Genomic DNA, 71,799 nt, shown 5'->3' with positions numbered 1-71,799 from the left:
TGATAATCTGATGTCCCATTCTCCTGAAGGCAGCACAGAGCTGCACCACCAGAAACCGACAAACACTGAAGAGAAGAAGAGCTATGATTAATGTAGTTACAGTTCTATCCATGTTTTAATGTTGCAGAGCTCAGTCGTTTTGCAAATAGATCAAAGTTTAAACTGGCATTGTTTTACATCTTTTATCTGGTCATTTTGTGGAATATTTAACAACTAGAATATGGCAAAGAATACGAATATTTTTTCCACTCTGGCTGCTGTTAGGCCTACCAACTTTAAGTTGAATGTCAAGTCATTGCATTTTTCTTAGACACCTGTGAAAAATAATTTCTATTCACATGGCTTTTTTATTCTCTGGTAAATTATTTTTGATGGTAAATACAGAACCAAGCATAAAAATCAAAACGTCTACAGTAGTGATAGTAATATTAATAATAAAATAATAAGTGCAAAGCAGCCCACAAATTCTTTGGTGGGGGGCGGTGAGGGACCCGGATAAAGGCTAAGGGGGCGCTGGGCCAAAAAAGGTTGAGAAACACTGGTCTAAAGTGAACCTTTGGATAAGGTGAGCTCAGTCTTCACTTCTCCGTATCGTCTTTCTCCCATTCAGTTTGATTTCTCTGGTAGAATTTGTCACAGTGCCAATCAGCGAACAGAAGAAGTTGTGAACAGTGATGTTGATTTTCTTTACTGTTTCAAAATTAAAGTCTGCCTATATTTTGGCAGTAGTAGTGTTAGAAGTGAAGAAAACAGCTGCCTTATTCAGCATGGCACTTCCTTCTTCGCAGTGCAGGATGGTTGTTTACAGCACAGACAATTTCCTGTAGGCTTCACAGTGTTGAACTGCTGCTTTACATAGTGACTGGGAGTCCAGGAAGCAATCGTTTCTCAATAACCGAGAGTCCAGACAATCTGGACAAAGCAGAGCGTAGAACTAGGGGCTGGTTTTCATCAGATTAGGGTGGGCTGTTCCAGACTTTTAAATTCGGGAAAAGAAGGACGTTTGTTAGGTGCATTTACAGGAGTCTTTGAAGTTGGACAGCTTTTGCACTTCTGTGACGTAACCAGCCTTAGAAGGATCCAGCCCTTACATGTTGACACACCCAAAGAATAACAGTTTCTCAATAAGCATTCCATCCTATTACAGTCTGTTTCCTCCTGACAAAGTACATGCCGTCCAGAGCTTCTCTTATTACTTTAGATGCTGATGCTGAGCTTGCTTCGCAACTCAACTGAACGAATCCACCACAAGCCAACAGCCACATTATAAACTATCCTCAACAGTGAACTTAAAGCAGACCTCGAAGGCTTAGTGAGCAGAGTAGATCGTCTGATTGTTACACCAACAGAAAGAATCATGTCAGCTTGTGAGTACTTGATGCACATCTCAGTTTTTTCCACATAGTCTGCTGATTGTTGAACATGAAAGTTAATTTCTCTCATTAGCATTTTTGCTAAACTTTGGTACTCAGAAGCAGATTTGGACTGTCGGAGCGATACGAGGATAGATCTGCTTAAACTTCATCACAGAAATTCAACTGACAATATATCTGAAAGAAGTGAACGCAAGATTTGAATACGACCAAACTAGTTAAATATAGCCAAACCAAAATAGCTGCCGCACTCGACAGACTTCATTAAACTGCACGTACAAAGACGCATTTTAACAGCAAGCCAACAAATTCACAAGAACTTTTCAGAAGTACGTTGTTAAAACCACAAACTTGAATGTAATGTTAAGGGATTTTATGTGACCAATAAAAAAATAGTGCTAGAAAATTCCCTCTCAATTACTTATGGTAATATAACAGCAGTGTTCCTGGCAACGTTACAAGACAGTAATATCATGATCGAAAATCACTCATTGATCTATTAGATGATGACCATCTTGACAAATATTCCTAAATAAATCCTGACTGTATTAAACAGCTAAAAAAGGCTTTAACGTCTTTAGTGAAACTGATATATTCTTCCTGTGGTTGCAATAAGTGAATTAAATGGGTTTCAAAATAGGAAAAGAATTCATAATGTTGTGGCTTAATTTAACTCAACTTCAAAGTGCTAACTGGGTGTTTCCAGGTCATCCTCCCAACATCCCTAGTTCAGTAATAACACGAAACCAAAAGTGTCCAACATCAGCACTGACTACAAGTGAAACTTTCTACTCTGTGTTCACATTTTAAATACGTAGACATGAGCAATTTCACCATTCTGTGTTCTCAAAGAGGGAAATAAAACCTTCCGGTAAGCAGGCTGTTGTCTGAAACAAAATGAGACCTCCTTCATGTTTCACAAGGGGATAAATTAACAATAAAAGCCTCTCAGTGACACATTATGAGCGAGAGTGAAACTGAGTGAAAGAGGTTCAATAATGGTCTTAGATTGCTGATACATCAGCAGCTCGTGTACTTTTTCATTTAGCAGAGTAGGGAGCGAGCACGGCTGTGGTTTAACCAGTAATTACGGGCTCACAGAGGTTAATGCTGCCGTTAGAGATGTTCTGGGGACAAGTTTCAAACTGACTACGATGAAAGATACACTTTAATACATTGAAAGAATCAACATATCTATCTAGCTGATAGATTCTAGAGAGCACTGTTAAAATAAGCGCTCTGTAAACGGTTCTGTATTTGGGTCAGCGAAATAAATGCGAAACAGTCACATATCTAAATTTTGCTGATTTTAGTTAATGTGCAATCCAAGATGGGTTTTTGGGTTTAATTCATCGTGTTCACTGGTTGGTACACTTTGCTATTCTAATTTGTCTGTTTCCACTGTAAAAGTGGCCCATAAAGCTGACCAGTACTGCATCATTTCTCCTTCAGCTGTAGGTCCATAAAACCATAGCGTTAGTGTGGAGGCGTCACGCAACACAGAACATTGATTGGGGGGAAAGAAAAATGTCACTGGTTGGATAAGCAGAACATACTAGCTTGTTGTTGCACAAGTATGACGTGGGGCATCATTATGTGTTGAGTTCCCACCGCCTGCCCATGAGAGCCCACCTATTGGTGCAAACGCTCTACTGAATGTACCGGACCACAAAGTAGCAGACCACACCTCACCGACCCGTACTGCCCAATTTATTGGTTTTTACTTATTGCACAGAATTTTAAATTCAAAACCCGAAACACATGGCAAAATAAAAGTGATGTTTGAAGTCAGCAACTTCAAACAAAAAGGAACTTCCATGCATATGTATGCATGAAAGTTTACCCTTTACTGTTCTTAATCTTAAGAACAGAACCTAAGTACCTAAGTAAGATCACCTTTGTCTTATATCACCTTGATTGTTGAAATCCTTTGAAATAAATGCTAACGCTGAACATATACTGTGCACAATCCAGTATGTGTGAATAAAGGCATCTTTAGTCACACATGTTGGACTGGGATAGCACTGTTCAAGTCCAAATCACACAAGTTAGAGACAAAAAATTCACAGGAACAAGACAGGATGTGGGAAAATTAAAAATCACTCACTTTTTATAAATGGGGGAAATGATTCACACCAGGAAACACTCAAGTCTTCATCACTGAGTGGCCTTCAGTCCATATTGATACAGGACTCGGTTCACTGTGGATAGTGGGATTCTCACACTGTCATGCATTTTCCAGCAACACGGGATCATCTCTGAGACACAAACCTTGTCTCCTTCCTGAACTGTTTGGACATTCAGCCAAGGAAAAAATATATTATTTGTGTTTTTTTACAGTGTATGTGACTCTCATTCTCATATAAGTGTGTCTTTTTTGACCAATCATGAAAATAAGACCTGAGTCAGGCTAACATTAGCCTCAAACTGGTTTTATCATCTTCTGCGTAAATGTGTAAAGAGGCAGCTGATGCCAACAGTTCAGTTTTCTTTTGATTTGTTGTGAAAAACCAAAAAACAAAACAAAAAAAAAAACAAAACAAACAAAAAAAAACTTTGAATCTAGTTTATTCTTGGGAAAGAAAAGTGAATTAGCTGTTGGTGGAAATGAGAGCCGTCATCGTCTAAGGGCGAGCAAACACTCAGCTAGATAATAAAAGCCAGTTTATTAGGAAATGGCTTCTGTATGCTTCAATGGCACCTGACCTGCCTGTGTGGTTGCCATGGAAGCACGACATAAAAGACAGAGCTTCTTCCTTTTTGAGTGGACTGAGTCAGAAAAAGACATGCAGATCAAGGTCAAGTCAGACAGCCGGTCGTTCAGCGAGATCAGGGGACAGAGTTGAGAAGTTTTCATCTGCTTTTCACTGATCAACTCTGGCTGCATGCTGCCTTGTCTCTTACTGTCTCCTCCCACATGGCGCCTTCCCAGGTCACTGCCATCCCTGTCACTCTTCAATAAGAAAGTGATTCCAAATCTAATAAACATCTCACTTCCAAGTTTCATTAATATTACACTGGAAAGAAAAAAAATATTCACCTTCAACCAAAACTCTTGCTATTCATGATCAATTAAACTTTTGTATTTTAATGTGTTATATGTTGCCAGTTCCATTCATATTTGTCTTGATTTGCAGATCCTGCGTGACTCCTCTGCATTTTTTGGAAGCTAGCCGGAGCTAGTGGATATTGTTCACAATTGATTTGATTGGCAGCAGACTGCATCCCTGGATTGGTTTGTGGATTTACATCACAAGATGAGCGAAGACGGGACCTGTGGAAGAGCGCGTGAGGAGCCAACCGGGCGGCGCAACCTACGACGAACAAATACGCAGAGAGACTTCAGAGAAACTGACCGCTTAAGGGTACACGCGCAACATGACATCATCGGAGTATCAACCACAGCTCCTGTGCATTTACGGTCCGCCCATGTTCACACCCACATAACAGTGAGGAACAAACTGCCAGTGGAGACACACCCAACTTGGCTAGAACTTAACGAACTTAACCAGACTTTCACTAGTTGGAGTGAGATTTGACAATGGAGAAAGGGATTAAAACTCTCAGTGGATGGTTTCTGAAAGACAAATGGCCGTATTGCTTTCTATTGAGGGATATCAGACAAAAGGGACTTTTTATGCCATACTTTTCAGATTTTTTCCCAGAATTAAAAAAAACAAAAAAACAAAACAACAACAAAAAAAATAAAATAATAATTTGTTGCAACATTTGAAATAAAAACTTTAGATGAGCCCTTTTAGAACTGAAAGGAACTAGAATCCCTTTAAAATCAGAGCTGCTTCCTACTGTAACATCCACGGATGCAGATAAACTTGATAACCTCCCATGAGTCTAATTTCTTCTTCATCGTCTATTTTATTTTATTTTACTTGTAAAGCCTGACTGAGGTGCTAGGAGAGAAATCTGCACACACAGCATCTTTGAGACAGTTTTCATGATGATTCCTCAGTTGAGCAGCAGAGAAAAGTCTTCATGTACTTCTTTCGTTTATCATTGCTTTCTGACTCATAAATTTAAAATGAGCTTAATTAAGGCCACTCCACAGCAGGGGAACACTCCTTGACATGGTGTTAATTGAAATAAGCATCCTCCCTCTGTCATGGTCTGCCCAGTTCCGTCAGCGATCATCTGAGGCCACGGCTCAAAGTACGCATGAAGCTTCTGTTTAACATCCTCACACACCTCCAGCTCACAATTACATCATCCACAGCACCACAGATAAGACTAGGCATACACACACACACACATACATCTTTATAGGTGCAATGAAGGGGTAGAAGACCAGCCATGTGTGATGATTAGCTCTTAAAACGTACACAGTTAGTACCTTACACTGCCCAAATGAGTCAGAACGAACACTTAGTGTTACTTTTTTGCACGTCGTTCCCATCTAGTGGTGGTAAAACACATAGCAGGTGGGGGAGAAACAAGAAGAAACACACACAGCGGGGTATATTTATCCCCCCGGGTGCCGAAAACGTAAACCCTAATAGTAGCACACTCACTTCTGAAAGCTGTGTGTTTGATTTCCCCAGGCTAGGGCCACTCACAAGCACGAACACACAAACACACAGCTATTATGTAACCGAGAGCCAAGCGCTGCCATGGAAACGATGCAAGGAGCATAGTGGAGAGGAATTACAGACTAGACAGAGAGGGAAGCATGCAAGGAGAGACAAATATAAAGCTTTTAGTGTGAAGTCAAAGGAATCACTTGAAAGATTTCAGCTGCTGGTCTTAATAATTTGCATGAACGTGATTATGACTCCATCTTTATAACTGGAAATATAAACACATCTGATAAGTAAGTAACCTACAGAGAACAACAGTTCAGCTCTAAACACCCACAAGTTGTGTTATGTTTTCTCCCTAAGTGTCATACTTTTATCTACATATTTTATAATGTTAAAGGATTTAGGCCCAGTAAAATTGTTCATTTATTTGAATATTTTATTTGCTTCGAATGAACAAATTAAAAAATAATAAAATCAATCCAAGGAATGCACAATATGTTGTGATTAGCATCGGCGTACGTTAGAATATTTTCAACATATCGGTATCATTGAGTAAAACTGGGCCAATATTAACAGCCAGCGTTTATTTCCATAACATTGCTGTGTGCATGTGCTTGAGACGGAAGGGGAGGAGTTGGCCTTGTGGTGTTTGCTTTAGCGTATAACAGTGAGTGTCATGCAGTGCAGGACGGTGTGGTGTTTAACTGAAGCAGAGAAGAAATGTCAACATGTCAAAAATGTTTTCATGGCTTCAAAAGGTATAGAAATGTGTGAATACCAGTTTTCACCCTAATACAAATATCAAGTATTTGAAAAACATTTTCATATCACATCACTGCATCCCTAAAATAAATTCAGTGCATCGAATAGGAAATATTTTCAATAATGGATCAAACATCTAGATAAGAAATATGGAGAATTGTAATGATTTTATGTGGTTTTTATTGTCTGGGAACAGTCTATTAATATTTCATCAGCAGCCATCAGAGGAGCCGCTGACATCTCACTGACGCAGTGAAGCAACAAGCTCCTTTTACATGGGTGCAGCTATGTATGTGTGTATGTATGTGTGTGTGTGTGTGTGTGTGTGTGTGTGTGTGTATGTGTGTGTGTGTGTGTGTGTGTGTGTGTGTGTGTGCGTGCGTGCGTGCGTGCGTGCGTGTGTGTGTGTGTGTGTGCGCGCGTTTGCGTGCGTGCGTGTGTGCGTACGTACGTACATGTATGCATGTATGCATACAAATTTTAGTCAGTGATTTCACAGAAGAGTTATGGATTCAACACTTTTGAATGACAAACTCAACTTTTGATGAAGTGTGATGCTGAGAGCCAGGGAGGCCAGTGCTTGTAAACAGGTGAGTTGCTGCTGTATGCAAACCAATAAGATGCAAAAAAAAAAAGCATTTCCGCTGCAATTTTGCAAAATACACCAATTTCAATATGGCTGCAAAACCACCTAATCCAAGTGCAAAAACATTTGATTTTATTGAAACATGAAATGTTTCATTAAGCAATCCATTTTTATCTATTCATTCCAATTTGTACAATTTTATGGTCAATAGAAACAGCTAAATATCTTTGTTTTTGGTCTCATCAGGAAGAATATTGTGATTGGCTATAACAATCAATATATTTGGATAAAAAGGAAGAAGTTTGCAAGACATAGGATGCCATCCCAAAACAGGAAGTGGGTCTAATTTAAAGTCAGAGAATGTGAAACAATTTTTTTTTTTTCCTTTTCACACAATTTACGTAACCTTCTAGTTTCAATTGTATTTGCTTAAGGACTAAAAGTCCAACTAGAATGGGCAGCAGAGGCCCCATCTGTAGGCGATAACATTTTACTTTTCAATGACGGAGAGCCCAGCAAAAAAAGCTGGCCTTGCTTCTAAAAGCAGTTTCTATTGTTCTGTATCTTGGAAAGGGCAGAGCTCCTTTCAGGGAAACTCGTCTCTTGCTGTTACATCAGGGAGAGGCACAGGAAAAGAGCTATAAATGGCAAGTATCCCAGGTCAGTTTCTCAGCTCAATCTAGGACAGTCAGCATGACGTAAAAAACCCTTAAGGAAGACGGGAGTTGTTGCACCGCTCATCAACGTACACAAGAGGAAGTGGTTGACAGAAGATGAAGAAGTTGTACGTATCCTTTTGTGTATTTCTGGGTCTAAGAAACACATGGCCCACATCAAGAGATTTTCTGAGAAAGCAATCGTTCTGTGTGTTGTTGTTGTGAAAACGCAGCAACCAAAGACAACGCTTTGGCACGATACAGCCCCGGAGCAAACTACGGTGCCACGATAGACACACCATGAACTATGATGGATTCTATTGAGATTGTGTGTGATAGACCTACACATAGTGGTCTATTTGAAGGTATTCAACTTTAATCCTGTACAAACACCTGAGTCAAATATTCAGGTCGTTGACAGAAGTCTGGAGAGCCTGTCTCCATACTTAGGAAGTAATTCAGCCATTTGATTTATCATCTTAAAGTTGCAGAACAATGGCCGTTGACAACTGGATTGAATAGCCTTGTAGCAGAGCATAACAATTCAGTCTGACATTGGGCTATATGTGCATTTAGTTTTTAATTAATAAAAAGAAACATGCATACTTTTTCTTCCATTTCGTATTTGAACAAGAGGTAGTTCAAATGTTGACTACCTCCTGTCCATATTTGGGAAATGAAGCCATTTCCCAAATATGGTCTGTTACATAAAATTCCAATAAAAAAGACATTTGTGTTTGTAATTCAATTCAATAAAAAAAAAAAATATTTATCCCTAAAGGAAATTAAACATTGTTGTAACTCAAGAGTATTCAAAGAGTCGCTGTGGATAGTCATGCTGGGGACAGGAAGCATCTCTGCTAATTAGAAGAAGCCTCTGACTGAAAACCATTGCTGAGTGACAGTCTCATGAATGTCATGACATGATAACAGTTTGATTTACAGGCAACATTCCATAGCAACATGTCCTGGATGACACAACCAGTTTCTGGCAAGTATTGGTAATCTTCTCTTTAAATCATAACTGTCCCAAAGCAAGAACAAAAATACAAAATGCAAAAATGTTCAACTGGTATTAATACCTTTTGAACCCAATACACACAGAGATACAGTTGGTCCATTACATTTAGTAGCAGTTGGGAGAAAAACTAAAGATTTCCCTTTAAAAACGATAGAGGACATCACTGAAATGACCAGCAGACTCAGCTCTATCACTGACACTGACAAATAGTTCAGTAATTGTTTTTTTAGCCTTTATCCATCCTTTCCTTCCCAGTCTGTTTCCATTCACGCCCAGAGACTCCATTTCTGACAACACAGAGCCTGAAAACCAAGAATTAGGGTAGGAGGAGGTGAGAGGTGTCAGGTTGCCAACAGATGTCAGTGCTCTGCTGCTGTTTGTGGTGATCTGTGGTTTCAAGAAAGAGCTAAAAGCTGGCCATCTGCTTGGAGAGCATCACTTGTTTGTTCCAGAAAAGGTCAGTGTTGGTTCTGGATGGACGGAATTGACCATTTTGAACACCACACACAGATTGATGCACCGTAGGATACATGATGCGTTTTAGGGGCTTTGTCCTGTTCTCATCAAAGCCACTATAGAATGAGTAGCATAGCTGCATTGGTTCTTGTGACTCCCTCATGCCTTTGGCCTACTTAACAACGTTGTAGTAGACTCCAGCTAACTGATAGCTCCTAACCTATTGAGCAGTTTAGTGTCCAGGTGGAACCAAAACTATCTGCAAAAAAGGGAAGTAAATATTAATAAAAGCAGTGCAGATATCTGTAACAAGAATGGGTGGATCAACATCCAAAGTACGGTGTCAAACAGGATAAGACCAAATTATCTCACATCCATATCTAAAGAAATGGCTCAAGGTACTGAGGTAACTTGGGATCAACTTGGCGCAGCCCACTGTCTTGGCTTTCTTTAAAACGTGAATCACCCAAACCCTGACTTGAGGTGCAAGAGGGGCTTATTTTAAACTTGCCATGGAGGTCCCACGCAGTGCAACACAGAGGCACACAAGGACACATCGCCACAATCACACAGAATTTAAAGAGGATTAACAGAATTAACAGAAGATGTATGTTTTTTTCTACTGAGTTCTTTGAGAAATTCAAACCAAATGGACTGGTTCACTTTGACCGAACCGAGACCAAGGTTTTACAGGGGAACCAGAGTTCGCCTCTTTGATCCTCATCAAAGTTCGATTATGCATTCACATTTCCCCAGAACAAACTGAACGTTCTGGGCACAGGTGACACTAAATTTCTTAACATGAACACAAAAATAACCAAATATAAGACCACAGAACCCTAAGTCCTAAACTGTACCAAACTCAATCCCAGTCCTACATACAGTGACAGCTGTTAGCCAGAGAACCGTTATGTTAACAGTCTTCCTCATGACTGTTATGGCCATAGCAGAAAATTTTAGTTTTAAAAACTTTATTTTTTACAACTGTAGCATTTGACAACAATGCCTAATCAATTTGTTGCTTTGTGTTCCTCTTCAGTAAATACATGTGAATATGGGTTAGTTTGATTGGTGAAACATTCACCCTGCTCTGGGTTATATTTCCGATTTGTCTATGACCTATTCTTGTTAAGTTGCTGAGAAATAGACTGAACTTCTTTTTTTTGCATGAATGTATAGTAGTTTGTCAGTCAACAGGACATAAAAATATATGTCATATAATATATTATTTGATTTATAATAATCAAATAAGATGATTATACACCCCTACTAGATGCCACACTGGCCTCATGTTAGAGTCGAGTTAATTGGTTTTTAATAACTGTAAGCCATAATGATCAAATGGAAATGAAACAAATCCTTGAAATAGATCACTCTCATTTTCAGGAGATTGTTCCTCCAACATTACTCTCAGATACTACAGATTATTAGACAGCCCACTGAACCTTCGACAAAATGCCTCAAGAGACCGTCCTCCTCAAGCCACTAGCCTTCCTCAATTGAGGCTAAAGTTCACCCAGGAAATATTTGAGGAGTGGAGCTGTTATGAAATTGGAAGTCTCCTCCAGCCAGAGAGGGCGGTCAGCCAAAAAATAGATAGTCCGTGTTAGAAGAGGCTAAGCTGGACAAACAAACGCCTGTGTGTGTCACTACTGCTACACACAGTGGTGGGTAAACATGTTTCATAATCAAAACGTGCTGTCGTTCAACTTGCACCGTCATTTTTACTGCTTTGTTCACGACAGGTCCAGCAGCTGCAGAAGGTCAACGACCTCAGTAACCAAGAAAGCGGTCCGCTCATTAGTTCCTTTGGTTCATTTCTTTCTTCTCCTCGCCTTATATCCGTCTCCCTTGCTCTGCAGCAGTGTAATGTCAGCCCTGCGCTGCCTCCTGCGTCACTTCCCCTCCCAGTCGCCTGTCATGTAAACACAAACACGCCCCTGCACACAGGCGGCTCTGACATATGAGCTCAAAGGCACATGTACAAAAACACTCAGTCACATGGCTGCTGCTAATTATGACCACACAAACCCAGCGGAAATTCTACTTTCACAGCTGGCTCTTTGAGCTCCAATAGCACACACAAAAATGAAGTGGGAACCATTCGTTTTAATTATTCAGAGAAAAAAACAGCCTCATTCTCTCATGAGTTTTTAATAACGTTGTTTTATAAAGAACTGGAGAGGGAGCGTTTTTGACGAGAGCAAGACAGCGCTGTAAGAACACTACTGTGCTGTATTTTTGCCTTTTCATCATGTTTTCTATCATCAAACTGATTTTAGTATCAAAGAGAACCTGAAAACATAAAAAAATGCAGCCTTCAAATGTTGATTTAATAAAGGTGTAACATGGCGGGGAATCGAAAATAAACAAGACAAAACGACGGCCATGGTGCAACAGAAAGTCTGGTGGAGGCTTTCTGGCAGCAGCAGAGATGTTTTCGTATTGTTTTGTTTTTTGTATTACCACAAACTATTATCACTGGTTCTACCCAGTCGGCCATGTTTGTTTGCTCTGAACTCTAGTTTGGTTTTGAGAGGTTTTGTGAGATTTCCCATCTGACATCTGAATGTTGGTGAGTGAAATTAGATTGTGTGTAGGTAGTGTGTTCCTCCTGCCATCCACACATTCTGTGACAAAACCTCTTACCTAAGAATATTGTATCGCAGTGTGGGGTCTCTGGTTTTGAAAATTGGTCAACAATTTTGAAATCATGCTGTGTGAACCAGGCATTAAACCAGGATTTTCTGGTAGAGAGCAGAAAGCATGGCTCCATCACTATTCAAACAGGAAAGCAGTCCCAGATCACACTGCCAAAACCATGATCTACTTTAGATGTGATGTTCTTCTTTTGAAATGCAATGTTAGCTTTATGTCTGTTGGAATAGGACACACACCCTCCAAAACATTGTATAGAACAGAACAATTTTATCAGAGCCTGAGAGACCATAAAGAATCTTTATGATCAGGCCATCTCGATTCAAGATGTTTACTTTTGCTATTCTGAGATGGTCTATTGTAGATGAGTCATTGAGTAACTCTGATTGGTTGTCCACTCCTGGGTCTGTTCTATACTGTCCCATAATTTCTCCTTTTGTATAATAACTCTTATGGTGGTTTAGGATTAGCTTTATTGCCTTTTCCAGACTGTTCAATGCCAGTTACCTTGCTGAACTTCCTGAGGCTGGACCGTGATGTGCTGGTTTTTGAGATCTTTCAGCCTACTTCATGCGATCAGAGAATTTCTGTTTGTTCTAGATTCTAGCAGTCTGGTAGTAGTCAAACCTGGGTTTGACAAGTTTAACTGAACTCAGATGTAACAAAATATGTTTATTTTGTCACATAATATGTTTAGAAAAGCCCTGCAGTTATTCATAATTAACTAAATCCCGTGGGATTGGACATTACATTTTAAAGGTTGGGTTGACTTCGGAAACTTAAGTTGTTATTTTGACAAGATCTGTCTTTCATTAAAATGTGTTGAACTGAAACATTTAAAGGAGAAAAAAACACTAAACTGGAGAAAAAAGTTTCTAAAAAAAAACAAATTAGTGAAAATGGAGAATGAATCACATTCTTTAGACATTTCCTGAGGGGATTCCCAGGGGTCAGTATTGGGTCCCAATATGTTTATTCTTTATATTAATGATATTTTCAAAATAAAAAGTGATTTGTTTTTGCATATGACACACAAATAGTTTGATTTGTGGAGATGATTACACAAGAAACATAAATCAGTGACATGGTTTAATAAAAAAAAGTTAATTTACTGTCAGCACAGTTAACAGAATTAAATGTAAAATATAATTGTTTTTTTTTCAAATCCCAAGAAAAAAATCAAAAACAATTATAGCAAAATCTAGACTTATTTCATGTGACTGAGGTCAAACTGTTGTGTTCACAGCCAAACAGACTTTAAAAACAAACTGGAAGAAGAGTTAAAAGGAAATAAAGAATCTAAAAAAAAATCTAAGACAGAAATGGCAACAATTTATCCAGAAGTTAATGTAAACAAACCTATATTATTATAATTATTCTTTAAAAAACAAAGAAAATGTCGCATCCAAAACTCAGAATAACCAGAAAAACTCAAATTAAGTCTAATTTATGTTCAGGAGTCCAAATAAATGTTTTTTTCTTCTGTCTATTCAACAGCAGAGCAGCGGAATTTAAAGATGCAATTCTTTGGCCAAACCGAAGACCAAGAAAAGAGTTTGCGAAAATATGTTTTTTGGGTATGAAAATCATATCAGTTTGGAAACAACATATATACAGGAATATTTTAATTACAGATAAGGTAAAGTAAGTACATATCAATCAATATTGATTCCAAATACTTTTCTTTCTTTCTTACTGCAGCCTATCTGGGATAATGTATATATGTTTGGCATATAAAGCAGAACTTGTGGAAAATACAGAAAAGAGCTGCAAGAATAATCAACAATGTTGGAATATATGAACAAGTCATTTAAAAAGTCAAAAGTTTGTTGATCTGGTCAAAAACAATATGGCAAAAATAATGTTTAAAGTACAACAATCTTTTGCCTGTCAGTGTAAACATTGTTTTCAGACAAAGATGGAAGCTTTAATCTCAGAAGAAAAATATGAAGAAAAATTTAAGATCAACATGAGAACAACTATGAAAGCACTTACTGTATCTGGAATGAAAAAGTTCAGGAACCCATTATATAATTTTCCTCACTCTCATATTTTCCAATCATGACTTAAATAACTACAACAAAGTAAAGCCCCATTTGACATTCAACAGAGCAGAGGAGATAACAAAACCTCATATGTCCATCTACATTCAAACATAAAAGCTCTATTTGCTAAGACAATAGGGAAGCAAACACTGAAGCAGCGCGCTGCACAGTCTGTGACGCAGATTGGAAAGTCTGTGATCAGTTAGCACAAGCAAGTAGCCACAAAAACACACACAGATAAACAGGAACACAAGTCAAACAGGCAGAGGCTCGTTGCTTCTAGACTCCGCTGAAACACTCCAGCCATTCCAAACATGTCAGTAATCTGAATTCTGGGCAGATTGCTGGCTTTCTGCATGTTTAATATTCCCAAACAATGCTGCTGAGAGAGGAAGTGAAAGCCTCTAGAGGTGTGAAAGTTTGCTTCACAAGCATGATGGATTTCCCTCCCTAATAAGATCTAACATAGCAGGATTAACTGGTCAATGGTTGTTACTGAATGATTATTGTTAACGTTATAAGGGCTGGAGGGGCGCCGGCGCTCGTGTTCTGCCTCACTCAGGCTTGTCAGGACACAGCTGTGGATTTGTTTACGAGGGGAACGACATTCAAATGATGAAAAACATAAACCAGTGTGCAGGGGCAGAGGTGATGCAAACCACAGAGCTTCTGCTGCAGAACGAGCAGCCAGAGCACGAAACACTGGAGAATCAGATGGCTGAACGTCGTCACTGTGTTAATGTAATGCATTCTGAGAAAATATGCTGTCAGAGCTTCGCGATGCCCTGATGGTGCAGAGTTATGTAATATCTGCCCTGGATGAAAAAGCTAATAGCACACAATTTCACAGTTGTGAGTGTGTTTAGGTGAAAGTATTTAGTTTGATTGTGTACGTTGCACAACCGTCTTGTGGCTCTCAAGCTGTAGATTTTAAGGAGCACTTCCCTAGCAGTCATGGATGGCGCTGTTTGTTTTTGTTGCCACCTTCAATATTTCCAAACAGCCAAGTGAATCTCATGTCAGAGTGACAGGACAAAATAAAAACAGCAGGCTTCTTTCAGCCAGCTGACTGCAGTGCGCAGCAGGAGTTTTGGGAGGAAAACTCTATTCATCTGAGCAGAAACAGAAACCGCTTTTGGTTTTGTTTCCAACTTCAACAGATGCTTTGTCAGTGTTAACGCCATCACTGCTTTGGTTGGTCATGACGAAGAAAGAGCTGAGTCAACGTACAAAATGTAAATATGAAAAGTCACAGCAGCCTGGCTCCAGCTAACCAGTTCAGGTTAATAAACCCAGGTCATTAGGAATGAGCTTTATCTGCTGAAGAAAGATGCTGCCCTTTAAGAAGCGTTTGAAAAAAAAGGTGCAAACATTGACACGCAGCACAAAGTAGTTAATTTGAACTTTTATTTGTTTATGTTTAATTAATCTATTTATTTAAGTCCTAGCTGGTAATTTTACATCTTTTAACTGTCTGAGCCTAATATGTTCTGAAGACAAATTTTATTTTGTTACGCATTTAATTTATTGTTTCTGTTGTTTTGTTCATTTATTTCGAATATTCAAAATGTCTTCCAGTTACAGAGTTAAATGTTCCTTGGAAATTAAAGTTTATCGATCTGTGAGAGGATGCATCTGAATTATTATGGCTTTAGCAATGCATTAGTTAAAAATGGTCACAAACGACTACATTTATTGCATTTATTGCAACATTTTTCGGGGACAATTTTACGTCCAGAAACATGATCCTATCACTAAGCTATCGTCGGAAAAGTTAAAAGAAATAATTGCTTGAATATATTACATTGCATAATGAATCATCTAGCGTTTTTTTATTATCATTTAATACAGGGAAAATTCAATTCCTCTGGTTGTGTTGCATTTAAACCATTTCAGCTTTGAGCGGCTGTCCCTTTAAAAGTGTTTCCGACGGCCCTGGTTGACAACTAAAAAGATGACACATGTAATCCCTGTATCCGCCTCAGCCATTCATTCTAAGTGGAGACAGCGGCGTGTTGTTAGTTTTCGGGAGCTGACGCTGGTAGCGAGTCGCAGGATGTTTCCAGTCCAGCCACAAGCGTCGCCTCGGAGCTCTTCAGTGAAACGCTCCCCCTCCCGCTTCCCCCCTCCCCAGTTGTTTACTCCAAGTTCAATTTCTATCTGCGCAACAGCACCTGGAATGCGGACACTGGCGACCACAGCGACAACACACACTCATGTGGTCAGTGTGTAGCACTATAAAAGCTCTTGTCCCGCAGGATGACTGCGCATTTCCCTGAAAACTGTAAGAGAGAGAGAGAGAGAGAGAGAGAGAGAGAGAGAGAGAGAGAGAGAGAGAGAGCGCAAGCCGACAGATGTAGGCTGTCCCTACAGCAGTGTAGCGGCGCGCAGACGCACCTGCGGCAGCGCAGCAATGACAAATAACTTCACTCACGTTGAAGGCTGCTCCTCCTTTCCGGGCCCGCTCTCTGTTTTTTACTGGGTGCGAAGGTGCAGTCCCATCCCATGTCCGCCCGCGGTCCGGCCCGGTTCGGTTAGGTTCGGCCACGCTCGCTCCTCCCGTTCGCACTGACAGCAGAATGACTGCGTACATTTCCGCCCCGTTCTCCATCAGCTGAGAACTTAGTGCGCTCTCCGGCGCAGCGCTCCTGCCTTTTCATTATATCATGTCCATGTGACACACCAAGGTCTCACTCAGCTGAAACTTAAAGGGACCTCTCCTGTGATGGCGCACCGCGCGCGCTCGTGGCGGGCGGTGCGCGTCCCGGACGGCCCGAGATGCTGCGGGCACCGGCAGGAGTGAAGCAGCAGTTTGATGCTGCTGATCAATAAGGAAGTTAGCTGTCAGAGGACAGAGACTGGATGGGAAGTCTGCCGAACTGACGGTGCTCTGCAGACTTCGCCCTTGTATGGAGGACGAAAACAGACATCATTAAAAATAAAAGCAGAAATGTATATTTTATTGTTCGTTGGTGCAGCTCCCCATAAACAATGCAAATCATATTAACGTTTTCTGACAAAAAAAAATAAATGAATGGGACAAATAATGTTGGTGGGATAATAACTAGATGAATCATCTGTATGAGTCCCATAAACAGGGAGGTCAAGAACAGCCTCACCCCCATTATTTAACGATAATAACTTTAGCTGATTTCAAAATCAATGGGGAATAATCACATTATTCACACATTTGGCCTACAGAATGAAGAGCAAAATAATATCTGGTTTCAAATTAAATTTAATGACATCAGACGTTTACAGAGCTTTATTAGGACACTCAAAAATTGATCTGGATTCTGCTGCTGACAATAACTGTGTGATGAAAATGTCACACAGGCTCCTGAATCCAAGTTATATAACCTTATTAAGTTAGCTTTCTGATTTCAAAGTGAGTCCATGTATGCCTGATGTCATGGCTTGGTGACTAACACTGAGGGGGAAAGCAGGTGATCTCATTTCAGTTGATGGTAAATCAGAAAGCTTTTTATTGCACTTTGTTTTAACCCCCTCACTTCATCTAGCTCTAAACAAAAAGCTCCATCTACCAGTTAAGTGATATTTGGAAGTCTGTTGTGGTAATATGTAATGTGTATTTTAACCAGATGTCTAAGGGCTGTACAGCCAAACTTACTACTTGAAATCAAGCTCAGTTTTCAGTGTGAAACACCTAAGATGTCAAAAACAGGGACCAAGATCCAGTTTCTAAATCAGTCATATTCAGCTGTCATAAGCCTAAAAACACATGTACAGCTAAGGCTGAAATTAAAATTGAAAACATTCTATTAAACCCTTTAATAATAGGGGCTCATAGAAAATCAGATCCTTGAGAACAAAACCCAAACTCTGGGGGGTGTCTGAGGCTTGAAGACCCCCTGTGGTTTTACAACTGTCAGCAACAAAAGGCACCTCTCAGCTCCGTCTGCCCAGCTTTCTTCTGCTGTTTGTTCCTTTGCACAACTGCCATGTTAAATGGGTTCACTGTGAGCTGCCAGCGTGGAGCTCAGGCAGTCAAGGAGAGACATCTATTGCCTGCATCTACATTAGCAAGAATAAAACTCATATTCTTGCTAAGGCCTGTTCAACTCATAAATTGTTAAATAGCTCACGTGGTCACCAAATGTATCAAGGGTTACAAAATTTACACTTCAAAGCTGTTTTAATAAACTTATTTCATTCCGCATGCATTTATTTGTTCCTATAATAGAAGTAACCTAGCTTGGTAAAAACCAGCCCCTAGTTCTGCGCTTTGCTTCGTTCTGAGGGTCTGGAGTGTTGAGTAGCTGTTGCTTGCTGGAGGCAGGGCCTCTGTTAACGTCAGGCTAGAAGTTACTTTACATCACACTTTTTTGATTATGTAGTTATTCCTGCTACATAATAGTAGAAAAGAATGAAATATACTACAATCCAAATTCTGTTTCTCAGAAAATTACAAATTTACATTGGACTAAAGTAAAAAATTATATATATATATATATATATATATATATATATATATATATATATATATATATATATATATATATATATATGTGTATAGAGAGAGAGAGAGAATTTATTTTATAATTTAATTTTTTTTGGTCAACTGAAAAGATGTCTATGAAGTGTACACTATTTGCAGTCAATACTTGGCCATGGCTCCTTTTGCATAAATTGCTGCATCACAACAGGTGTGGAGAAGAGCAGCTTGTTGCTCTGCTGGTTTACTGAAGCCCAGGTGGCGTTAATAGCCTGGCGTCTCTCATTTTTATTGTCAAGTGGAACCTTGACAATAAAAATCCTCCATAAATTCTCTAAAGGGTTTGGATCAGGTCAGTATGCTGGTCAATCACAGTAACGCCGTGGTAACTTAACCATCTTTTGGTACTTTTGGCAGTATGGCCAGCTGCCAACTCATGCTGGGAAATGAAATCAGCATTTCCATGAAGCTTGTCAGCTGAAGGCAACATGAAGTCTTTTAAAATCTCCTAGGTAACTATGCTGACATTAAATTTTAATAAAAACACCAGCCTTAGACTTGGCTACCTAAATCCTAATTGATTGTGGAAACTTCACTTTGGACCTCAATCAGAGCTTCTGCATTTGCCTTCCAGACTCTGTGAGGACAAATGCTTCCAACATAACTCACAAAGCTTCTGATAGTTGTTGCTCGTTTCTCGGATATGTCTGAGTATAGAAACGTTGACTCAACTCCAACCTCTCACATCTCCCACTGAATGGCCTTTGCTTCACACTTCTCTCAAGATTGTTGCTACTTCTTTACCACACTTTTTCCTTCCTCCCAACTTTCCATCTAAATGTTTGGATACAGCTCTCTCTGCACAGTCAGGCTCTTTAGCGATGACCTTGAAATGTCTGGCTTGCCTTCTGTGCTGCACACGATTGAGCAAGCCATACAACGGTCATAGCATTTCAGTATTAAAATCAGTTTTTTGTCAATTTAATGAAGTACTAAATGTTTCAGGGGAACTACATCTTTGGTTTTCAATCAGCTCTAAGTTGTCGTCATCAAATTACATATTGGAAATATGTCAAAAGCATGTCTGAAAATTCAGATCTCGTATCTCAAGTTCATTCCTCTTACATTTTCTGCTCAGTGTGACGTTACTCTGGGAACGTAGTGTGAACAGGAACAATTTGTGCTTCCTACAACATCACTTTTATCTCTTCCTCAGTGAAATTTAACGCTGGAGGACAAAACTGGATAAATAAATTAAAGAAGGGCAGAGAAGTGCAGTGAGTAGTAAAGTAAGCAGAACTGTAATTTTACAACTTAAGCAATACAACCAGAAAACAGTGCTTTATTAGTGGAGCCAAACAGCATGTGAAAAATTTATCTTTATTGAAAGATTGACCTTTACAGTGTCGATATCCCAAACAAGGTTTTGCACTTCAACAAACAGCCTGGCTTTGGAATGCTGACCGAGCTTTCACCTTTAGCAGGTTGAGGTATGATAGTTCATGTGTTACTGAGGGTACTTCAGAAGGAGTACCAGCACCTTCAAACTGGCTGCTAGGTCCTTGTATGACTGGTGTCAGAGCTTGCTCAGATTTTTTGTTTCCGGTTGGTTGGACGTCACCAAGGTTGCCCTCTGTCACCTATTCAGTTCACAATCTTTATGGAGGTGCAGACAAGGTATCTGAGTCCACCTTTTGGTGGCGTTGGGTCTCTCCTTTTTTGCAGATGATGTTGTTCTGTTGGCTTCATCGGCTCCAGCTTTAACTGGAGTGGACCAGAGCAATTTCAAGGATGAAAATCAGCACCTCCAAATCTGACCATGGTCTTTGGCCATGGTCTGGGTTGGAGAAGAAGTCCTGTACCAAGTAACGGAGTCTAAGGGGTTTTTTCAGTGGAGTTGGTCTACTGGGGACCAAATTTGAAACATTTTGCTACATCTTCAACTGGTGCGGTTTCCTGTCACACTGCATTCTGTCAGACGAACCAAACCCTTTGAAAAATCTATTTACCCTTTCACCTTTGGGGGCGCTGCACCAAGAACTACTGAAGGAAGCAAAAGCACAAACACCCCACTGAGCACATCTTCTGTCGTAAAATGGAGTGGTGTGTACGGATCCGTCTGGTGACATGGAAAAATAAAGTTCATGGTCACAACTTGTTATAATTAAGTCATTCTCACAAAATAAATAAATTGTTATTAAGTCATAGCCATGATATATATATTTTTTTGTCCCATGTCATCAGTTGTGCTCTGTAGGTATGAGACTTTAGCAGTTTTGTCTTTGACAAAAGACCACAAGCCGTTTCTCCTACTAGCGATACGTTTGTTTTGGTTCTATTTACCCATAATGCTCTGCGCTTTCTAGGCAAACAAAATCAAGTTAAAGTAAAGCAACCTAAATAGGACTGGTGCACCCCAAGTATTTTGGGGTATTGTTCATAAATAAAGTAAAAACTGGAGCAGAAGATCGATAGGTGAATTATTGTGACGTCTGCATTGATGCAGGGGAGATATTCTCAAATTACCAGTCAATCTACATTTCTACCCTCATCATCTGTGATCACAAGCTCTGGGTAGAGGCTGAAATGAGGTTCCTCTCCAGGGTGTCTGGGCTCTCCCTGGAATATGGGGTGAAAAGTTGGGTCCTTGTCCTGCGACGGACTGGCGACTTGTCCAAGGTGACCCTGCCTCTTGCCCGTTGACCTTGGAGATGGGCAACATCACCCCCGCGATCGCACTGGAAATAAGCGTGTAAGATAATGGCTGGACGGATGGAAGTCCAGTTATCTGGGAAGGGCTCAGAGTAGAGCTCCTGCTTTTAGCATGATTAAGTTGTTATGGGAATACCAATATAAGATAGTAAAATCTTTACAACTCTAAAACATATAAATGACTAACATTCATCCAGCTTACATTATAAAAGCTGGGTTCACTTTCCTCGCTGTGACTCATGCACTCCGCAGGGAAACATGACTCAACATGTCGGAAGATGGTGAGGTCATCCTATGTGTTTATATATTAAAGAAGTTAATTGTTGATAGGAAATTATCAATGATGTGAAAGAATAATATGAACATTAATGACATAGCAATTCTACACAGCATTTATTTTTGTGTTTGTCATTTTTGTCTTTTTGTTTGGCTGTAAATATTTTTCACTCCAAAAAAGAGAGACCATTAAAATATTTCAGGTCCTATTTCAATTCAAATTCATCTTCTATTTTAAAAGTTTAAAATCTATATTAACATATTTCCTCCAACCTCTATTGCATGTCATTTCATAAAATCAGAAATTTCTGTTAATAATCAGTTTTTAATTATCTAATGTTACATAAACATGATATGTAAGTTTACTTATATTGTTCTCTATCTATAGTGAATATATAAAATAGATTAATTTTGCTTTTTGAAATGAATTTGAAAAATAACAGTTTTTTAGTGTTAACTAAATAAAAAATGTAGAACGACGATAAAACATTACTAAATGTTGTCGGGAGATCACGTCCAATCAAGTCTAATTTTATTCGACTGAGAAGGCGGAACTAGTTGGAAAAACTGGCCAATGAGAGCCAGCCAGCCTCCAGTTAGCTGCTATTTTCTAACAAGATGGCTGCCGTTCCTGAGAGCAGAGTTCTTACTTTCAGCGTTTTTAAATGGAGCTCATATTCCTCCACATATTTACCCGAGTGAGTGTTGAGGACATTAGCTAGCTGCATGTTTGCATGAGTGTTAATGGCTGATGGAGGGCGTTCTGTCGCTCGGAGCACCGGTGGACGGTCCAGCCGGCTGGGCTTGGCCTAGCTCGTCTCAGATCCAACACAGCGAGTGCTAGCTGAGACAAGGGCGCTCGCTGGGCTGGTTTATTTATTTATTTATTTTGACTATTCTAAAGATTTTATGATTCAGTAGCGTGTGACATTTATAGCCCTTAATACAACGTTAAACTGCGTATTATAAACGTGTAGCTAAGCCTCAGTAGCAGTTACTGGTCTTAGCACAAGGTGATGTGAGTTCTTGCAGTCGGAACGTAAACAAAGCAAAACATGTTACTATCTTTCAAAAGTGGGGCATTTTAAACAACTCCAAATTCAATAATCTATACCCTGTTGCATTAGCATGCTGTGTGGAAATAAATGTTTATGTTAGCATAACTGAAGCTGATACACACAGGTCCTGTTACTAAACAGCTCATTAGCTAATTAGCCTGTTTACTTGTGTTTGGAAACTAAATCAGACTTCGTGGTTTGCTTGAAATATGGCAACACTGCTTAATCAGTGGAGTGTTGTTATTGTCGGGTACAGTGTACATGTCTGCTATATTTTAGCTGTTGCTGCTTCACAGCTTCATCATGCTAGCTACTGCTAATTGAACTATCGAGTTTCATCTATGCTGTCACCGGAAGCTGTTCATGTACGCGTATGGCAGTTTATATAATTACTGTCCTGTAAATGTTTTTTTTATTTTTTATTTTTTGTCTTTTCTTGCCTTTGTTGTTGCTAACTTGATTGGTCACTTTCCAGACTCGGTAAATAAAGCCAAGCTTTTTCATTTCTTAGGAATATCTTGGTGGATAAACCTAACGATCAGTCCTCCAGGTGGTCTTCAGAGAGCAACTATCCTCCACAGGTAGGCTGATTCAGTTAGCCAATGACGTTGCATCTATAAAATGTAGAGAACGAGGTCCCTATATAGAAATTAAGTCATGAATTCAAGCGCATTTCCTTAGGACAAATAAGGGAATAACATCACATAACATCATAATAGTCCTCTGCTGACTTGTCTCCATTTTAATCTGCAAATAACTGCTCCTGTATGATTAAAAGAGGTTATTACCTTTTGTTCACATTTTCTTAATAAACATACAACTGTGGTTTTCTCCTTCATAGATCACTTTGTCCTTTCACACCTTACATGTTGGTTTATTGAGGTCATAGACTGTGTTTTCTTTTAGATCACGCAGCAGGGATTTCAAGACCAAAGGGTGACCAACAAGTCACAGCATTCACCTGAGCAGTGCTGTGTATGCTGTTCTAACAGGACTTTTAAATGCATTTGGTGTCCTAAATACAATCAAAGTTGTTGTGTGTTCTCCTTCAGATGTCATCATCTGCATCAGGTTATAGGGTTGTAATATCAGTGGGTTGCCTTCAACTTCTGGGCTTATCAGTAGAGCCTGAGTTCTAAAGAACATGTGGCTAAAGGATGAGCAGAAAGGGGAAGTGGTTAGAGATGCTCTTAAAGAGGTGAAGCTAGTAGGCATGTCAACAGCCAATAATGAGTTGTTTATCATGTTTAAATGAAAACATGATTTTTTTTTCTCTGGATAATTAGTTGTTTTTGACATGTCTGGGGGGAAAGGACTTAAAGATGGGTGACTTTGCTGCATTCTGATAGCTTGAACAAAACACAATGTGTAAAGTTCCATTCATGAAAAAAAGGTTCTCCCCTTTTTGTGATTTTTGCAAACTTTATGGCTCTACTTACTGTGTGATTCCCCTCCGCCCCCCACCCCACACACCCCCTCAGTTTCACTGCACTGCCGCAGAAGTTAACATTTACAGTCTTAATTATCACCATGCATGGCGGTACAGCCAGTCTTCACCAAGGAATGGCTCCTTGCTATTTTTATGCTTCATGTTGTTTTGTGTGTCTGTCTCTTCTTCACCAGTTTTTAATCTTGAAGTTGGAAAGGCCGGCGATTGTTCAGAGCATCACCTTTGGCAAGTATGAGAAGACTCATGTCTGCAACCTCAAGAAGTTCAAAGTGTTTGGTGGGATGAGCGAGGAGAACATGACAGAACTTTTATCCAGGTGAGCTCCTCGACTACAGAGTCCAGTTCTAAAGTAGACCACTTGATCTCTGTCTCTTGCACAGCACTTGGCTGTCAGAACCAGGGCGGAGAATAAAAAGTTAAGCCGTTTTATGGAGTGTTTGTCTTTGTTCTCAGTTTTTACTATCCCAGCATGATTTACAGTTTAATGCCACATCTCCTTGACCAAATAAATAAAACCCTTAAGGAATGTGATTCTAAGTCAGGATTGGGATTGGGAAATGTCAGCACTGGACAGTCACTCTTCTCTGTCCAGGTGACCTCTCCACCGTTTCTAGGTGAAGCTCCTCCTCACTTCTTCAGATTAGCCAGCAGCAATTAGCTAACCCAGGTGGAACTGAACATCTGCTGAGCTCATTATAAAAATGTTGGTAAAAACGTTGTTAAAGGGCTAATGGAGAAGGAGTGATGTTTTTGATGACTTCCTGAAGGTGGAATTTCAGAAGGAGCTTTTAAAGAGGAAGTCAAATTAGATTAATATTTTTATGATGATGTTAGCATTGTTGCTAGATTATGCTATAATGGAAATATATACCTGAAAAACATATTACTGATGTTTTATCAAATATGTAAAAAGCATTTTTATAAACGTTTCCTACTTCAGCTTTAGTGAAATAAATAAACCAACAATGAAAGTTAAAATGGTGTTTAAGAACTGACCGGTCTTCTTTCTGCTTGCCTCTCAGTGGCCTTAAGAACGACTACAACAAGGAGACGTTTACGTTAAAGCATAAGATTGATGAGCAGATGTTTCCCTGCAGATTTGTGAAAATAGGTAAAAGGCATCCGTCTGTGATTGGGTTCGTTTACAATGCTCAGGTTTTCCATTTCTCCTTAATTTGCCTGAATCTTTTCTGCCTGTTTGCCGTAGTGCCTCTGATGTCTTGGGGCCCCAGTTTTAACTTCAGCATCTGGTACATTGAACTGCACGGCATTGAGGACCCTGATGTGGTGCAGCCCTGCCTTAACTGGTACAGCAAGGTCAGAACTCCAAGATTTATCTTTCAAAATACTCCTAACATTTCCAACTATTTCTCTCAAATGAATTTAATTATTTCAAACACCTTTTGTCTTGAAAATTAATTTGTAGAATAACTTAAACTTAGGCATTTCTTTCTTATTATGCCACTAGAAGTATTATATATATATATATATATATATATATATATATATATATATATATATATATATATATATATATATATATATACACACACACACACACAACTTTACAATGTCAGTCCCATTTGGCACCACAGAGGCAATATTCTTAGAGTAATTCATAAGATGTGCATGTTGAAGTACTCAAGACATTTTTGATAATATTTCACTATCATACAACTTCAGTGATTTTTTTTTTCTTTAACTTAATCTTATTGTAGAATTTCTCTAAACCACTGTAGATCTGTTGCAGCTGTGGAGCATGGTGGTGCTACTATCATGATGTGGGCTTATTTTCTGTTTGCAGTTCTGGTGCTTCATAGAAAGAAGCTTGTTTAATGAAAGAAGGACGAATACTTTCAGAATGAGTTTTTCCTGACTCTTGGACACAGATGGGCTTGTTCTTCATCCATAAGGCAGATCTACTCAGTCTAATTCTATGCTTTGTGCTCTTAGCGACATGATGTTTTACTATTTATTATATATTATGTTTTAAATTACTAATTGCACGTTCTGAACCATTTGAAAGGTTTGTTGCAGTTTATTTTCACATGTTTGACCAAACTTGTGAAGTTCTTGGTGTATTTAAGTGAGCTGTGCTGGTGCAGAGTTAGCAAATTAAGCAGTAAGTCAGTACATTTATTTCTGTATTAAAAAGAAAATTAAACGGGTTCTGTGGTGGCGCAGGGGCATAGCACGACCCACGCATTGAGGTCCTGGCCCTCATGGTGGTGGTCGCAGGTTCGATTCCCGTCCTGTCGACATTTACCGCATGTCTTCCCTAAATGATTGCCGTCTTTCCTGTCGAACTACTTTCAAATAAAGCCCACTAGAGCCAACAAAACCTTAAAAAAAATAAATGAATAAAAAGAAAATTAAACATTTTAAAGAAATTCAGCTGTTTTTCTGTATTGGCTGATACTAGACCTCACATATCTCTACAAGTAATTCATCCTTAATTCAGTGTCATACAATGACAGGAAGTCGTCTTCAAAGATCAGATTTAACTTGTGGAATCGATGTAAAGTTGCTGTCCATCGTGTCATTTCAGTACAGAGAACAGGAAGCCATCCGGCTCTGCCTCAAGCACTTCCGGCAGCACAACTACACGGAAGCCTTCGAGTCGTTGCAGAAGAAGACGCGCATAGCCCTGGAGCACCCCATGCTCACACACCTGCACGACTGTCTGGTGCTGCAAGGAGACTTTGACGCCTGTGAGGAGCTCATAGACAAAGCAGTGAGAGGTACGGCTCTGGCTCCGCCTCATTCTGCAGCTCTCTGGAAGTGAACATGTGCCGACGCTCACTGCTTTCCCAACATTCCACCGTCTCATTTTCTCTGCTAGATGGTTTGTTTAACCAGTATATCAGCCAGCAGGAGTACAAGCCCAGGTGGAGTCAGATCATCCCCAAGTGCAACAAAGGTACAGGCAGCCAAGAAATCAGCCGAGACGACGTGAACAGTGAGAGCTTCTATTCGCCTGGGAAATCCTCCCAGTCTGTTGGATTAAACACTCCAGAGCTCTGAAAGTTCGCTGGAAACCTAACCCTGCTTTCTGTTTCCCTGCCTCCTTCCTTCCCACCCACTCCCTCACTTTCATCCTCCATCCTCATGTTCCGCCCTTATCTCCTCCCCGTCTCCTCGTTTCCAGGTGACGCCGATGACAACAGGCCCGGGATGAGGGGAGGACATCAAATGGTCATTGACGTCCAGACTGGTGAGACCCACGCAGACGCTGCCATGAGTCACTTCCTCCTACGTCTGATTGGAAATGCAAAGCTCTGTTTCGGAGTAATCAAATTAAGCCTCGTTTCCTCCACCTTCAGGCCAACGTTTAAGACTCGCATCACTACTTCTGCTTTGACGGTGACAGCACTTCAGTTGTGATTTGTTGAGGCTGGGATAAAAGCCTGTATAATGTGTGGAGGCGGATCTGCAGACTGCTGGGTGGAGTCACTACAGCGCTGAGCTCAGACTCCCTCCAAACAGCAGTTGGTGTGCATCAGCAAGTTGATACAGTTTACTTCCATGAACCATTTATTATAAAAAGAGGAATCATTGGACAGTTAAACTCCTTATCGTTTAGGTTGCTTATTTTATGCTGACACTCACTTTATTATGTGATTCTGAATGTTTCATCAACCTGAGGTGAACCATCCATCCATCCATTTTCTTGCACCCTTTTTCCCTCAGTGGGGTCGGGAGGGTTGCTGGTGCCCATCTCCAGCCAACATTTCGGGCGAGAGGCGGGGTCACCCTGGACAGGTCGCCAGTCTGTCGCAGGGCAACACAGAGACACACAGGACACACAACCATGCACACACACACTCACACCTAGGGACAACTTGGAGAGGCCAATTAACCTGACAGTCATGTTTTTGGACTGTGGGAGGAAACCGGAGTACCCGGAGAAAACCCACGCACGCACAGGGAGAACATGCAAACTCCATGCAGAAGGACCCCAGGCTGGGAATCGAACCCAGAACCTTCTTGCTGCAAGGCAACAGCTCTACCAACTGCGCCACTGTGCAGCCCCTGAGGTGAACCAATCAGGCCTTTTTGATGGAGATTTGGTGTCGTAGATAAAAGAAGAAATTAACACTTGTGGCCACAAAGTTTCAAGATTTCTTCTAAAATTGTACCGTTTGTGGGGTCGTTTCAGTAACCATGTCCACATTTTCCACGCTGCGTACTGCATACTCTGAAATGTGGCCTCCATTCAGACAGTTCTGTGTGGTAAAACATGGCAGATGAGCAGCAGCAGACAGACATCCTGATTCCACCATGTCATCTTTTACCTTTTATCTACAAAAAGGTTCCAATTTCCTTTCTTTTTTTTTTACTTTGTAATGGTTTTGAAATGTACATTCAGACCCCTACTAACAGAAGCCTAGAACTTCTAGTTGGACAAAGGCAAATATAATAATAATAATAATAATAATAATTTAAAAAATCCAATAAGATTTTTTAAATTACTATTTTAAGTCTGACCTACTAATTTTGCCAAATTTCTTTATCATCACATATATCTGCTTTGGATTCTTTGATACTTTTTAGTATAGATCCTTTGTGTCTAACCTGGATTATTTTAATGCCGTTGTTTTTTTTTTAAACGAGATAAATTGTTCAAGTTTCTGTACTTTTTGGAGACCATCTGCGCTGTAGCTTTAACATAACACCCAACTTTGTCTCAGCTGTTTTTTCTCACGTTTCCTCTGGAACAGCTCCACTCTGTCTCCTGTCCAGCTCTTCTGTTAGTCTTCAGTCTGGTGCTTTGACCTTAACTTCATAATTCATTTTATTTGTTGTTTTTTTTTATTTATTTTGGATATTTAAAATATCTTCTCGTTCCAGAGTTAAATGTTCTTGCATCATTATGCCATTAACATTGTATTACTGGAAAATGGTCTTAAAACAATATTATCATTTATCGCAATAACTTCTGGGACAATTTATCATCCAGCAAAATTTGTCACGGTCACAGACCTAATCCCATGTTTTGCCTCTTACATTCTTTTTTAATCAGTTGACGGCCTTAATAAAAACATTTAGGACTTGTTTATTAACTTTTGGAGTCAATCACAGCAACCCAGTGATGAATCAGAGTCTAATAGTTTGACATAGAAAGCCCTTCCTCTCTGACATGTCTGAACTTGCTGAATGTGGTCATGGAACAGGTCTATTGGATGTTGATGGGCTGCTTTTCTCTGAGTTTGTCTTTGAAGCTGGCGTGCGTGCGTGCGTGCGTGCGTACGTGCGTGTGTGTGTGTGTGTGTGTGTGTGGGGCCTCTGTACTCTGGGCAGGGCGGCTAAAAGTTCAAACAGATTAATGGTCTGGAGTTCGTCCATGAAATGACGGCAGAATTAAAATCACCCTTTGCTTCTGTCATTTGTTGATGCAACTTATTTTGAGCTGGCCTAATGTCAGATGTCCACTCCTCTGATGTCTTCAATAGTGATGTAATATATGTGTGTGTGTGTGTGTGTGTGTGTGTGTGTCCTGCAGAGACGGTATACCTGTTCGGGGGTTGGGATGGCACTCAGGATCTGGCCGACTTCTGGGCCTACAGCGTCCAGGAGAACCAGTGGGCCTGCATCTCCAGGGACACAGAAAAAGAGGTGAGGGCCAGTCCAACGACACAAACCCACCAGCAGGTGGCAGCTCTGTAAGCCTGTCTGCTGTCCACCAATCAGAATGGCCCGAGCGCCCGCTCCTGCCACAAGATGTGCATCGACTCGCAGCGCCGGCAGATCTACACGCTGGGCCGCTACCTGGACTCCAGCGTCAGAAACAGCAAGTCCTTGAAGAGCGACTTCTACCGCTATGACATCACGGCCAACACCTGGACGCTCCTCAGCGAGGACACGTCAGCGGACGGAGGGCCCAAGCTGGTGTTTGACCACCAGGTAGCGCTCCTGTTTCACTCTGCCTTCTCTTTGTTTTTACTCAGGTTTTTTGTATTGGAGATTCTTTTTCAGTTGACCTCTGACCTCTGGTCACCAGCCTTCTTCCTGGTGGATTTCTACTTCCAAAAGCCAATAGAAAGCTTTCAAACTAATTCAGGGACTTTTTTGTTTTTTAACTTGACAGTTTTCTTTCTATTTTTTTAGATTTGCAAGTTTTTCTATAAACTGCACAGTGGAAGGCAAACCTTTCAACAAACCAAATATCAATTCCTGTTCATTTCATTTCATAAAAACTCATAATGGTCTTTATTTTTTCTCTGTTTTTGAAATTTAAGACTAAATTTTGTTTGGGATTTTGTTTAGCAAATAATCAACAAATCAGGTGTTCACTTTAAAAAAAAACTAACTACCAACTACCTGTTACTCACAGCACAAATTGGAAAGTGAATTTATTAGTGGTGCACAATAAATCTGCCAAACGATGAGCAGTTCGTTAAGTTCACTCTGGTTGATGCTTATAGGCAGAATCTGTTTGAGTTAGTGAGTTACATGTATATAAAAAAGCTTTTTTTCCTGTATTTGCCAGGCTGATCAGTAGGACTGCACCGATTCCACTTTTGTGGCCGATCATAAATTAAAAAAATAAATAAAAAATGTTTTCTTCTGTCTGAAAAGTCACTAAATAAAGCAACAATTCACTAAGTTGTTAACAGTGGGGTGACCAGTGCTTACCGTGGCTGTCACCTGATTATTTCTGTCAGTAAGAAGCAATTACCCCCAAATTAGAAAGTGATCCAGCAAACTACTTCCAAATTTTGTTAATGTCTTACCAAAATATATTAAAATACCAACCTGATCCGCCTTCCCTCTCCTGTTGTTGCAGATGTGCATGGACTCAGAGAAACACATGATTTACACGTTTGGCGGCCGCATCCTGACGTGTAACGGCAGCGTGGAGGACAGTCGGACGTCGGAGCCACAGTTCAGCGGTCTGTACGCGTTCCACTGCCAGGCAGGGACGTGGCGCCTCCTACGGGAAGACTCGTGCAACGCCGGGCCAGAGGACATTCAGTCCCGGATCGGACACTGCATGCTTTTCCACACCGTGAGTTTGACTTCAGACTGGATCCTGGTAGAGCTAACTACTGTTACCTGATGCTAACTGATGCTACCTCTGTACTGATCAACAGAGAAACCGCTGTCTCTATGTGTTTGGGGGTCAGAGGTCAAAGACATACCTGAACGATTTCTTCAGCTACGATGTGGATGGAGATCATGTAGAGATCATATCTGATGGTACCAAGAAGGATTCTGGGATGGGTGAGTTTTTAATTCCAATTGCTCTAACAATTAAAGCCAGACTGGGCTCAGATACAAGCGCTCATACGTTCCTGTCCCGTCTGCATGGCGACGTCAGAACGACTCAATGTTACCAAATGGAGGTCTGTTGACAACGGATTTGTTTTCTTTTTTTAAAATCAAATTTGAATGGTTTCTGAATTGTAATAAATGAGAAACTGGATTCTTTTGTGGTTGGACTTTTTGGCACATCCCTGTTATCTACCAATGTTATCTATATCTATAAAGGTCTAAAAAGCTAAAGGGTATAGTGACGACTTTTCAGACAATAAAGATTTGTATCAACCATTCAGCAGCTCAGGGTTTTTAAACATTGATGATTGACCGGAAATCTCCAATCAGTGCACATCTATACCTTCAATAGGATGCTTAGCAAACTTTAGGCAGAGTTTCTTCTTGGTAGAAGGATCTCCTTCCTGCAGGACCACTGGAGTTTTATCTGCAACAAATGTTTGTCATTAAATGTTCTTCTTTCACCGTTTCCCAGTTCCAATGACGGGTTTCACCCAGAGAGCCACCATCGACCCGGAGCTCAATGAGATCCACGTCCTGTCTGGGCTGAGCAAAGACAAGGACAAACGGGAGGAGAACGTGCGCAACTCGTTCTGGATCTACGACATCGCCCGCAACAACTGGTAGGTCCCGAAACGAAACGAAGGCCAGACCTCGTCGTTCAGAGACGATTCTGATCGTAACCACAACACTCACAGGAAGTTCTCCGACACATGCAGAGCGTCGCTCTGTCACCGTGATCACACCACAGAGGCTCAGTGTTCATGCAGCACTAGCTGGCTGCCAGCACTCAGTGTCTTTATATAACGGCGGACAAAAGAAATTGTCTTTTGAAGCGTTTCAGCAGGGAACAGTTTGATCACAGTAAACACGATGTGCAGGAAAAGCTGTGGCCAACTGCTTCTAGTGAATCACATCATTAGCATATGAGGTTTTAGTCCCTCATGTGCTACAATTTGTTCCTGTTTTGAATTTATGACACATGGTAAGAACTGGGGTAAACTAATTCTGGAAGTGTGGCTTTGTTTGTGTGTTTTTTACCACAACCAGAACAGCCTACGCTACGTTTGTTTTTTCCTTGATGGCTTCAGGATGTATTCAGGGTTTTTTTCTCCTTCTTCTTCTTCCTCGTCATCACTTCTGTGTGTGTGTGTGTGTGTGTGTTTGTTCACTCAGGTCATGTGTGTATAAGAACGATCAGGCTGTAAAAGAAAACCCGAGTAAGACGCTGCAGGAGGAGGAACCGTGTCCACGCTTTGCACACCAGCTGGTCTACGATGAGATGCACAAGGTAGCACGTCTACGCTGCGCTGCCACGCAGTCTGCACGTCCAAAACCCAAACAGTGTCAATAAAATACCCCCACCCTCTGACTGCATGCTGCCTCATGAATATTCTAGGACTAAGAAATCTGTCCGCTTAAAAATAAAGATAAAAACAACAAAATTTCACACAGACCAGCAGGAGCTGTAGTAGTTAGCTTTTTGAACACCAGGAGTCACTTCTGGTTTGTTATTCCTGCTCTCATCTCATATTATGCAACTATAAGTTCAGTTAAGTTGGATTTTTAAATATTTTTTTAATGTATCTTTTATTTTACCAGGACAAAAAACCCACTGAGATTAAAAACTTTTTCAAGGGAGTCCTGACCAAGAGCAGCAACAAATCCAGAATCAATGTGGTTTCCTCATTTTTTTCAGCACCAGAAAAAGTTTCTTACATCATACAGAAACAAAATGAAAATATATTTTCTTTGTTTTTTGGCCAGAATTTGTCAGTATTGTAAAAACCAACATTAAATGTCTGTATGTTGATAAACAGATATCACTCATTATTTTCTCACCACTGTACCTTTGATAAAAAGATCATGTTTCTGTTCCTACCACCGAGGTCAGTGCAGGTCAATCAGTCCCGTCTGAGTTCTTTTTAATTTAGTATTGCATGGATAATTTAGTGTAGGTGTTGGAGAACGTCTGTTCCATGCATGTTTATTCCAAAATGTCCAGGTACACTACCTGTTTGGAGGAAACCCAGGGAAGTCGTGTTCTCCTAAGATGCGCCTCGATGACTTCTGGTCCCTCAAACTGTGTCGGCCCTCTAAGGAGTACCTGCTGCGCCACTGCAGATACCTCATCAGGAAATACAGGTCTGCAGATTTCACTGTCACTCCGTCACCTGTTATGTTCAGGTCAATGACAAGACAGCAGATACAAAGATTTCTCTGTCATCTACAGTCAGGACTTTGTTTTAAAACTAGAGAACAGTAAATTATGGGAAATGGCAGTAGAGGTAACCTTAAAGTTGTAGCATGGGGCCATCTAGTGGTTGTAATCTGTAACAGCGGTCTGTCATTGTTTGACCATGACTGTGTGTGGTAGGTTTGAGGAGAAAGCCCAGTCAGAGCCACTGAATGCTCTGAAGTACCTTCAGAACGACCTGTCGCTAACCGTGGACCACACTGACCCTGATGAGACCAAAGAGGTACTGCAGCGTTCGCACACACTTCTTTAACTCGGCAAAGACCAAAACTAACTGGAGTGAATGTCAACCTGCATGTTCAGATGAGAGTAGAGCTGAGAGGCTTGGCTTAAAAATAAAATCTAAAAAAAAATATATATATATAATAATTTACTTCTGATACCCATATCTGAGGTTTAGTGTCAGCTGATACGATCCAGTACAGGAAATCAGCCTAACTGACTTAAAACAGACATAAAGGTACTGAATTACAGATGTGCCAACTCCACACCAGTACAGAACACTTAAATACACCAACAACTTCACAAGTTTGGTCCAACATGTAAAAACAACTTTCATCTGTTCAGTCAGAGCAGTCAGGAGTAGAACAGACGATGTGAAATAAATAATAATTAAACTGAAAAACTCAACAGCTTGACTACTTTGGTCAACAATTGTAAAAATAAACTGCAACAAACCTTCTTTCAAATGGTTCAGAAAGTGCAATTAGGAATTCTAAATATAGTGTAAAATAAAAAGTTTGATGTCACTTAGAGCACATAGCATAGAATTAGACTGAATAGATTTGTCTTATGGATTGGGAACATTGTTACCAATTTATGTATAGAATTTTTTATTTTCATTTTAATTTTTTTTTCAAAATTGGGACTGATGCAGATATTAACATCAGATCGTTGCATTTCTACTTTGAACTCCAGAATCTAAAGGTTTCCATTGGTGGAAAACAATCCACATTTTCCTTGAATTAAATCTTCAAAAACCAAAAAAAAAAAAAAACCCAAAAAAAGGATCAGTGGATGAAATGGATCTGCTGCCCAGCCGTAGGTGAGAGTAGGGCCGTTGGACTCTTCTGTTCTCCTGAATGTCGGTGACACACGTGTTTGTGTTGTTTCAGTTCCAGCTCCTACCAACTGCTCTCTTCAAGTCCAGTTCTGATTTCATCCCTCTAGGTAAGACCCTACTCAGTCTGAATGTGTGGGATACAGATACTGGATAGGTTGAGTCTGCTTGACTTCAGTTGGCGACAATACAAGAGGAAATCATGTTTATCATGTTTAGGCTGGAGATAAACGCCCTTCATTTTGCTTGTGGGACTGATTAAAAGTTCACTGTTTTACTTTAAATGAGCAGTAAGTGTCGGTGCAGAGTAACCCTCAGGCAGCAGCCTGAACCAGACCTGGGGTCAGTCCTCACTGACCTCTGCTCCCTCCTCCTCTCAGGCTTCTCTGACGTAGACCAGACGTACGCTCAGCGAACGCAGCTCTTTGACACGCTGGTCAACTTCTTCCCTGACAGCATGACGCCCCCGAAGGGCAACCTGGTGGACCTGATCACCCTCTAGCGTCCTGCTCCTTTCACACCTGGCTGAACACACACCTGTGCACACACACCTAAAACACACCAGACTGGTCAGCTGAGTCCACTTTGTCCAGCTCCACTTAACTGACCTGTGTTCTACAGGCTTTGTCACCATGGCGATGAGGGTATTAAAACACAGCACCACTGTGCTAGATAGACATGAGTGAGATTTCCTAAAAGCCTTTGGTGCTTTTTTATATTTTTTGTGTGTTTTTCTTTAGGTGAGAGCCGAGCGCTCGAAGCTCTAAAAGGTTTTAATTTGACAAAAAAAAAAAATGGTTGCACTTCTGCTTTGCTCTTCACACACAGGCGTTCAGTGAGTACTTTTAAGGCCAGTGGATTCTTTTTTCTTTAAAGTTGGCCGAGTTTCTCCAGCTCATCTGTTCGTTAGGCTTTTCCTGAACGTCTCTCCTGGGAAACACGTTCAGGTTCATCGTCCGGCTTCTTTCTGCTTTCGTTTTTCAAGAGCTGCTCGGCTTTCTTTGGGCTCACCACTTTTTTCTAGACGACATGCAGCCGCACCAACCACAAACAAAAATGTAGTTTACAATTTTAGTAGTTTTAGTGAGTGCGATGAGGGAAAAATATGAATATATATATATAGTCATATATATATGTCAAGATATCTAAAAGCCCTTTTGGGTCTGACTAATACAAGTTTAAACACTTCAGCTATTGGACTGCAAATTGATTCTAATGGCTGAAATTATGTACAAAATATGTAAATATACATACAGAATATTTTCCTGGATTGGATGCATTTTCTTCTGGAATGTTTCCCACCTTACTTAAACGTTTTGAGTTTACACATAGACACTCATTAGTTCCTGTATCATATTCAGCATAAGGGGAAAAAATCTGTGATTGTGCTTTAAGAACCTCGATTATTGTTACGAATGACCTTCTATAGGTTTCCTTAAAGTCCCTGGTGTGAGTGGAGAAAGATAAGTGGATCAGATAATAGATGTAGAATTACATCTACTAACAATATGCCCACAATCTGAAAATATCACTTTTTCCTGTTGATAAAAGGCATCAAAAATGAAAATGTCCACCATATAACACATCAAACACAGCATGGATATTGGTTTTCTAAAAATGTTAAAACTTTTATGTTCTGGTTGACACAAAGCTGCTACCTCTATCATGGAATGTGCGGCGCGTTTCCTCCTCTTTTACGTTAGTATTTCCTTAAAAAAGAAAGATTAGAATCAGCAGGACCTCATGCAATACATGAAATCATTGATCATATCATATTTGCTTTATGAAGAAAAATCTTCCTCCCTATTTAAGTAAATATCCATTAAAGGTGTCTGATTTTAACACAAAGCAGTAAAGAATGTATGTTTTAGTTGGTAAATTTCAGGGAAGTTTTTATTTACAGTCATTTCCTTAAACTGAACAGAAAATGGGAAAGCCGTGCCCTGCTGTTTACTGCAGCTGAAGCATAAATATGTACATTTATTAAGACTCTGGTTTAAAACCTAAACAACTGAATGATAGTCGAACCTTTTCTGTTAGTGTTCCTAACTAAATCCGTTGGCGTGTTGACGTGGACGGTCAACACGCCAGCGTGGCTGTTTAAAACTCCAAACCGGACCAGAACCACCAGGCATGGGCCGGAGGGAATCTTCCTCTCACTCCTCCAGTTTCTGTTTCCATGACACTCTTGACGTAGTAAATATAGGTTGATGTGCCTCGCAGTCGTAGATTCCTAACCTGTGACCTTCTAAACACATTAGTTTTATTTTATTTTATTTTTTTACTCACCAGCTGGTGTTTCTAAATCCCACTTGAGGAAACATCAGTCAGGGATCAGATCATTTTAAAGAGTTGATAAGTAGCAGTTATAAAAGTGCTGACATAAAGGTGTGGTTGCCAGGGTACAAGCTTGGATCTGGCCAAGTCAAATATTTCACTCCACTATTAAATAGTTTAAATCTGTACATTCTATTTTACATACAGATTATTGGTGCACTACGGCAAAGTATGGAGTGATTCTAATATCTTATTGGTCATAAAATATACATTTAGATCAAGCTAAATATTCATTCATGTCCCACCAGACATTCTTTACTGGTCCCAGTTTAGGACTGTAGGAACAGTAACAACTGATGACAGGAACTGTTTTCAGTGTCACCAGCTGAGAGGCTCCTAAAGGCAAATCACTGATTAGTGCAAACCAAACCAAAGGTTGTGCAGGAAGGTGAGCTGCACAGCTCCCACCCACCTGCAGCTGGGTGGGATTCTCCATTTAGAACGCTGGGAAAAAAAGTCCTGGTGTTTTTAGGAAGAATTTGCCAAACTAAGTGATACGAGTTGTTATGATTGCAATCCTTTAGCACAGAGATAAAAACCACTGTCCCCCATCACACGTGTGATTGTGGAAGCTTCATATGTAGCATATGAATATTAGAGCTTTGCTCACGAAACTGATATTTGAAATCACTAAATGTTATCCAGCTATTCTCTTACCAAAGGACACCTTTAGCAAAACACACTGAAAGAGTAGAAGATGATAACCATGGTATCAAATATCTTCAGCCATGAAAGCTCACTTCCTCTTCCTCTTCCTCTTCCTCTTGTTTCTCTTGGATTAAGTGAAAGTAGCTGGAGGATATCGCTAGCTGCTTTCTGGCAGGAGCATCACCTCTTTTAATAGACGTAGCTTTCAAAACTCTTAACATGGCAGACATTTTAAACCTTGGCAGAGAGAAGAGCGATGAATCTGGAATTTAATTTCTTTTTAATTTCTTTTAGTAGTACATGTCAATAAATTCAGTTTTTTTAAAAAATTTTTTTATTTCAGTAATTAAGTGTAGGAAGATACTTTTATTGGATTCATTACACCCCGAGTGATGCATTTCTGCTAATTTTGATTATTTTTGCCTTAAATTAGGGACTTAAAGAGACATAATCATTAGAATAAAAAAATACCACTGGATGGATGGATGGATTATACTGGATGATGATGAAGGGCGGTGGCATGTGCGTTTCCCCCTCCATGTTGCTTCTATACAGAATGGTTTCATGTGATAAAAGAATACCTGAGGAAGCAATAAGAAGGATTATTGAAGGTATTCTGATAATGTTTGAGACTCTCCACTTTACTGGAGCATTTCAGTTTTTTACCAGAAGAAGGTTTTGTTTAAGAAAGCTTCATTCTGAACACCTTAATTTACCAAACAATGCCAAATGCTTGTTTTCTTTTTTGGACATGTTGGGGAAATGGTCCCGCAACCTTTGCTGTGTCATAACTTATTACCATATATGGTCGTTGCCCGTCTCCAGAGCCCGCTGTGGGTCTGAGGAAGTGTAAGGCCGGTACTCTCTGATCCACACGCACCACTCTGTGCACACACAGAATGTGTAGAAAGCCTTGTAGTATTGCATTGTATGTAATGTATATAACAAATAAAGATTGTATTTTGTTCAAGTTTTCTCAAGTGCTGTTTCTATTGGTTATTTTCCACCCCCTGGTGGCTTTGTCGGTGCATTACAGAGGAACCGCACAAGGAAATAGGAAAAAAAAAAGTTTTTTATTTTCAAATCTGAACAGATACAAGAAGACGATGGCAAGAGCCATCAACAATTTACATTTTCCAGTGTGTCAGACCCCTGTTCGCCTTCAGCAGCAAACAAACCATAAATACATTAAAGAATGCTAACATAGTCTGGTGAAAGTAGCACATTTATAATAAAAGTGAAATTTTACACACAATAAAAACAGCAGAATGGGGACCTTGGACTTGGAGAGCACAAAGTGACTGATTTTCCTCTATATATGTAACTAGAAGGTAAATGTGTATTAAGTTCCTGATTGGTTGAAAAAGATCGAAACTAGAAAAAATAATTGGCTCCTCTGTGTGATCGTCTCCAAATAAATTGCTTTGATTTGATTTCTTTAATATCAGCAACATCTTTTAAAAAAACATGAATCCTACAGCTATGTACAGGCTTTCTCATATTAGCTCTGAGTGAGAAAATTGATTATTTTCTTCTCCAGTGGAGTGGGCAGCAGTAGATTTCAACATCTCCAGTTTAAATAAACCCAGAAGCAGGTCAGCCATCCACTGGAAACTAAACACTTTTCTATCCACTTGGAACAATTTGTCTCAAAATTCTGATGGTAGTAATATATTCTAAATTTGTTTGCAACACATGTTACATATTGTCATTTCCAGAACTGCACAATATCAGGAAAGCATTTAATTCCATATATTGTGCAGCTCTAGTTATGTCCATGAGGGAGTTCTTCATGTGCTTTCCTGGACTATCAGAAATCATCTGGAGCAAAATTAATTCAATAAGATGGTACCAAGTGGTTCTCCAGGAGTGGGTAGGACAAAATAAGACACTGACATCTGAATACGGCCAGTACCAGAAGAGCAAAGGTCTGGAGCGTTCCCTGCTCTGCCTCCTAACAGGATGTAACCCGGATCACGTCTCAGAAATTTGTGAGGTACACGGCCATGGATTTACTAGTTCTGACATTGGAACGTCATCAGATATAATTTTAGATGTAAAACAATTATTTACTTTTTCAGTGTTGTCTCTTTTTCCATTTTGTTTCTGTAGCACATTCATGATCACACCACACAGATGATTAGATTCATGACTGAGTGAAGTTGTGTATTTGAACATCACAACTTCATCTACTTCATAAACCCAACAGCAGCTAAAGGTGGCAGGTGCAAAGTAATATTTTACATTTCTATGAAAGTTTTATGCTTGTTCTATTTAACCTTGATCCTATGTGAATACTTTAACAGCTCAGTGATGTTTTGTTTACAGATTAATTCCTAAAGTACATGTTTCTGGGAGCTTGGTCTGTCAGTGCTGCAAAATGATCCCATCCAAAGCTCCAACTGAAACGAGATCTGATTGTCAGAGAGCTCGTGACTTTAAACCCTGTAACTTTCAAATGAATTATCAAATAATCTGACAAAACATATAATAAATGCAAGCAGACATTGCAAAAGTTGGCAGTCAAGCCTCTATTTGCAGGACACTTTGTGGCAACTTCCACTCATGAACACCTACTGCATGAGAGCAGATATTTCATCAATGATGGAATATTCAGTGTTCTGTCTTAATTGAAGACATAATAAATGAGGGGCTAAAAAGCATAATATTCACATGTGACCTTGTCAGTAATCTGACTCCTACTGATCTGATCTGCCTGTACAGGCTGAGCTTCCTCAGGTGAGATGTTAGTGCTCAGCTGGATCTGTTCAGCCGTCTTCTGGATCACCAGAATGCTTTAAAGTATCCTGACGTCGTCGAAGTTAAAACTCTTGGACCAGCCGAGGAGATCAGAAACCCGGTTACCCAGCCGGACCGGGAACAGAACCATGTTTCCGGGCTTTTCCGTCCCATTTCTTTTCATAAATTACAGGTGCAGTAAGTGATTGATACTTTTGTGAGTGGGCAGTGGTGGTTTTTGACAAGCAGACAGAGCATGGCTCTTCACCCAGAGCGGCACATGAGTGAGTTTACCATAACATATTTCCAACTCTCTAAGCAGACATTCTAGCTGGTTTTCAAAAGGCATGACTGTTTGTCAGACACTCACTGATATACTGACAGGGTGGCCTGGGGGAGCAGAATGTCAACCATAGCAGATTTTTGGAGTAATGTCATAGTCAGTGATTGATTTGGTGAAGTTTTTCAATTTAGCTCAGTATGTTGATTTTGCCACTGTTTCAAACACCAGCCGTGCGCTGTGGAAGTGGGTGGAACCCGGGTCCAGCCGCCTCGTCCTCACAGGTGGGTGTCCTCCTCGTCGGGCGCGTCCTCCTTCATCAGGTTGTCGATGGGGACGATCCAGCTGTCGCTGAATTCCCCGTTCAGCGCCATCTTCTTCTCCTGCATCTCTGGCTGCACCTCCATCACCTCCAGCGTGGGGTTGTCATGGTAACCATTCTCCACCGTGTGCAGCTCTTCGGTCAGGTGCAGCTGCACAGAGGAGAACGAAGTCTTTGAGAATGTTTGAGTTTTTGAGGTCGGTTATGGAACTGCTGAGACGGTTAGTCTTTATGTCTAAAATCTTCTGCTCCAGTTTCAACTTAAACCAGAGAACAGTTTCACCACAATCTGAAGAAATCTGTATAATACTTATCCATATTTCATCAGTTCAGTAAGACTGATGAGTATTCCTTCACTAATTCAGACCGATACTCTTCATTTCGTTTTAGAAAGTAAATCATTCAAGTAAACCGAATGTCTGATAAACATGTACCTGACTTATTGGTTAATTTATCCATCCATCCATTTTCTAACACCCTTGTCCCTAGTGGGGTCAGGAGGAGTGCTGGTGCCCATCTCCAGCAAACATTTCGGGTGAGAGGTGGGGTCACCCTGGACAGGTCACCAGTCCGACACAGCAGTGTAATTTAACATAATGATAATTTCACAGGGGCAGAGTTAAATCCATAATTATAAGTTATCCGTTTTTTGTTTAATTGCTTTAATTTTACGAAGAAACTTGTTTCTGATGGTAAATGAGACAAATGAGCATCACCTAGAATATAAAGCTACGTAAAAAGAGTAATAGTTTAAAGAATTGTTTTCTGGTTTTCTAACTCAATAATCACTGGTTAATTCTATTTGCATTACTTTTATTAAACTAGTCTTGGTTCTAATCTTCTCCACAGATGATCTCAAATCAGGATTTTAGAATAGAGCAGAAACCTCCTTTATGGTTCCACTCCAGGGAAATTCAGGTGTGACAGTAGCATCAAAAATGTTAACACTGCATCATTTGCAGCTAATGGAGGTGAATTGAATGTTTTCGTCTCTCTCTGTTTGATGTCAGTTGAACAGGCAACGTTTAGCGCCTACCTGGTTCTCGTTGTACGGCTTGCGGCGTTGGGACACGCAGACGCCCAGGATGATGATCATGATGAGCAGGGCTCCACATGAGGCCAGGATGGCTGTCAGGGTTTTGTTGTCTGTCGGTTCCTCCAAATTAACAAAACAAAAGAGGTTAACTTCTGCTTCTGGCACACAAGCCCTGGAATACAACACCAATAAAACAATACATACTTCGGCAGGTTTTTTTTCTGCATTGAGTTTTGAAAGTTGCTCCTGTACCAGATTGATGTCGACTGCAAGATGAATTGTCAGGAGTTTAAATAAAAGGTGTTTAATGTGAGATGTGAGTGACTAACAGGTGGAGGCTGTTTTACCTTCAATCTTCAAACTGCCAATCTTACTCCCGTTATTCCGCAGCGTAGCGAAGCAGGTACCGTTACGCAGGCTGGACATGAAGCTCTTGCACAATTGCACCAGAGTTTTGTTTTTCGTTGACTGCAAGTGAAAATGCAATGTGTCAGTGAATGAGCTGAAAAGGAATGAGAGGCAGAGGCAGGACTCGGCGGTCAGAGGTGACGGCGGAGGTTAGATCTTCCTGTGCTGTCATGTTCGGATTGTTTCTGTTAGTGAAGGTCCTGTGGTATGTTTGTCAGTCAAAGACAAAGCTGGGGATATAAATAAGATGTGGGAACAAAGGAAGCTGGAGACAGGCAGGAAAGGTTTCCACTGAGGTGTTTTTCCACCCTGCTGTTGGAAACCTTGATTCTTTTTATAGCAGACCTCACTGCCTCCCCCTCCAGAGCCAGGATCCTAAAATCCAGGTCCAGAGTCCTGCAGGGTTTAGATGTGCCTCTGCTTCAACACACCTGGATCAAACAATCAGGTCATTAGCAGAACTGGGCTGCACTGCGGAGGTCATTCAGTCTTCTGATTGAGGCGTGGAGGACACTGGCCCTGGAGGCCTGGATTTGAGGACCCCCTGTCTACTGGATGAACGCTGAAGCTGCAGAATGTAACTTTTATAAAAATGTTTTTTTTTCCATCTTTTCTAAAACTGTCACCATCAGGCAGCTTTTCTCAAACCAAACTCTGAGGCCTTCAGCGGAGTGACTTGACATAATGAAACCAAAGCTGCAAAACGTCTGATTTGGCTCCTGAGGTTCATTAGAATGGTTCTGATCAAAGCATATTTATGTGTTAGAATGGCCCAGTCAAAGTCCAAATCTATAAATTCAATGCAGAATTGAATTCTTGAATGTCTTCCCACTGTTCAGATTTTGCTTCCGAAATTAATTTGAAGTAAATCCATAAGCTGACTTTCAGCAAGAGTCTAAACTGACAGAGTGAGATGCTCTGAGCTAAAAGCTGTGCTGAAAGAACAGAGTTATGATCATAACTGCTTCTGGTAGTCTGACATGATTTTTATCAGCTGATTTTATATATGTCACTATATGACTGGAAATGCTGATACCTCTACACTGCTGCTCCTGAGGAATGAGATATTATCTCATTAAGGTTTGTATCTGGTTAAATAATTATTATTATACATTATAAAACTTCTGCTCCACAGATATTCTCTTCATATCTCCTGCATATTATATTATTAAGCATAGCAACAGTGATGTCCAGATACTAAAGATCTGAACCAGGATTTAAACAGCTACACTTTCAGGAGATAATGCCATACAAAGAAACAAGCCACTCAGTAGGAATGCCAGTGAACTTCTTTCCTTTGGGCAAAACTCTTATGATTTAATATGCAGATAGCATATCTGCAGTAAAAATGGAAGTTTAAATAGAGTCTGGAAAAGAACGGCCACACAGAACTGCTGGTCCTCAAATAAATCTAGCATTGTTTTATTGTAGTTCTCTTGTATCAAGTCTTCAAAAAAAAAAAAAGGGAGACCCAAAAACGGAGTGGGAAGGGTGTTGGCTGACGGGACAAAGGCTCAGGATGGTGTTCACTGCCTCTTTTTTTTATTTACAAGAATAGAAACAGTCATAATGTTTGATTAAGACTTAATGATTCAAATCAAAACTTAAATCTTACCTCTGAATCGCTCAGAGAAAACTGCAAGAGAACAAAGACAATATGTCAAGCAAATAGTTAATTTGTGTGTTTTGTCAAAACCTTCAACTGATGAAAGGCAGCACTGTCCAACTTACCATAAATGTCTCAGTGTTTGTCTCAGTCCCCCCAGGTCGTGTCGTGGCCTCAGGGGTCGAGCTTTGAGTGATGACAAGAGTGTGTTTTGCAGTGGGAGTGTTGCCGGGGGTGGAGCTCCTCTCTGGGACCTGGCCGGAGTTTGAAGGTGCAGTCGACACCAACCCCGTCTTTGTCACAGTCTGTGGAGTGGGACCTTCAATCAGAAAGGACAGTGACTGGTAAAGATTGGTAAAGGTTGTATTCTTATGACATGGAGGAAGAGATAAAATGGGATTCCTCACTAAGAAATGAAGTTAAAGGACTGATCCTGAGAGGGGAGTCATGAGAGACAGAAGAGAACAATATAGGTTTTACAGGAACAAAATGAATATCTAGTGATTTTAGTTATCTCTGGAAAAGAGATAACTTTTAAGTTATCTCGTGTGGTTTAAGTTTAGATAAGCTTGTTTTACTCATTAAGCAAAAGATAATAATGACGTAATCTAATTGAGAAAAAGGTGAAGACACCAAATGCAATATATCTATTGTCTGTACCGGCTTATCCTTGCAAAGGGGTTGCCTATCCCCAGAGGTCTTGGGGTAAAGGGAAGGGTAACCCTCCGGTCCATCACAGGGCAACACCAGGGGACACACACTCACATCAAGGGACAATTTGGAGAGACAGAGTAACCTAAAAGTCACGTTTCTGATGCTCAGTCCACAAATAGCTAAGTTGATGTGGTTTATGAAGCAAACTACACTGCTGTGTGAAAACGTTTAGACCAGGGGTGTCAAACTCCAGTCCTGAAGGGCCGCTGTCCTGCAGTTTTTAGATGTGCCACAGGTACAAAACACCAGAATCAAATGGCTTAATTACCTCCTCAGTTCTCCAGAGCCTTGCTAATTACTTAATTATTCTATTCAGGTGTGGTGCAGCAGAGGTACTTCTAAAAGTTGCAGGACACCGGCCCTCGAGGACTGGAGTTTGACACCCCTGGTTTAGACCCACTGAGACCAAAACTCTCAGCCTGTCCTTGGTGAATTTCTCATTGCGGTGTCCGGGTTCTGCTTCAGCTAGAATTTATTTACAGATGAGACAAGTAACCCTCAAGTACCGTCTGATAAAAAGTAGAATTCAAGTTTATGTCACTGGTCAAATGAGACCAAAACTAAACATTCTGACTTAGATGCTAAACTAGCTAACTCAAACTAAATCACACATCACCCTCAAAACACAATCTGCGCCACATCATGAAACATGGTAGTAGTCACATCATGCTGTGGGGTTGCTGTCCAGCAGGGACAGAGAAGCAATGGAAGTAAATAAATAGCTGCAGAGATCCATAGCTCAGCTTTGAGATGACAGAGTAATTAATGGCTGACAACTCCACAAATCTGGCCTTTATGGAAGAGCAGCAAGAGAAAAGCAGCCATTGAGTCCAAGCTGTAAGACGTCTGCCACAAGTCTAACAGGTGGACCCAGTAAGAATTCATCTCTTTGATCTAAATGGAAAAAAGTAAACTATGTGTGGTTGGAAATGAAAAATCACCCAGAATGCAGCATCCTTGTGAACATGGTGGTGGTCTTTGTCAGGTGTAGGAAGGTTGCTGAGGAGAAGAAACTGAATACACGGCAATCCTAAACCGTGAGGTGTCACTACAGTGAACTCCTCTTCCTGCAATTCCAATCTGACACCAAACATAATTTTTTAAAGTCTCTTTCTGTTCTTCCTAATAAACATCTTTGGCTTTACACATCAGAGATGAACTAATGTGGACGAAGCTGCAATGATTAGCAACATTTTTTATGAGTTAAAAGACTCATGAACACAAGATACACACTATTGTAGCCCACAGCTTCTCAAGCCTCAGTGTTTGGTTCCTCAACCAACAGATTAACTTCATGAGTTGTGGCTTTTGAGACATGATGTCATGAAATGAGACATCAACCACTCAGTTGATGCATATGTTGTGTTTCAGGTAATTGTGAGCAAAAAGTTGCGTCACCTGCTTTGCTGCCCTCGTTGCTGCTGGCAGCCGTCAATGTTGCTTGGCTCCTCTGAGACGTTGGCCCCACCGGTGGACCAGCTGTGTTGGTTGTCTTCTCCGTAGCATTTTCACTTGGTTTCAAGGCCGATGCCACAGTACCTCTGTTGGGCTCAGTAGCTGTAGTCAACACTGAATTGCTGTTGCTGCCAGGACTCCCTGTAGTTTGGTTTGTTGTCGAGGTAGAGATGACAGTCGTAATGGAGGCGGTGACAGTGGTGGTTGGAGGATTGATGGCACCAGACGAGGTGGCAGGTATGGTTAAGATCTGTGTACTGGTTTTTGACTGTGCTGTAGTAGCGGTTGTCACAGTGGGAGGGTTGCTGGTGGCCGTTGTGGGTTGCTGCTGAGCCGTTGTTCCTATGGACGGGGCTTCACTCGTTGGCTTTTCAGACTGATGACTGTATTCTGGTGAGACCGAGGCAATGATTGAATTAGGTGAAACAGTAGGAGCATTTGTTGGTTTCCCTGTTTCATCTGGTTTTGTGGTGGAAACGTCACTGCTCTCTGAACAGATGCCTGCAAGTAAAACAGATAAACTCATTACTAGCTGGGAATACCAGAGTGAGTAGCACAGAGTGAGTAGCACATGAAAACAGTGATGAGTTTTACATCTGAGGGTGAGAATGGGGATGTGGGACTCTACATCCTTCTGACTGGAAGGTTTGTGCATAAACTTTCCCTTTATGCCTGTTTAAGTCGTCATAATCTGTCAGTGAAAGATGTTTTTGTAAATTGTTAAAAGAAGCAACTCCGGCTGCGGTGATGGCACGGTGCAACACGCGGTCATGTAAGGAGGCCGTAAAGAGGCTGTCACAGGTTCGAGCCCCGGCCTGGTGACCTGTGCCTCACATCTTCTCCTTCCCTCATTAGCCACCTTCCTGTCTGACAACTTCTACTCAAACGAGGAACTTTCTTGTTCTCACATGATATAAAACTCATCTTGCTTAAATGAGAGATTTTCTTATTTTGACAGGTTATGCATCTCGTTTGAATGTGATGTTTCTTCTGAATTGACTTCCTCACTCTGGCAGTCTGAGCAGTCAGATCACACCAAGGTAAACGTAAGAGGTTTGAACAAAACAAGCAAACTTCAAGGTGATAAATGACGACATTCTCATCACGTGGAGCTAACATGATATGCCCAATAACATATTTGGTATATCAAATGTGCCAAAATATTTTGCATATTTGCCAAATTTTAATCAGATAGGTTCTAAAATTTGGGTCATTTTAGTCATTCTTGATGGAAATAAATTTGAAAAGGTCCTAGTTTCATTAAGAACTCTGTTTCATTTTCAGACACCAGGTTCTCCTGTTGGGACATCTTTGAGCTCCAACTTCAGCTCACCATCGTCTTCTGTTTCTCTATTTAGAACAATCAGAGCAGGAAGCTGCAAACAATAAACTTGGAGGCGCCCCACCCATGACCACAACCTGTTTTTAGTGACCCATGAACAGCCCTCACCCAACGCTGCGGCCAGAAAACAATGGCCTTCCACCGTCTGAGCCCCTGATCTTTTCATCGTATAGTGGCTCGGACACACTGGAACCTTTCCCACCCAAAAAAAGAAGTAAAAAATAAATAAATAAAAATAATTCAGTCATGCCAGGTTATTTATTTGCTTACTTAATCTTACTTTAAGATTAAAGTCCTTTGAAATTAAATATTTTTAGTGGGAGAACTTTCCAAAAAAGATCACCACTCCCATGAATTATGGTAATGTTGATTAATGTTCACTGTCATAATCAAATAAAATATATTGAATTAAACTAAATCAAACCACTGCAGGTCTAAATTCTGAATTAGAAGCAACAACAAGAAGCTTCCACATTGCTCTGGCATTTAATTAGTGAATTACAAAAATATTTTCCAATGACATGAGGCTCATATCTATAAAGAAGAGGATGAATCTGTGACATTCCTGACCTCTGCTTATGAAACCAACAACACAAAGTATTGCATTATCTCCTTTCTCCTCTGTTGCATCATAGCCTGCCTGGTGCAACACACAGCACCGTCTTCACAGATTTATTCTCTAGTGTAATTAACATAATAACAGTGGCTTGCAACAGAACTCTGTGACGGCGTGTCAATTTCTGCCAAAAATTGGAAATATTGAGGTTAATCTAAAAAGATTTCTAGAAAAAAAATTTAGAGCTTCAAAAGTTGAACATTGTCAAAGCAGAAATGTTCTAGAAAATTAAAAACATTTTCTAGAACATTTCTGAGGTTTTTGCTGAAATTTTTCTTTCCTGTTTTTCTATCCACTTTGGCCCTGATAAGCTGGTGTAGAATTCAGATTATTTGAATCTCTTCACGTTTTTCCTGATACAGCCACAAACGTCAGTGAGTTTTGTTAAGTGTTACTTGACACACTAACACAAAGTAATGCATACATTGTAAAGTGGAAAATGATAGGTTTTCAAATTGTTTTACAAATGTGAACATTTGAAAAGTATGTCATGCATTTGTCAATCCTTCATGGAAGACCCTTTCGCTGTAAAAAAAAATAGTTGAGTCTACCAGCTTTGCACGTCTAGAGACAGAAATTTCTACACATTCTTCTTAAAATATCTCAAGTTCTCTGATTGAAAGGCGAGCATTTGTGACGGGTTCGGGTCCAGTGGAGGCTGGAGGAGCAGAGACATCAGTTATCAGCTGCTCCAACAGAGGTCACCACTCAGAGAAACTCCTTTGATAAATCAAAGTGTACTCTGTTATCTGACCTTATGCTTTAAATATTTGAGATTTGAGTATTTATGAGTCCAAGGAATAATTAGAATGTTTTATTTTTCTTCATAACTCCTGAGGATCTGAAACGTGTTTTTAAAGCTTCATCATATGGAAGCATCTTTGTTTTAAACCTGGAAATAGGAAACCAGGCCAAGAATTCAACACAGTTCAGTTTATTTATGCAGAACCACTTCCTGAGAAAAATCATCTCAGGTCATTAAAGGAAGGAAACGCCTTCAGTTGCCAGGGACGATTCATGCTTCCCCACTCACTTTTACAGCAGTTTAAAAAAATAAAATAAAATAAAAAACGCTGCCACCTTCTTTAATTCTAAATTAGCTTTGACTGACCGCATTTCATCTGTTCAGGCCTGATTTCTGCCTGAAGAAGAAATCCTTTCAACAGAACCTGTCTAACAAGACGAAGCAGACTAAAAGATTTCTAAAAGCAGAAGGTTATTCTCCAGCCTACAGAGAACCAATAAAAATAAGACCCAATGTTACTGACATGGATTTATCTGAAAATGATCACAATCCATTTGTAAGTTTCCAGAGAACAGTGAGAGTCAGGAAACCTTTCTAAGAGTGGCAGGTCTACCAAAATGATGTTGGTGGCTCATCCAGAAGAACCCAGAACAGCTTCTGGATCAGAACAGGCCTCAGCTCAGCTCAACGTCTGTGATTCGGTTTAGATTTGATATTCAAATGACAAAATACTAAATATGCAAATTATTTAAAATATTATTAAAAACATTCTCTTCAGATCTGTCCTGTTAACAAAGTTACAACTGTTTCAAATTCTTCTAAAATTCATGAAAAATTCGTCTCTCAGGTTGTTTTTCTGTGTTAACATGTGGTATGACCTCTGACCCCAGCTGTCGCTGATGCATCTGTTTTGTTGAGGGCGACAGCACTGACTGATTCTCCTCTTATCAAACCTGCTGTTTTTACCTCACCCACACATTCCTTATGATACAGCCCCAGCAAAACATACACACACACACACACACACACACGCGCACACACGCGCGCACACACACACACACACACACACACACACACACACACACACACACACACACACGCATATATACCACCTGTAATCTATCAAAGACACGTCATGTTTTTCTTCTTCTCCCTATGTGAGGATTATTTATGCTAACATTCTGACTCAACTCTCTTATTTTTGATGCACTGATTGTAAAGCTGGCCGATGCCGATACTGTAAGGTTCTTGTGAATCTCTGAGTTTGATATTTTAATGTTTACAGGTTGTATTTCTCATTCGTTGACATGAACACAGGAAATAAACACATGCTGGAAAAACCCCCACTACTGAGCAATTTGTTACTATTCCGATTAAAGTATGATATGAAATGTTTCTGTTATTACAGATGTGTAGCTGGCTCAGCAGTAAGAACTCTAATTACAACATTTCTGCCTCCTCCATGTCCACTTAGAGGGACATGCAAAAGTATTTATACTACTATATGTCTTTCTTTCTGTTTTTTTTATTTTATTTTAATGTTGTCACCTTGCAAACACAAACTTTAATAAATTTGATATTTTACTTGCCAGACCCAAAGAAAACAACTGAAAATTAAGTTATAAAGTTCAGTCAATCAATCAAATTTTATTTATTAACACTTTATATTAATGAATACCACACCAAAGTGCTTTCCATTAGTTCAGGAAAATGACAAAATTACTTAACAATATTAAAAGAAAAATTAAAAATCAAATCTACACCATACTTAAAGCAGTCCAGAAAAATAAAACTCATTCAGAGCCCAAAGACTTATATTATGTTTTGAAAAAATACAACTTCTGACCTAGAACTAGAAGTTGTTGTCATTTTTAAGGAAGCACAATTTTATTTCTATTTTTGTTAGGATTTAAAAGACATAAAAACATAAAACTTTTGCAAAATGAATAATGGATACACTTTAATTTTCTTCTATGAAATGTTATTTGTATAGATGTAAGAACCCCCCCCCCAAAAAAAACAAATGGAACCCTGCAGAACCACACAGAACACTGCAGATCCCCACAGAACCCTGCAGATCCACACAGAACACTGCAGATCCCCACAGAACCCTGCAGATCCACACAGAACCCTGCAGATCCACACAGAACCCTGCAGATCCACACAGAACACTGCAGATCCCCACAGAACCCTGCAGATCCACACAGAACCCTGCAGATCCCCACAGAACCCTGCAGATCCACACAGAACCCTGCAGATCCCCACAGAACCCTGCAGATCCACACAGAACCCTGCAGATCCCCACAGAACCCTGCAGATCCACACAGAACCCTGCAGATCCCCACAGAACCCTGCAGATCCACACAGAACCCTGCAGATCCCCACAGAACCCTGCAGATCCACACAGAACCCTGCAGATCCCCACAGAACCCTGCAGATCCCCACAGAACCCTGCAGATCCCCACAGAACCCTGCAGAACCACACAGAACCCTGCAGATCCACACAGAACCCTGCAGATCCCCACAGAACCCTGCAGATCCACACAGAACCCTGCAGAACCACACAGAACCCTGCAGATCCACACAGAACCCTGCAGATCCACACAGAACCCTGCAGAACCACACAGAACCCTGCAGATCCACACAGAACCCTGCAGATCCACACAGAACCCTGCAGAACCACACAGAACCCTGCAGATCCCCACAGAACCCTGCAGATCCACACAGAACACTGCAGATCCCCACAGAACCCTGCAGATCCCCACAGAACCCTGCAGATCCCCACAGAACCCTGCAGAACCACACAGAACCCTGCAGATCCCCACAGAACCCTGCAGATCCACACAGAACCCTGCAGATCCCCACAGAACCCTGCAGATCCACACAGAACCCTGCAGAACCACACAGAACCCTGCAGATCCACACAGAACCCTGCAGATCCCCACAGAACCCTGCAGAACCACACAGAACCCTGCAGATCCACACAGAACCCTGCAGATCCACACAGAACCCTGCAGAACCACACAGAACCCTGCAGATCCACACAGAACCCTGCAGATCCCCACAGAACCCTGCAGAACCACACAGAACCCTGCAGATCCACACAGAACCCTGCAGATCCACACAGAACCCTGCAGATCCACACAGAACCCTGCAGATCCACACAGAACCCTGCAGATCCCCACAGAACCCTGCAGATCCCCACAGAACCCTGCAGATCCCCACAGAACCCTGCAGAACCACACAGAACCCTGCAGATCCACACAGAACCCTGCAGATCCACACAGAACCCTGCAGATCCCCACAGAACCCTGCAGATCCCCACAGAACCCTGCAGATCCACACAGAACCCTGCAGATCCCCACAGAACCCTGCAGATCCACACAGAACCCTGCAGATCCACACAGAACCCTGCAGATCCCCACAGAACCCTGCAGATCCCCACAGAACCCTGCAGATCCCCACAGAACCCTGCAGATCCACACAGAACCCTGCAGATCCCCACAGAACCCTGCAGATCCCCACAGAACCCTGCAGAACCACACAGAACCCTGCAGAACCACACAGAACCCTGCAGCCAATGCTGCATCTGCTGAGCATCGACTCGCTGCAACATGTTGATCATGTCATAATGTTGTCATTTTCTTTCCACCATCACATAGCAACCCAAGAAAACTCGCTGATGTTTATGGGTGTAATGGGACAAAATGTGAAAATGTTCCGTTTGCCGGTCAAGAGCAGCAAATATCCAGAACAGTCGCTAAGTCCTCCTGTTGTATCAGATCCAACCACAGAAAGAAGTTTTTTCAACTGAAACAAAGAACTTCTTTATGCATAAATCTAAAATCAAACTTATATCAAACATCATAATCGTGTGCTGCTGCTGGGCCTGGTTCCTGCCAGCTGATTGGCTGTGGGAAGCGGCTGCCTGTCCTTTCTCTGGCTCTTCTCTTGGCTCAGCTCTCTGACAGGAAGCAGCTTGCTTGGTTTTGATTTTGTTCGACTTCAAACTCTGATCAGCGTTAATGTCTCCGGATTCAGAGGAAACCACTGGATCTGAAGGCAGACAGACTGACGGACCTGTTACCCACTGGGCCTGCAGGGCTGGGATGCTTTCACCAGATAATCATCATAATAAGTCTGTTCTGTTACATCCATAGTATAATATTAGTGTAATAATGTGAAGCTAGATGGCACAAACTGATGTATGAATAAAACATATTTTATGCCAGTTATATTGTGAACACAGTTAGTTTTGGATTTGTCTGCAGCACACGGTGTTTTAAAAGCTCATTTTATTCAAACTGATGTTCTGCCATCTTTTAAATTACATGTTATGTTTTGGTGCCTATGAGAGATGCAAAATATAACGATGTTCATTTTAGCGGTAAGGCAAAACCCCATTTTTACTTTTTTCGTTTTGAATATAATTGCACTTCAAAAAATTTTAATATTAAAAAAATATACATTTTATTTTAATAATCTAAATTGATATGGTTCTCAGATTGAAGTACTAAACATAATAATGTTTGTTTCTGTTCATTTGATGATTATCTTATAGGTAATGAAAACACATTATCAGATGCCTCAGTTTCTCAGAGTATTAAAATATTGCATAAGGCTAATAAATAGAAGATTTTAAGTACAGAAATATGAGCATGCCCAAATATACATCTATGCGCTCTATATCTGTGCTCTGCATATTTGTTCTGTGCTCCTTTTGAATGAGGAATGTTCTGGATGTTCTCTGTGTGGAGGCCAAAACTTATGAATCTCCTCAAAACTCATGGATGGGCTTTGTTTGGACAATTTTTTTCCTTCCACTCAACTTTCAGTTGATGTATTTGGGTACAGCGCTCAGTGAATCGGTTCTTTAGCAGGGTGCTGATGTGACTGTGTAGGACTAGGAATAATATTTCTATATTAGAACATTTCTCTTTTGGGGGGTCTCATAATATTCTGATTTTACAAAGAAAAAATCATTAATGTCACATTTTCATTATCTGTAAGCCACAACAATCAAAATGAACAGAAATATGTGATTGTATGGGATGAATCTGGATGACATTCTACAGCTGTCTTCATGTTCTATTGTTGTCTGATAATGACTGACAGTGCAGTCCTGGTTATGACCGATGTTCCCCTCAGCCTGGTTCGTCCAGTGAGAAATGTTGTGAAGCTGCTTCATTAAGCTAACTGTGGAAGACAGGAAGAGTTTAAACTCAGCGTGGAGCTGGAAGAACTTGAGAGGTTCTGATATCTGCATCGGCTGCACACCTTTAGTGTTTCGGAGAAAAAACAATCGTGTGGCTAAAAGGAGAAAAGTTTAACTCAAGGAATCTTTCATTCCACAATTTCTACACAGCTTCTGAGCATGTGGCCAGAGAGACTTTACAAAGAAGCAGCAAAAGCAAATAAGGTGGCTCAGCAGAGCTGGAGTCATTCAGGACATCCATCCATCCATTTTCCATTTAAGGGACAAGGGTGTAAACCCTTGTCACTTAGTGGGGTCAGGAGGGTTGCTGGTGCCTCTTTCAACCAGGCACACACACTCACACCTAAGGACAATTTGGAGAGGCCAATTAACCTGACAGTCATGTTTTTGGACTGTGGGAGGAAACTGGAGTACCCAGAGAAAACCCACACATGCACAGGGAGAACATGCAAACTCCATGCAGAAAGACCCAGGCTGGGAATCAAACCCAGAACCTTCTTGCTGCAAGGCAACAGCTCTACCAACTGCACCATTGTGCAGTCCGCCATTCAGGATATGTTACTGTAAAATATCATCCCTGCCCCTGAATACTGAGCTGTTAGCATGACATGACAGCTACTGGACTGTCATTGAGCTCAGTCTTCAGTCAGAGGCCTATTCAGAGTCACTGCAAGACCTGACTGCTACAGGAGATTCTTCCTGCCCACAGCATCACCACCTACAGAAACTCTTTGAAGTTGCTTGAATTATATGAGTTAAATATTTTCCTTTTGGGAGAAATGATTTTGAATTGAGTTAAATTGAGCTGAACTGAACTGTATTAAACTGAACTAAATTGAACCAAATAAACTGAACTGAATTAAACTGAGTAAACTGAACTCAGTTGAAATACATTAATTTGAATGAAATTGAATTGATTTGAACTCAACTGAGCTGTTTTTAGTCGAACTGGATTAAACTGAATTGAAGTGAAGCTGCTTGAATCTTCCATACTTGTGAAAGCCATGTTGTTAATCCTGCAAATATTATAAAGGAAGAAGAAATCAGATCTTATTGCTCTCAGCAGCAGGTCTGATTCCTCTGGCTCTGCAGTCAGCTCTCTGCTGTTCTGCTTAGAAACAGGAAGTGGTTTGTTGTAGCTTTTCAGTTAAAACAGATTAATGTCTCATGTACTCATAAGTTTTGTGTTTTTTATGTTTGACAGCATCAGATCATAAAAGCAGCTCCCTGTCAGTGATGTCAAACTCTTTCTCCTTTCCTGCACATTAATGGCCCAAAATTAACCATTTATTTCCACAGTTGGTTCTTTTAACTGACGGCTCCAGTTAAACTCCTCTCCTCCATCTGAAACCAATCCTGTTCCCGGACACAGTTCCTCACTTTACACAATTTAACCACAGACATCAATGTTTCATTGTGATTTTATATGATTGTAGCAGCATAAATGGTACGCTGCCACTTTAAGAGTAATTTCAGCTGCTGCATATAAGCAAGCGTTCACCTGACATGAGGTTGCTTGCGTCGTGACGTCAAATTGAAGTTGCTCCCTTTGTTTGCGCCGTTCTGGGTAAGCGTGGGTGTTTTATCATTTGTCAGCTTTAGGAATGGCTATTAATGTCAACTGGTTTGTCTGCTTAGCCTCCTTCGCTGCACCTTTAATATCGGGGTCGATCTGTCCATTCATTTCTGCTGATAGGAAGGTAAGAGCTTAGCGTGGCTAAGTAACACCCGTTTCATGTAAACAAAACCTTCACATACCATTTTTTATTACAGTTGCACTGCATCTAGGTGGTACTGAGGATCTGATTATTGGGCATTTATCAGGTCACAGGTAAACGGCTGCTGCAAGTTATAAATTTTGTTGTAGCAGTTGAATTAATTTGCTATATTTTTTTGTTAGCCACCTGATGACTCTTCGGCATTGCACCTGGATTGATGCTCGCTGCTGTTTTGCCTAACTCCAAATTGTTTTAAAAAGACCAACTTGAACTTGCCCTGCTTCTGGGAGCAGTGATGGCGCTATCGAAGGAATGAACTGCAACATTGTAGCGCCATTGTACCACTGTTTTACTTGTATTGTTTCATTTTTTTGTCTTTCTTTTAAGGACTGAGGCTTCGGTGGTGGCGGTGGTGACCCCTGGTGGCGGTGTCTCGTCTTGCGTGTTTTGTTGGAGCACCTTTTCTTTCTTTGCTGTGTTTTTGTAGTGTCTAGGTGATTCCCTTTTTCTGCACTGGATGTTGCCCCTTTCCCTCACTACTTCCCCACTGGTAAGCCTCAGTTTCCTTTGCAATTTAGACGTTTTATGATAAATCTTGTTAACTGCATTCACTGTTTTAACCATTCAATTTCAGATCATTATTTTAAAAAGAGATTATAAAGACGAATAAACTTTGTAGAACTTCCTGAATCTTGTCTCATTTTCCAGCAGAACGTACTTGCGTCCTTTCATTACATTTTCCTGGAATTATTCCAGGTGGCGTTGTTGGTCATTATAACCTGTAAGAGTTTATATCTTGGGTTCATAATTAAAAATAAAGGAAATCCACCCCCAGGTTGCCACAAATTGGCGTTGTTGGCAGGATTATTGCTGTGTAAAAGGAGACTTGATTCCTTAGTTTTTTTTTGTTTTTCTGTATGTGTAGTGGTCTTGTGTTTTGTTTGCTTTGGAGGAGAATTGTGTTGTGTGTACAGGCAAAACAGCAGTGAGCCCATCTAGTAAAGGATCCAGATTATGGAGGAGGAGATCCAAGAAATGCGGGACTTGATTGTCCGATTGAAAGCAGACAACGAACGACTGCGTCAGGAACAGTCACTCTCTGCCCCAGGTACTTCTACTGCCACTTCTACTTCAAGCACATCTCAGAGTGCTTTGCCCGCCTCAGGTCCCCTTGTGTCAGAGAGGTTGGTGTTTGTGCCTCGTGACAGGAAATGTCCGATGTTCAGGGGAAGATCCGGTATAGGGTTAAATGAATGGTTGGAGGAGGCTGAGGTCTGTATGAGGGCACGTCACTTATCACCTGTTGATCAGGCTTTTTATTTGTATGATCATTTGGAGGGTGAGGCGCGAGAGGAGCTCAGATACCGCTCTAGTGCTGAACGGACTGATCCAGCTTGCATTATTAGAGTGCTAAAAGAGGTATATGATTGTACTGATTCCTATGTCTCGTTGCAAGAGGCTTTCTTTTCTAGAAAGCAGCAGGAAGATGAAACTCTTCAAGAATTTTCACTTGCACTAATGGGATTAATGGAGAAGGTTAAAGCCTCTGCACCCACTAATATGGTTAATGCTGATGTATTGTTGAGGGATCAGTTTGTGGAGCATGTTCTAGATGGTCCACTGCGGCGTGCATTGAAACAGTTTGTACGGGAGAAGCCTGCAGCTACTTTACTTGATGTCAGGGCTGAAGCTATTAGGTGGGAACGGGAGGGCTCATCTGGCGATAGTAGGGCCCGGAGTCTTTCAGTTCCATCACTTGGATTTCAGTATGCTGTCCAGAGCACTGCTCAGATTAGTCCAAGGGATCAGGGGTCAGAATTGAGGGCACTGCATGATATGTTGGCACGACAACAAGAGCAATTAAATAAACTTACTCAGAGCGTTGCCTCTTTTGGTCAAATCCACCAACAAAGTCGTCCCCCTCGTAATGCCCCTATAGTCTGTAGACGGTGCCAACAGCCAGGTCATTATGCCAGGGAATGTGACGGTGTACGTGTCCCTTCACGTTTTCACTCTCATGGCTCTCGACAGCCCTCTAGTTCCTTGCCTCATGACTCTGCGGTCTCGGAAAACTAGTTCCCACTGAATTGTTGAGCCGCAGTTCGGGTGGGGTCACTATTGGCTCAGTCACAGCACCATGTAAGGGTAGGGAAACACCAGAGCTTGTTGCATCGTGTCCTCATGTAGATGTGTGTTTGGGAGGTGTTAGGGTGCCCTGTCTAATTGACACTGGTTCCATGGTGTCAACCCTTACAGAAAGTTTCTTTAAGGATCATTTTAAGTCTGGGGGCCCTGATGGTTTACGCCCTTGTCACTGGTTGCAGCTTAAGGCAGCAAATGGGCTAAATATCCCCTACCTTGGCTACATAGAGCTTAGTGTTGAACTTTGCGGCAAAGATATCCCAAACTGCGGTGTTTTAATTGTAAAAGATCCCCCTGGCAAAGTACCTCCTACACCAGGTGTTTTGGGCATGAATGTAATTCAAAAATGCTATTATGAACTTTTTGTGCAGCACGGTGCAGGGTTGTTCACTCGGGACAACGTCCCACAAGCCCCACATGAAATCTGGCCTGCATTGCAAAAGTGCCATCAGGCAAGTTTGCAGGACTTATCAGACTGTGTGGGGAAGGTAAAAGTGCGGGGTCGTGCAGTATGTAGAGTTCCAGGTGGGGTTATGAAGCTAGTGGCTGCTACATGCACTGATCAGCTGTCACAGGCTGCACTATTTGAGCCTCCTGAGTCAGGTTTGCCTGGGGGTTTGCTTGCCTCTCCTGCTCTTGTCCGTGTGGTGCGAGGCACAGCCTACATACCGGTTGTTAATGTGGGCTCTACAGACATAGTGCTTTACCCACGTACTGTAATTGGTACTCTGCAGCATGTTAACGTTATCAGTCTGCCTGCTGGTGTTACAGAAGAGCCCTCATATACAGCTAAGGTGTCCTCTCAGGTTGTAGTCTCTGTGCAGGACCAAATTGAGGCCATTGACCTTTCCCAACTGCCCAGTACACATCAGGGTCAGGTGAGGACCCTTCTTAGGGATTATTCATCTGTCTTTGCAGAAAATGATGGTGACTTGGGGTGTACAAATATAATTAGTCATGACATACCCCTTATTGATGAGACTCCCGTAAAGCAGCGTTACAGGCGTATACCACCATCAGACTATGAAGCGGTAAAGAATCACATCAATCAGCTGCTTAGTGCTAATGTGATCAGAGAGAGCTGCAGCCCATATGCATCACCCATTGTGTTGGTCAAAAAGAAGGATGGGAGCCTGAGAATGTGTGTGGACTATCGGCAGCTTAACAGTAAAACCCGTAAAGACGCCTTTCCATTACCACGCATCGAGGAGTCTTTAGATGCACTTACCGGCGCTCGCTGGTTCTCTACATTGGACCTGGCAAGTGGTTACAACCAGGTACCTGTTACAGAGGCCGATCGTCATAAAACGGCATTCTGCACGCCATTTGGTCTATTTGAGTGGAATAGAATGCCCTTTGGCCTTTGTAATGCGCCCAGTACGTTTCAGAGACTTATGCAGCGCATTTTCTCTGACAAACAGAATCAGTCATTACTTCTGTATCTTGATGACATAGTTGTGTTTTCTTCTACTGTGGAACAGCATTTGGAGCGTTTGGGGATGGTGCTTGGACGCCTGAAGAAAGAGGGTCTCAAGGCAAAGCTGACAAAGTGCTCCTTTCTTCAGCCGGAAGTTAAATACCTGGGCCATGTCATTTCTAATAAAGGCGTTGCAACTGATCCATCTAAAATTGAGGCAGTGGTTAACTGGCAGCGCCCCACCACATCCACCGAGCTAAGGTCCTTCCTTGGGTTCGCCAGTTACTATCGACGGTTCGTTGCAGGCTTTGCTAAGTTGGCTGCGCCCCTTCACCAACTAGTGGGACAGCTAAGCGGTCCAAGAGCAAAGAAGCGGCCAAGACAGGACATCACTGAGGGCTGGACTGCAGAACACCAACAGAGCTTTGAGGAACTGAAGAGAAGGCTGACTACCTCACCTGTGTTGGCCTACGCTGACTTTTCTCTGCCTTTTATCCTAGAAGTGGATGCGAGCCATGGTGGTCTGGGGGCTGTCCTCTCCCAACAACAGGATGGGGGGGTGCGTCCTATCGCCTATGCCAGCCGAGGATTAAGGCCGACTGAACGTAATATGGATAACTACAGCTCCATGAAACTTGAATTTTTAGCCCTTAAATGGGCAATGACTGAGAAATTCAGAGAATACTTGTTGGGCCATAAATGCCTTGTATTCACTGACAACAATCCCCTCAGTTATCTCAGTACTGCCAAGCTGGGGGCCACTGAACACAGATGGGCTGCACAACTTGCCTCCTTTGACTTTAAGATCCAGTACCGGTCCGGGCGTACGAACAGGAATGCAGATGCCCTTTCCAGAAAACATCCATCTACTGGAGAACAGGTTGGTGCTCTCGTTCCAGGGAGCAGTCTGCCTGAATCTCTGCAACTGATGATGGAGAGACAGGATGCTACTCAAGCTGCCATCACCGTCCTTCCTGAACGCACCACAAAGGATATGCAAGTATTACAACATGCTGACCCAGTCTTGCAGGAACTTTGGAGCTTCTGGGCTCGCAGGAAACAACCTGACCGCACAGAGCGAAGGGACTTGCCGTCGCCTCTGTTGGCATTCCTGAGGCAGTGGGATCGTTTGGTGGAGAAGGATGGTGTCCTCCACCGCAAGACCTTTCGCCCTGATGGTGCTGAGGAGATGCTACAGTTGTTGCTGCCCACAGCCTTGAAGGAGGAGGTCCTGACTCGGGCGCACCAAGATCATGGACATCAAGGTGTGGACAGGACTCTCTCACTTCTGAGGACAAGATGTTACTGGCCAAAAATGTCCTCTGATGTTGTTGATTGGTGCAGGTCATGCGAGCGGTGCCAAGTGGCAAAAGATACCCTGCCTACTGCACGGACATATATGAGCCATTTGCTAGCATCACGGCCCAATGAGATCCTTGCCATGGATTTCACAGTCTAGAGCCTTCTCAAGATGGCCGAGAGAATGTGCTCATCTTAACTGATGTTTTTAGCAAGTACACCCTAGCCATACCAACCAGAGACCAACGTGCCTCTACTGTGGCCCATGTCCTGGTGACGGAGTGGTTTTCAAAATTTGGTGTGCCAGCCCGTGTTCATTCGGATCAGGGGCGTAATTTTGAAAGTTCCCTCATCCAGCAGCTCTGTCAATTTTATGGCATCAAGAAGTCCAGGACCACACCGTACCACCCTGCTGGAAATGGACAATGTGAAAGGTTTAATCGTACGCTTCATAACCTGTTGCGTACCCTTCCTACCACCAGCAAAAGGGCATGGACTGCTTATTTGCCACAAGTTGTCTTTTGTTATAACACCACACCACATCAGAGCACTGGAGAAAGTCCCTTCTTTCTGATGTTTGGCCAACAACCTAGGCTTCCTTTAGATTTTCTGCTCGGCCATGTATCAGAACCAAGTGCTGGCAGTGTTGAAAAGTGGGTTGCAGAGCATCAGACGTGCCTGAAACTGGCTTTTGAGGAAGCCAGGGAGAAGCTGAAGACTGCTGCGGATAGGAGAAAGAGAAATAATGACCAGCATGTTCAAGACTCACCTCTGCATGAAGGCCAACTTGTTCTACTTCGAAACACCAGTCACCAGGGAAGACACAAAATTCAGGATCTGTGGCGTTCCAAAGTGTACAAGGTCCTGAAAGTGTTGGGTGACACTGGAGCAGTTTACACTGTTGCTCCTAAAGATGAATTGAACAAATTAAAAGGGTCCATCGGTCTCTACTGAAACCAGTGGTTTGCAGTGATGTCCCAGCATCACCTCATGGGGAGCCACTAATGACTGATTCATCCTCTGAGGATGAAACTGATCCTGATTTGTTTTTGGAGGTAAATGTCCACCAGCCACCACTTTCTTTGCCCACCGTCCCACAAATGGTCAGAAATGACACTGTTCCTCTGTCCTCCGGGGTATCCATCATGAAGCTCCCTCAACATCTGCATCTCAAACTCCTAGTGTTGCCAGCTCAAGTAATGATCAGGGCCCTCCCAGGGTGGCGAGGAGAACTACACGCTCAACAGCAGGTCAACATTCCAATCTCCACCATCTCCCAAGACCAATGGCATTAGCGCATGGGGCTGCAAACTCTCCTGATTCACATTGCAATGCTGTTTCTGTAGTATTTAGACCTTGGTGCTAGTACTTTTAGAGGTCGTCGTCGGGGCGTCGACGCAAGTTGGGGGGGTAGACTGTAGCAGCATAAATGGTACGCTGCCACTTTAAGAGTAATTTCAGCTGCTGCATATAAGCAAGCGTTCACCTGACATGAGGTTGCTTGCGTCGTGACGTCAAATTGAAGTTGCTCCCTTTGTTTGCGCCGTTCTGGGTAAGCGTGGGTGTTTTATCATTTGTCAGCTTTAGGAATGGCTATTAATGTCAACTGGTTTGTCTGCTTAGCCTCCTTCGCTGCACCTTTAATATCGGGGTCGATCTGTCCATTCATTTCTGCTGATAGGAAGGTAAGAGCTTAGCGTGGCTAAGTAACACCCGTTTCATGTAAACAAAACCTTCACATACCATTTTTTATTACAGTTGCACTGCATCTAGGTGGTACTGAGGATCTGATTATTGGGCATTTATCAGGTCACAGGTAAACGGCTGCTGCAAGTTATAAATTTTGTTGTAGCAGTTGAATTAATTTGCTATATTTTTTTGTTAGCCACCTGATGACTCTTCGGCATTGCACCTGGATTGATGCTCGCTGCTGTTTTGCCTAACTCCAAATTGTTTTAAAAAGACCAACTTGAACTTGCCCTGCTTCTGGGAGCAGTGATGGCGCTATCGAAGGAATGAACTGCAACATTGTAGCGCCATTGTACCACTGCTTTACTTGTATTGTTTCATTTTTTTGTCTTTCTTTTAAGGACTGAGGCTTCGGTGGTGACCCCTGGTGGCGGTGTCTCGTCTTGCGTGTTTTGTTGGAGCACCTTTTCTTTCTTTGCTGTGTTTTTGTAGTGTCTAGGTGATTCCCTTTTTCTGCACTGGATGTTGCCCCTTTCCCTCACTACTTCCCCACTGGTAAGCCTCAGTTTCCTTTGCAATTTAGACGTTTTATGATAAATCTTGTTAACTGCATTCACTGTTTTAACCATTCAATTTCAGATCATTATTTTAAAAAGAGATTATAAAGACGAATAAACTTTGTAGAACTTCCTGAATCTTGTCTCATTTTCCAGCAGAACGTACTTGCGTCCTTTCATTACATTTTCCTGGAATTATTCCAGGTGGCGTTGTTGGTCATTATAACCTGTAAGAGTTTATATCTTGGGTTCATAATTAAAAATAAAGGAAATCCACCCCCCAGGTTGCCACATGATAAACCAAAGCAAAGAAGTGCAAAATTAGTTTTAGGCCTGGACTTTAACTAGGCCATGCTAACACATGAAGCTGCTTTAATCCAAGGTGTCAGTACACAGAGGATCTGGCTGCAGGGTTGGGGTTCTTTCTCCTGCTGGAAGGTGAACCTCCAGCCCAGTTTCTGACCTGCCTCCCTTCACTGCTGGAGAAAAGAGATCCCAACGCATGATGCTGCCACCACCGTGTTTCACCATGCTCCAGACACAAACACATAAGACTTTCATTCAACTATGGCTTTTCTCCCAGCTTCAGGTTCTTCAGTCCTTATTTTCTGCTGACTCTTCTCTACTGATGCAGACTTTTCTCCTGACTGGCAATAAGATAGTAAAATCATGTCTCCACACTTTTCAGATTTGATTTTTTTACTTTTTTTTGTAAAATGATTAGAGAGGCTCTGATCCAATATTAATATTTATATCGGTATTTAAACAGATTGAATCTGGGTATCGTGACAATGTGTCTGATCCATGCGGGCTGTATCTGTATCAGATCTTTATGAGCCGATACCAAATCACAGATATCAGTATCGATATCGGAAGTGAAAACAGTGGATCTGTGCATCCCTGCATATAATGTTTTTTTTTTAAATCCGTGTGTGTGTGTGCGGTTGCCGTGGGAGCAATGTGAAGGAGTGTAATCAGTGTTTTTGCAGGGAGCTGTAAATGTGCCCTGTGTTTTTCCAACCTATTCAACAAATGAACTGTGAAGGCTTGAAGTTAAATGAGCTGTCAGTCTTTATCTGCTCTCAGAGCTGCACAGCTTTGAATTACAGTCAGATGCTGAAGATCTGCAACATTTCCCAGCTCTCTGTGCCACTGCGGCCACTGCCTGCTGCTGTTTAAAGGTTCTCCTCAGTCTATGCAATATAAGAATGCAAAATTAGCAGCAAAGTGTTGTTGGGCACGTCTCCCACACATGCATTAACCCAGAGCTAATGAAGCAGTCGTGTTGTTCTTAAAAGCTGAGAAGTGAGGGGGCGAGTTGAGCCAACGCTGACAGAGCTGGGAGTGAGGGATGGGGGAGAGGTGAGGAATGAGGAGGAGGGTGTGGGTCCATGACGGTACCAGCCGCAGCGCTGATAAACATCCACCTGGCTGAGGAGTTTGGCATGCCGGGTGGAGGGAGGATCTGCAGGGTGAAGGTCTGCAGCGCTGCAAAGAGATTTCCACATAGCAGCGGTTCCTCCCTACAGGACAGGCTGACTGGAGAGAACTCACAGAAAGCACAGAGTCAGGTTGGATGTTGGCTCATCTAATGGGCTCAGAGTCATTTGTTTACATTCCAGCTGATTGAAGCTTTTAGAACAGGGAATAAATCCTCCAACAGAGAGTCAGACTTTGCCTGTTTTGGCTGATTTTAGCAGCTTAAAGGACAGACTGAAGCGTTCCACGTGATCGCTCTTATATTAGCAGACAAAAGTACTTTCATAAGAAGCAAGGAGATGGAGGAAGGAGTTTGTCTTGTAACATGTGGGTTGCAGGTTCGAACCCCAGTCTGTCTCTGTGGTTGTGTCTTTCACAACACCGCCTTGCTTTCTGGTGTTGGTCAGAGGGCCGACAGGTGGCGCCGCTGTCCGTCTGCCTCAGAGCAGCTGTGGCTGGTAGCTTACCAACAATCACAACTAAATGTTGTGAGAAGTGCTTTGGAGTCCTCTGGACTTGATAAAAATAAAGTACCAGGGTTAAAACAGTTTGGGGCTTTTCATCATAGTTCAGTTTTATTTTGTTGATACTTTTTCCAGTTCAGTTCGATTTAATGAGTTCTTACAATGGGTTTGGTCGGTTTATTAGGTATTACTAGTTAAATATTGTCATTTAGTTTTTATTACTTATAATAGTAGTTTGAGTTTTAGTTGTATTCATGCTTTGTGTTTACATTGAATACTCAACACAAGATACTATTTTTAAAAAATCTATTAAAGTTTTGTCCCAACTTTTACTGCCATTTTGCAGACTAGCAATATTACTGCCAGGAGAAGTGCTTTGTAAACTGCCTGTGTGGAAAAAAAAAATCAATTTCACATCAGTTTGATCGCCTAACAAAGAGATTCATAAACAAAAAAACAAAAACTATTAAGCCTCTAATTTCAGTTTTTTCCTATTAATCACCATTTTTATTTATTTCAGACACCATAATCTTTTTCTCTATTTCAGTTCTCGTGGTTTTATTCGTGCTTGTTAATACTGACAGATACAGATGCTTTTTCTACAGCTGTAGAAACCTGCAGTTGCGGCACCAAGCTGTATGAGTCCAGTTATTTTTAATCAAGCATGAGACCCAGTTTGTCGTAACATAACTTGGTTTAGTGATGAGGAAAAACCAGCAGCTAATCTCCTTATTGTGCCGCTGCTTCTGCAGATTGAAAGATGGATGAGCTCAGAATCATCTGCAGATGTTGAGTGACCGGCAGTGTCTGATATCAAAGGAGAGGCTCTGGGCCGACACTGTCGTCTCCAGCCTGAACGCCCTTCCTTTTCTGGAGTCAGGATGTTGATAAGGTTTGTTCTGCTCCCTTCTATTGTTTCCCCTCTCTCTCCCAGTTCAGCCATTAAACAGATGCCAGTCAGAGGACCCCCCCCCCCCCACTTGTCCCCCTAACATCATGGCTGTGGTCCTTACAGGCCGTGAAGCCTGGCTGCCTGTTATCGTATAGGAAGTGGATGAGTTGTGAAGCAGCTGATGCTAAAGAAAGAGTGTGTTAACGGGGTTAGGAAGTCCTGGAGGTGCTGATAAGTGATGACATTGCTCTGTTGTCAAACTCCTCACTACTTCCCATTTATTGATGCTATGACATCACCTTCTGTTCAGCAGTGCAGCTTGGGTCTTTAAGGAAGTCGCCTCTGCCCTCCAAAGCTTCTCTTTGTCTTTCAGCTACACAACCAGCTGAAAACCCAGTCTGCGTTAAAACAGTCGCTGCTTAACTTAAATCGGACTAGAAGTTAAAACTTACAGTAAAGGTTTAATTTTCACCTGTTTAATTCGGCTTCCTGTGTTCTCTTTTTTCTGACTCCTGCTTTTATGTAGCAATGGAAAGAAGAATGTTTTTTTTTTCCAAAGTAAAAACAAGAATCTCTGGCCTCAGTTTGCCATCAGCCATGTTGATGGTCTCAGATGAGACCAAAACGTAGCATTTTGACCAAATGGACAATAAAGCAACTTAGAACTTCTGTCCAAGGGTGACAGAAGTTCACCATAGGAATTGATTCTAAAAAAGACTCAGACCTACATTAAGAGAAATTCCTGTTGTATATTCAACGGTATATTTATATACTGACATAAATGTATTGAAGTAAAGATTTATTTGCTAACTCTGCAAATAGCACCAAACACTGAAATACACCAGCAGCTTCACAAGTTTGGTCCAACATGTAAAAACAACTTTCATCTGTTCAGTCAGAGCAGTCAGGAGTAGAACAGACAAGGTCAAATAAATAATAATGAAAGTGACTAAAACAATAGACCTAATATGTAAAAATAAACTTCAACAAACCTTCTTTCAAATAGTTCAGAAAGTGCAATTAGGAATTCTAAATATAATGCAAAATAAGTAATAAAGCATGACATCACTCAGCTCTCAAAGCATAGAATTATACTGAATAGATCTGTCCATACTGATTGAGCACATTGTCACTGATACCCGATGTAGAATTTTTTTTTCAGTATTGTCACCGATACAGATATTGATATCGGATCGGAGCATCTCTAGTTTTCACTTTTTCGATTATTTAAAGGTAATGAAGTATCACCCTAAATCAACTGGTAAAAGTCATGAAAAACCAACAATTAGTTTGCCTTCCAAAACGTTTTGTCAAGCTGTTGGCTATCTGACAAAAAGATAACCAATCAGAAATAAGAAAGTGTCCATTCAATAAGTTACCCAGACAGTTTAAAGCTGTCAGCTCGTTGAAGACTCAGTCATTCAGGAGAGAGGAGGCACAGCGCTGACGTTAGAGAAGCGGAAACTGCTCATTGTCTAACCAGGAGTTTCCGTCCCACCGTTTCTGAGCTGAAGCAGAGAATGTTGAGGAAAATCTGGCTTAGTGCAGTGAAGGCGCCCAAAATGAGACAGAAGGTGTTTGTAACCAGTAATCCTTTCTACAGTAAAATATCTGTGTGAATGTTTGTGTGCAACCCTGAACAGGTTCAGTGTATTTATATTAAGGAATTTAAGTTATTAGAATTTAAAATTAAATCTGCATTCTAAACAGTTTCTTTTCTTTCTCAGCATTCTGTTGGCTCTACTTGTCATTAATATGTTCTAAAAACTATGCATGCCATTGAGGCTGGTGATTTTGGCCAGCTTAGTGTCTATTGTTCTTGCTGTTTCCCAGATGGCTCCCCTGAGTTCACACTGTACAAAGCTACTTCATCACCGGCAGTTGTTTATATGCAGATGATACACAACTTTATATTTCAGTGTCACACACAGCTGGCTAACTGTTGCTAGGTGTGTTGGTGAAACTGGAGGTAGAAATCAGTCATTTTGTGACCCTGCATGGATCATCAGGTGTAGATGAAAAGATGTTTTGTCTAAATTCAGACCCAGATGAACCTGTGAGGTCTGAAGTGGTCTTTGGGGTTAACTTAGGATAACACAGTTATAACTGTTACACATAAACAGGTCTGGACCTTTGCTGTATCATTATAATGGCTAGACTGGTAAAATACCCACTGAGCTAAGAGAGGTTTGACCCGATAGCTCAACTTTCTTAGTTTTATGCTTAGTTTTCTCACAAACCAGCCTTCTAATCTAGCTGAAACTTCTAATAAATGCTAAAAACTCATTGTAAAACTTTTACTTCTGGATGATATACTTTACAATACAAAATCTAGATCTTGATGATGAATGATTTAGAATTTTTCTTTACCTATATTTTCAGCTAAAGCTAAACAGTCTGGCAGCAGACTGTAATGCGCGGGACATTAAAGCTCCATTTTCCCATCTACACATTCAAACACAAATACAGAGTTTTCTTCATCGTTTTTTCTTCTGCTTGTCTTTAGTCATATGAAACAGTCCAAAAGGCATAAAAATATATCTGCACCCAAACCTCATTTTTGCCAGAATAAAGAGATGCAAAGTAAAAAGAAGAAAATAAAGTGTAAGTATACTTCAGTTATCAGTGGGTCAAGGCTGCAGTGAGACTAAAGCAGCAACAGGATAATGCATACCACACTCTCCTCCTTACATCACTGAACTGTCTCCATGTTTGTAAACGAGATAAATTTCACTGTTCTAAAAGGTACACAATAGTTATGAGCCTAAATACATCTGAGTTACAGGAATTAACCAGCTGAAACCAGAAGTTTATACTGTTTAAAAAGACACTTGTGACTATTTTTCACACAATCTAACATGAAATCAGAACAAACTTTTCTCATCTTACGTCAGTGAGGATTAGAGGATTAACAAAAAATATCTCTATTTGCTAAATGTCAGAATATTGAGAGAGAGAATTTTCTGGTTTCATTCGTAGCAGTCTCCTCTCCACCAGGCAGCTTGTTATCCTGACTCTGTTTTCATTTCAAACTTTCTGAGAAGGAGAGGTCACCTATTTAAGGGAACCGTTATCACCTCCATGTGATAACCACGTTAAGCAAACATTCACAGATGTGTGCTCTCATTGCCGGCTTCCTTCTCTCACAGGAAAGTGCTGACCACCTTCAGGCAGAATGTTGCTTCGGCTCCCTCCATGTTGGGAAAATAAAAGCCTCCTCTCTGAATTCAGCTGCAGCAGCAGAGATCGAGTGGCAGGTGCATAATTAAAGAAAAGCTCTTCGTTCGCCTTTCAGGCGGGAGAGAGCGGGCGGTGTGTGTGTGGGGGGTGTGAATCATTATTCAAGATCTTTGGTCTTGGCATGTGTGTGTCTGTGTTTTCAGAGGGAGGAGCCATGGTGGGATGATGTTGTCTGGATCCTACTTAACTATGTGGTCTGATCAAAGAGCAAAAAAACAACACAAAAAATCAGAACTAGATTAATTGTTTGTACTTAATTTTTTTACTTTTTCTGCAGTTAAAGCTGTGATTCCTCACTTTCCTGATATATGAGGATACCAGACATTTCCCTACATTTCAGAAACAGAAATTTTCTTTTTCTTTTTTTTTTTTTCTTTTTACTTTTGCAGACACAATCCTGGATGAATTATTGACATTTTAAAGGATGAATAACACAAAGTAGTGTGTAATTGTGCAAACAAGGAAAGAAAATCTGTAAAAATTTGACATGTATTTAACACCTAAAATCCAGAGCAAAAAACTGACTTCAGCCGTAAATAATCCACCTGTGTGTTATTTAATCTCAGGAGATGTTGAACAAGCAGCATCATGAAGCTTAAAGCAGGACTAGCTTCTGAAATAACATCCCACATGGGCCCAATATGAACCCACACAGACATGGAGGTTCAGCTGAACTAATGCTCTCAGCAAGGAGAGCATTAATGAGAAGCAACTGGTTAACTCTGGAGGAGCTGCAGAGATCCACAGCTCAGGTTTTTACAGTTTTCCACAAGCCATTAGCCACACAGACGACCCATCATGTTGCCCTAGAAAACGAACACTGCACATCACCATGAGCTCACTATGCGCATAGCAGTGGAAATGTCACAGCGTTTCCTCATCAGAGACAGAGCTGCTGATGGTTCATGGGAAGTTGTTGGAGATAAATACACACCCATCCTGGAGGAAAACCTGCTGGAGGCTGCAGACTGAAGACTGGGACTGCGGCTCAGCCACCAGCAGGACAACAGCCCAACACTTACAGCCAGAGACAATAGAATCATTTCAATCACAGCATATTCATGAAGGTTTAGTCCTAAATCCAGTAGCGAATCCATGTGAATATTTGAAAACTAGGACGCTAATAGCGTGACGCTAATAGAGACAAACCATTAGAGAGGGAGGCTGAACACAAACACACTCCACACTTCAGGTTGTTATTTATTTTTAAAAAAAGAATATTATGGCTTAATAAGGCAAGGCTCAAGCACTAATAATTTAGTACTGAACTCTCCACACTGGAACTGGAAGATATTTTAAACATCCAACAACTCAACAACCAAAAACAATAAATAAATGAATTATGATGTCTCTTGCTTCAAAAAATATGTATAATCAGAATGGAAATCACTGAGCGAGCTCATTTTACTTTATCATGAGATTAATTCATTAATTGATTAACTAATTAATTGCTTATTGCAACAGGTTAAGTAGTGGTTGTTATGTGACGAAAAGGGGAAAAGCTTAGAGGCTGTGAATAGTTTTGCAAAGTTTATATTTTATCAATAATGAATAAAACAACTGAACCTCTATACTGCACCACAATTATCACAACTTGTTAGCACTGCTCTCACTCCTCCACCCACAGCCTCTCAGATGAACCCACCCAGCAGCACACGCTCACATATTTTAAGTGAATTCCTCCAAAACTTTTCACTTTCTGTAAAAGTTTCTGAAATGTGACGGTAGGAATCCAAGTACGAATGTACAGAAAAGGGTTTTTTGATTTCATCAACTTGTACTTTATATTGTGTTTTTGTCCAATTTTAACTGGAAATCTTTTTCTGGACAACATGAGAAGTCAGAAGATTGGACTGGGGAACTCTTCCCAGCCTGTGCTGCAGCCAAACTCATCCGATGCACACCTGTTGCTGCCCAGCAGTGATGCATATCCTGCATGCTCCTTCACACCCTGACCCCTCTGGAGAGCGGGTGCTGAAACGTGAGCCGTGTAGTTGGTGTGGTTGTGTACTCACTCAGTGAAAGCAGCAGCCAGGTGACGGTCAGCGTCGCCCTCATCCTGTCTCTGAGTTCGTCTTCCTCCAGACGGATCCGTCCTTCATGCAGCACAGCTCCACTGGCCCTCACCTTGTTTTTTGGAGATGTTGCTCTGATTACAAATGCAACTGTCACGCCTATCTCCTTCAATTTGGATCTCAAGGGAAAATGATCTTGCTCAGCTTATTGTTATTTTATTTTTTTTTGTCTCTTTTGCTGCTGGACTGAAAGCAAAGAATGCTTTTGTTGCTCTCTGCACCGTCTTTGTCTCCTCTCTCTGTGCGGACTTGGGGATTTGGGGGAAGAGTATTTCTGTGGTCTCCTTGGCTGCCCCGTTGTTCTTCAGTCGCTCTCCCACAGAGGCTGCGTCCTGTATTGTGCTCCGGCCGGCCCCGCTCTCTTCCAAAGAGTTGAGCTGTTTGCAGAGCAGCAGCTCGGCCCTGCCTTCCTTATCATGAGAAAGCAGGGGCTGACCCAGAGCAGTCCAATCCCACCGCTCCTGGACTTTCTGCTGCTGCTGGGACACTTTGAATAACAAAGGAAACCAGGAGACAATGTGTTCCCCTCGGTTTGGATTCAGTTCTAAAATGGTCAGTTCCTCCAGGGCGTGGGGTGAAGTCACATCAGCACTGATGTGGTCCGATCTGCCAGCGGATTCGAGCCACCCGAGTTAAGTGTCGAAAGCTGCATCAGTGCAGCTTTCGACACTGTTGACCACGACATTTTACTGAATCGACTGGAGAGTTGGGTCGGACTCTCCGGTCCA

The 71,799-nt window shown here is 41.3% G+C and overlaps 2 protein-coding genes and 3 long non-coding RNA genes across 6 annotated transcripts in view; 3 read left to right on the top strand and 2 right to left on the bottom strand.

The window, feature by feature from the left end:
* The window catches only part of LOC103459719 (uncharacterized), a 47,093-nt gene extending 29,854 nt beyond the window's left edge, over positions 1–17,239 (bottom strand). The window contains exon 1 of the long non-coding RNA XR_532799.3: positions 16,527–17,239. This is a non-coding gene — a long non-coding RNA (uncharacterized LOC103459719). The remainder of the gene's footprint in view (positions 1–16,526) is intronic.
* A 4,838-nt stretch (positions 17,240–22,077) lies between these two features.
* Positions 22,078–38,591, top strand: mkln1 (muskelin 1, intracellular mediator containing kelch motifs). Of its 2 annotated transcripts, none has more exons than XM_008401514.3 (18): positions 22,078–22,234; positions 23,106–23,175; positions 24,218–24,360; positions 25,067–25,155; positions 25,252–25,361; positions 26,593–26,785; positions 26,887–26,964; positions 27,193–27,258; positions 29,548–29,660; positions 29,736–29,948; positions 30,832–31,053; positions 31,139–31,268; positions 31,795–31,942; positions 32,496–32,610; positions 33,325–33,464; positions 33,697–33,799; positions 34,692–34,746; positions 35,017–38,591. In XM_008401514.3, exons 1-18 carry the CDS (start codon positions 22,155–22,157, stop codon positions 35,136–35,138), a joined length of 2,190 nt encoding a protein of 729 aa, XP_008399736.1. In that variant the 5' UTR covers positions 22,078–22,154; the 3' UTR covers positions 35,139–38,591. The 2 variants fall into 2 exon arrangements, with proteins under 2 accessions (XP_008399736.1, XP_008399735.1); XM_008401513.3 differs by having other exon boundaries at positions 26,887–27,003.
* Positions 38,592–38,675: 84 nt separating this feature from the next.
* podxl (podocalyxin-like) lies at positions 38,676–71,531 on the bottom strand. The gene is made up of 8 exons (XM_008401511.3): positions 71,012–71,531; positions 46,125–46,682; positions 44,138–44,331; positions 44,022–44,042; positions 42,346–42,466; positions 42,203–42,264; positions 41,999–42,118; positions 38,676–41,113 (listed from the first exon to the last, which is right to left on the bottom strand). Exons 1-8 carry the CDS (start codon positions 71,052–71,054, stop codon positions 40,919–40,921), a joined length of 1,314 nt encoding a protein of 437 aa, XP_008399733.1. The 5' UTR covers positions 71,055–71,531; the 3' UTR covers positions 38,676–40,918.
* LOC103459716 (uncharacterized) lies at positions 44,242–47,780 on the top strand. The gene is made up of 3 exons (XR_014086022.1): positions 44,242–44,356; positions 47,140–47,221; positions 47,466–47,780. It is a non-coding gene; the product is annotated as an uncharacterized LOC103459716 (long non-coding RNA).
* LOC145550182 (uncharacterized) lies at positions 61,884–62,755 on the top strand. Its single transcript, XR_014086070.1, has 3 exons — positions 61,884–62,227; positions 62,299–62,360; positions 62,434–62,755. It is a non-coding gene; the product is annotated as an uncharacterized LOC145550182 (long non-coding RNA).
* Positions 71,532–71,799: the final 268 nt, after the last annotated feature.

Source organism: Poecilia reticulata, chromosome 23 (assembly GCF_904066995.2).
Source record: "Poecilia reticulata chromosome 23, P_reticulata-male-v2, whole genome shotgun sequence".
Taxonomy (NCBI): Eukaryota; Metazoa; Chordata; class Actinopteri; order Cyprinodontiformes; family Poeciliidae; genus Poecilia; species Poecilia reticulata.
The sequence above is the reverse complement of the archived record's forward strand: the minus strand, read 5'-3'. Positions and strand labels throughout refer to the sequence as shown.

Excerpts from the sequence above, each read along its gene's own strand:
- mkln1 (XM_008401513.3), top strand. The coding sequence starts at position 22,155 with ATGGCTGCCGTTCCTGAGAGCAGAGTTCTTACTTTCAGCGTTTTTAAA. Across the intron at positions 23,176-24,217 it reads AGAGCAACTATCCTCCACAG|TTTTTAATCTTGAAGTTGGA; the intron begins GTAGGCTGATTC and ends CTTCTTCACCAG. Across the intron at positions 31,269-31,794 it reads CAAGAAGGATTCTGGGATGG|TTCCAATGACGGGTTTCACC; the intron begins GTGAGTTTTTAA and ends ACCGTTTCCCAG.
- podxl (XM_008401511.3), bottom strand. The coding sequence starts at position 71,054 with ATGAGGGCGACGCTGACCGTCACCTGGCTGCTGCTTTCACTGA. Across the intron at positions 44,043-44,137 it reads CAAACACTGAGACATTTATG|TTTTCTCTGAGCGATTCAGA; the intron begins GTAAGTTGGACA and ends GTTCTCTTGCAG. Across the intron at positions 42,467-44,021 it reads TTTCTCTGAGCGATTCAGAG|TCAACGAAAAACAAAACTCT; the intron begins GTAAGATTTAAG and ends TTTCACTTGCAG.